This window comes from Coptis chinensis, chromosome 2 (assembly GCF_015680905.1).
Source record: "Coptis chinensis isolate HL-2020 chromosome 2, ASM1568090v1, whole genome shotgun sequence".
NCBI classification, from domain to species: Eukaryota; Viridiplantae; Streptophyta; class Magnoliopsida; order Ranunculales; family Ranunculaceae; genus Coptis; species Coptis chinensis.
The window spans coordinates 73889620-73961708 of NC_141457.1; the positions used below are offsets into that span (position 1 = coordinate 73889620).

The window sequence follows — 72089 nt, forward strand, 5'->3', positions numbered from 1 at the left end:
CATGAAGGAATTGCTCTTAGACTCATGAACACTAAAGGTCCCGATCGAAATGATTGTTCTTAATGTTGGAAGGGACCGAAGGTACACTCCTCTCTGAATTTTTCACTAACTTGATTATTAATTGGATATACCGAGAGAGTACGTTGCTCTCTTATTTTGGACAACACACATTAGATTGAAATGTTTAAAATGAATGGTAATTAAAAAGTCGATTACCGACTAAAAACATAGGCCCTCACAAACAAACATGAGAACAGGTAGGTGGATGTGTGAATATAACTTGCTTTACCAATAGTTATAGTTATTGTGGGCGGCTTCTAGAAATAGTGTTTGCAAACCATTATTCCATAATTGTAATGGAATGCACTTTATTATGATACTAAATAATTTATTGAATGGGAAGAAATCTAATAAATCAGTCGTAGAACTAAAAAGTAGCAAACATCAAAGTGCATACAGCTCCTTACAATTACAAAGCTATGTACATTCTCGGCAGGTAATCTAATTGAATCTCCTATTTAGCTGGTTGCAGTGCATCATCGATGGTATGAGGTGCTTATCACATTCTGCACATAAGTTTGCAGTCAGCACCCATTATGGCACATAAGTCAGCACCATGGTTCATCTCCTTCCAAACTGATCCCCCGAGCGGTGCGTTTACTTATTTGATGTTGCGCTTACATTCTAATAAACTCTATTGGATTGAAATGCGTCTCAAGCAATTGCCAAAGTTCTAACAAAAACAAAATGTGAATATTTACTGTTACATGAAAAATTCTGTCATTCATATTGTTAAAACCAACTTGCAATCACTACCATAAGTAGCAGATTGAGCAAAGCCGCATCAAGAAAGTGACACTATCTACTCATCACAACACTACCTACAAGGCTTGCTCAATAAATCAAACACCTAACGCACTTTATGATGGGCAAAAAAAAATCATTGGAAATTGATTGCACCCTGTCAAGATCTTACTGTGATACCACGTTAAAGAGAACGCCGTCTGCCATTGTCCATTGAGAAGATAATCGTAGACTAAAAGCAACTCATCTTGTAGGCATGAAAATTAGTAAGTATTCCATTAGCAAACGAAACTTCAAAAATGTTAATTGTCAAAACTATAATAAGTAATTATAATACTAATAACAATATATAGTAAAAATTCAAACAAACAAAAAATATGTAATGCTCTGAACAACAAATCCTATCGTATCCAGAAAGTGAGACTTATACGATTTGTCGAAAAATAAACAAAAGCATAAAAGGGTGAAAGATAGAAGTATAGAACCTGCCATGTAGAAGTGTGTAGAGAGGTATAGCTGTTATGGAAGAAGCCAAAATGTTGAAATTTATAGTTAGAGAAGAAACACCATAAAAGGAAATCTATCATGATGGGAGAGAATGAGGGAGCAACGGATGGGAACTTTAAGATGTAATTTGTGGATTTTGGGAAAGGGGGTTTAAGGGAGAGTAAGAAATGAGTAGGCGTTAATGCCATTTCAGATGAAGAAGGGCATTGGTTTAGCAAATCTTTAAAGAGGACTCGCCGTTTAAAACACCCTTTTGTCATTTACTTTATTACTAAAGCCCAGCCCACCTCCCTTTGAACGTTTTTAGGATTTAAATGAATTTATGTTACTAATTTAATGAAACAATCCCCCACCGAACACGTGTCGCTTATGTTTAATGCACTCCTCAAATTTCTCAACTTAAATTTGTTTCATGTATGACATTTCTTATCAAACCCCAGAGTTTCTAATATTCATTGTGTCATTTATCAATTAAATTCAAGTGAAACCCCTCAAGTCATTAAGTGGGTTAATAAAGGGCCAAATTTTTTTTTTGGAATTTTTTTGTTAATGGAGATTAAAGAAGTTGGTCAAAAAAAATTTTGGAATTTTTTTTGTTAATGGAGATTAATGAAGTTTAGAGTGAAATAGGGAGAGAGCATTTACATTATCAAGCGTAATAATTCATTTACAAACCATTTAATTCATTTACAAAATATTTAGTTCATTAAGTAATATTTTTAAATGGCATTGAAAAGGAGTTTCAAAATGCTCTAGTTCGTACATCTGCCCTAATCTAACTCAGATCCCCAGACGATCCCGACCACCCTTTGTCTTCCCATTGTGTTTTATTATAATAGATGTGGGATCGTCATAAAAAATTATCCAGTTCCCGATTTCCCATTAATTATTCTTTAAATTATACATGATTCACTATGTAGGATTTTCAAATATTATCTACGAACGTGTGATGTTATATTAATTATTCTGAAAAATATTTGCAACTATATATACAGAACTATTACATATGAATATTATATTGATCACTCATCCAAATTTCTTATAACGTGAAAACCCCACTATCCATTTAAAAAAAGAACTCGCTCTTGATAAAAACCTTCAACTTCATTTTATTGTTTAATAATAGAAGTTTGATTGAAGTTTTGTGAGATTGCGCCTAATAAGGCGAAGTTCATTGAAACTACTTGAATAGCAAGACGTTCCCAATCATACGAAAAGAGATAAGATAAACACTATTTTAAATGCAAAACTATATTTATTGAGACATTCCCATAACATATAATATAACTATGTTTTGAGGTTAGTTCAATGCATTTGCATCCAGTTTCTGATTTTCAATTCCGTTATTTATTTATTTTATGTTAGTTCAATGTAATTGCATTTAGTTTCCGATTTCCCATTATTTATTTTTTGAGGTTAGTTCAATGCATTTACATCCAATTTCCAATTTCCTATTAATTGTTCTTATAGGTCAGTTCAATGCATTTGCATCCAATATTTGATTTCCTGTTAATTATTCTTTGAGATTATTTTCATGCATTTGCATCCAGTTTTTGATTTCTTGTTTATTATTCGAGAAGGTTGCATTTGCATATAGTTTATGATTTCCCATTAATTATTGTTTGATGTTAGTTTAGTGAATTTGCATCCAGTTTTCGATTTTCCGTTAATTATTTCTTGAGGTTAGTTCAATGCATTTGCATCCAGTTTATTTTTTGAGATTAGTTCAATGCAGTTGCATCCGGTTTCCGATTTTCCATTAATTATTATTTAAGATTAGTTCTACGCATTTGCATCATATTCCCAATTTATAGTTATTTTTTCTTTGATGTTAGTTCAATGCAGTTGCATCCAGTTTCCGATTTCCCATTAATTTAATCATTGAGGGTTAGTTCAATGCATTTCCAACCAGTTTTCGATTTCCCGACAATTATTTTTTAATGTTAATTTGATGTATTTGCATCCAAGTTTTGATTTTCCGTTAATTATTATTTGAGGTTAGTTTCATGCAGTTATATCCATAGTCCGATTTCCCATTAATTACTTTTTAAGATTAGTTTAATGTTTGCATTTGCATCAAGTTTTTGATTTTCCATTAAATATTATTTGAGGTTAGTTCGATGCATTTGCATCCAATTTTCGGTTTCCCATTAATTGTTCGTTGAGTTTAGTTTCATGTAGTATTGGGTGTACACTTAGTTTCATGTTGTCCGCTTAGTTTTGGGTGTACACTTAGTTTTGAGTGTACACTGTTACTTATTTTATGATTAGTTGACTTTTATTTTTCCTTTTTTGTCCCAGTCACATGTGAGGTTAACAAATGTAAAAAGTAAATGTTCAGGCAACTCAATTCATTTTTTCCTTCGATATTTTATTGTCTTTTTCTAAAAAGAAACTTTGTTATGTTAAACTTCACCTAAGATTAGTGTGAAAACTATTCTTTGTGGCGTAAGAGTTTTAGGGTGGAAACTATTGTTTTTAGCAATTTAGTTTTTTTGTCTCATATTTTTTTCGTAATTAGCTATAGCGTTTAGGAAAAGTTGGAGAATCTGTGAAACTCTAGATGGGATTGTTTCCTTTTTTTATATTATATTTTTTCGTAATTAGTAATAGAGTTTAGAAAAAACTGGAGTCGACTCCAATAATCTGATTTTTCCAAATTAGTCTCCTACTTTTTCATAATTAGCCAAAGTGTTTTACAAATATTGGAGACTCTGTGAATGCTCAAAAAATAGAGCCAAGAGAGTACAACTATAATATATATACTAGTTTTCGAACCCGTCCTACGAACGGGTGCCGTTATATTAAATTATTCTATAAAATATTAGCAACTATGCATAGCTATGATATATGAATATTATTTTAATCACTCATTCAAATTAAAAAGGAAGCAGAAGACATTGATAAAACCCATTAGTTAATCTCTGATTTTAGTTTAATGCCTTTGCATCCAGTTTATGATTTTCTGTTAATTATTCTTTGAGGTTAGTTTAATGCAGTTGTATCCAATTTCCGATTTTATGTTAATTATTCTTTGTGGTGAATTCAATGCATTTGCATTAAGTTTCCAATTTAGTTAATTGCATTTGCATCCTATTTCTGATTTTCCGTTAAATGTTTTTCTAGGTTAGTTTGATAGTTTACAATTTCTATACAGTTTTTATACATGTAAGAGTATGTTTTTATAAACTCACTTTCGTTTTGGGTTTCTAATTACTCGTAAATTCCAGCTTATAAACTTTTTCCTTCCAAATTCAACCTCATTTTTTTTCACTCAGATTTCTTCACAATAAAAAAAAATCTACTGACTGAAGAATGGAACTCCGATAACTTTAATTCCTAGGTTCTTTTGCTTCCTTAAAAATCAATAAGAGATCTCCAGTTATAGCAAAGCCCAAAACCATAGCTCAGCCATCTTTTCATATCTTCAAAGTACTCCTGAGGGATTTCTGAAGGAGATGTCATTGTTGCCACACATTTGAACTGTTTTCAGAAAGCACTCAGTTAGAATTGGATTGAGTTCTTATTGGGCTTCATGCAACAAAAAGAATCAGCAAGTAAAACAGAAAAAAAACGCATCCAGAAATTCACACCTTATGATGCTTGTATTTATCTCTTATTGATGCCAGTGTGCTTCCTTTTCTATGCAACTGCAAGTCATGAATCGCAAGGACACATTCCTTCAGATCAGACGGTCTAGAACCTGATTGGAACTGCAGGGTCGCTTTCTGCAAAGTGTTGAATAACGTTAATCAATACTCTTTTTAAACATAAACACTATTTTAAGTATCAAAGTAAAATTAACTACTTACCCAAGGGTGCATCTTTGGTAGAAGTGTAAAGTTGGTAAGAAAAATCACTAATCTTGGCAATTCTATTGAGAAATCTCAACCTACATTAGAACAGGTATCAACTTTAACATCCATTGCCGTACCACTGCTCTTATATTGCGTGCTAATATCACCGACAAAAATTTGATCCCTCACCAAACCAGCAGCAGTGACTAACTGCAACCAAATAAATACTTTGTACTGGGTAAAAAGACTAACTAATATTGAACTTCTGAAGATTTCTGAAGATAATTAAAGTCTTTGATTAGATTAAGGTTTAGGGTTTAGGGTTTAGGGATCCTTCATTTGATTTGGTACAACATAGTTTTTCAGGTAAGTCCTAGATAGGAGTGGTGTAAAGTTCTTTTGACAAAGCTGCAGAAGAGAGTTTTTGTATATGAAATTATGAAGCAGAAAGAACCCACTCGTAAAGAAGGAAACCTTGATTTCTTATTTTGGTCTCGTACGTTTTCGAAACTTCCGGTTTTTTGCTATGATTTTTAGTAATTAGTTGTATGACGTGGACACTCTCTAAATGCTCAAAAAATAGAGCCAAGAGGGTACAACTATAATATATATCTAAAGACTAGCTTTCGAACCCGTCCTACGAACGGGTGTCGCTATATTAAATTATTCTAAAAATTATTAGCAACTATTCATAGCTATGAGATATGGAAATTATATTAATCATTTGTTCAAATTTCTTTCATCGCTCTCTATCAAAAGAAAGCACCAAACCTTGGTAAATCTCATCGATTTATTTTTGTTGTTATGTTTCATAATAGAAGTTTGATTGAAATTTTGTGAGAATGCCCAATGTGGCGAAGATGATATTGAAGTTACTTAAATAGCAAGACATTCCCAATCATAATAAAATAATTATAATAAACACTACTTAAAATGCAAAACTATAATTGTCGAGATATTATATTCTCCCTATATATAATACAACTATGTTTTGAGGTTTGTTCAATGCATTTGCATAAAGTTTCCAATTTTACGTTAATTATTCTTTGAGGCTAGTTCAATGTAGTTGGATCTAGTTTCCGATTTCACATTAATTATTTTTTGAGGTTAATTCAATGTAGTTGTATCAAGTTTCTGATTTCCCGTTAATTATTCTTTGAGGTTAGTTCTGTGCAGTTGCACCAAGTTTACGATTTTCCGTTATCTATTCATTAAGGTTAATTCAGGGCAGTTCCATCTAATTTTCAATATTTTGTTAATTACTCTTTGAGATTAGTTAATTGCATTTGCATCAAGGTTCCAATTTCCCATTAATTACTCTTTGAGGTTAGTTTAATACATTTGCATCAAGTTTCTGATTTTCCGTTAATTATTTTTCGAAGTTAGTTCGCATCTAGCTTCCAATTTCCGATTATTTATGCTTTGAGGGTAGTTCGATATAGTTACATCCGGGTTCCGATTTCCAGTTAACTATTCTTTGAGGTTATTTTAATGCATTTGCATCCAGTTTCTGATTTTCTGTTAAATATTCATTAAGGATATTGCATCCAATTTCTGATTTTCCGCCTTGTTAGTTAATATATGATTTTAGTTTAATGCAGTTGCATCCAGTTTCCAATTTTCTGTTAATTATTCGTTGAGGTTAGTTCAATATAGTTGCATCCAATTTCCGATTTCCCGTTAATTATTTTTTGAAGTTTGTTCAATATAGTTGCATCAAATTTATGATTTCCAGTTAATTATTCATTGAGATTAGTTCAGTGCATTTGCATCCATTTTTTGATGTTTCTTTATTCGTTAATTAGTCTTTAGATTAGTTCATTGCATTTGCATCCAGTTTCTGATTTCTCATTAATCTTTGAGGTTAGTTCAATACATCCGCATCTAGTTTATGATTTCTGATTATTTATGCTTTGAGGTTAGTTTGATGCAATTTCATCCGGTTTCTGATTTCCCGTTAATTATTCTTTGAGCTTATTTCAATGTATTTGCATCTAGTTTCTGATTTTCCATCAATTATTTTATGAGGTTAGTTCAATGTAGTTGCATTTGGTTTTTGATTTCATGTTAATTATATTTTGAGGTTAGTACGTTCAATGCATTTGCATCCAGTTTTTGATTCACCGTTAATTATTTGTTGAGGTTTGTTTGTAGCATTTTTGCATACCGTTTCCGATTTTCTGTTAAATAATTTTCAAGAATTTGCATCCAATTTCTAATTTCCCATTAGTTATTCTCTGACGTTAATTTAATGCAGTTGCATCCAGTTTCCGATTTCTAGTTAATTACTTTTTGAGTTTAGTTTATTGCATTTGCATAAAGTTTCCGATTTCCCGTTTAATTATTACTCTTTGAGCTCAGTTCAATGTATTTGAATCCAATTTTCAATTTTCTTTTAATTATCCAATGTGGTGTGTAATACCAACTTTATACTTGTCCATCTGTAGTGTCCTTGCAAACATGACATAAAAATAAATTATGGTTGATTTACTTTATGGGATCATCAAAGATTATCCAATTCCTGATTTTTCATTAATTATTCTTTAAGTTATATACCTGACTCACTATGTGGGATCTTCAAAGATTATCTACGAACGGATCCTGTCATATTAATTATTCTGAAAACTATATGCATAACTATTATATACAAATATTATATTGCTCACTCATCCAAAATTCTTATAACATGAAAACCCCACGTACTCTCTATTAAAAAAAAATAACTCACCATTGATAAAACTCTTAAACTTCATTTGTTGTTTAATAATAGAAGTTTGATTGAAGTTTTGTCAGATTGTCTAATAAGACGAAGTTCATATTGAAGCTACTTTAATAGTAAGGTGTTCTCAATTATACGAAAAAAAATAAGATAAATACTGTTTTAAATGCAAAACTATACTTATCGAGACATTCCCACAACATATAATACAACTATATTTTGAGGTTAGTTCAATGCATTTGCATTCAGCTTCTAATTTTCTGTTATTTATTTTTTGAGATTAGTTCAATGCAGTTGCATCCAGTTTCTAATTTATTGTTAATTATTATTTGCAGTTAGTTTAATGCATTTGCATCCAATTTCCAATTTCCTGCTAATTATTCTTCGAGCTCAGTTTAATGCATTTGTATCCAGTTTCCGATTTCTCGTTTATTATTCGATGAGGTTGCATTTGCATCTAGTTTCTGATTTCCCGTTAATTATTGTTTGAGGTTAGTTCAATGAATTTGTATCCAGTTTTCGATTTTCTGTTAATTATTTCTTGAGGTTAGTTCAATGCATTTGCATCTAATTTATTTTTTGAAATTAGTTCAGTGTAGTTGCATCCGGTTTCCGATTTCCTGTTAATTATTTTTAAAGATTAGTTTCATGCATTTGCATCATGTTTCCAATTTATAGTTAATTTGTTTTAGGTTAGTTCAATACATTTGCATCCAATTTTCGATTTCCTGTTAATTTAATGCATTTGCATCCAGTTTCTGATTTCCCAACAATTATTTTTTAGTGTTAGTTTGATGTATTTGCATCTAAGTTTTGATTTTCAGTTAGTTATTCTTTGAGGTTAGTTTAATGCAGTTGTATCAATATTCCGATTGTCCATTAATTAATTTTTAAGATTAGTTTAATGCTTGTATGTGCATCCAATTTCCGATTTCCCGTTAAATATTATTTGAGGTTAGTTTGATGCATTTGCATCTAGTTTTCTGTTTCTCGTTAATTGTTCTTTGACGTTAGTTTCATGCAATATTATATATATTTTAAAATAATTGTTATTATTGGTTTTATTTTTTTTTTCCATTTGTTATTATATATTTTGTGATTTTATTTTTTGTATAATTTAATTTTCCACATGTAATTTGTTTTGGTTTGGTTTGGTATATAATTTATTTAAGCCCAACGTCCACTTTAACTAAATCAATAGTTATATAATTTATTTAAGCCAACGTCTGTTTTAACTGAATCTTGTTATTTCTCTAAAATTGGAAATTATAAAATTCATAAATTTAATTAGAATATGTCGTAATTATTGTGGCCTGTGGTTTTTGAAATCTTTAACTATAACTAAATGTCTAAATCCCATAGTGAATGACACCTCAAATTGATCCAACTTTATTTGTTAGGCCCATATATATAGTGCATACAATACAATTTTATTTGTTTTTGGTGTACACTATTACTTATTTTACGATTAGTTTACTTTTTTTCCTTTTTTCCCAGTCACATGTGTGGTTAACAAATGCATAAAGTAAATGTTCAAACAACTCAATTCATTTTTTCCTATGTTCTTTCATAGTTTCATTATCATTTTCTAGAAAGAAACTTTGTTATGTTAAGCTTCACTTGAGATTAGTGTGGAAACTATTCTTTGTAGCGTAAGGGTTTTAAGAAAATCGTTTTTGGTTGAATATATATATATATCTTAATATTAAAGCTCCCGCAGGGGGTATTTTTCGAGCTCCCACAAAATTCCACGTCATCAACTTAATAGTTAACTTAACGGGAAACTCTTTCCCTTTTAGAATCCACCTTCAAACGGGAATCTCCTTTCCTTTTAGAACCAAAACTCAAATCGTAGCATTATAAATAATCGAGTTGTGTGGTGTGGTTTATCATCTTCACAGGTAAATAATCTTCTTCTCTTCTCTATTGTAAGTTTGTCGTGATGGTATTTGTGTTTCTGCGTTCTCTTATTACCTTAGAGTTCCAACGGTGCCGTGATCGTATTCTTTACTACGTGATCTTTAATCGAGTTGTGTGGTGTGGTGTATCCTCTTCACAGGTAAATAATCTTCTTCTCTTCTCTGTTATAAGTTTTCCGTGATCATATTCGCATAGTATCTGCGCTCTCTTATTACCTTAGAGTTCCAGCGGTGCCGTGATCTTATTTGCGTATCTGCGTTCTCTTATTACCTTAGAGTTCCAACTCTTATTACTTTTTCAGTTCACCTACATAACATACTTAAGTTTTTAAGAAACTTCACCCACAACGAAGTGTACTGATCAAATTGCTCTTTTATTCTTAGAAGCAAATTAGTGAAGAAAGGCTTTCTTATATGCTTCTCTATAAGCTTCTCTATAAGCTTTCTTGCATGCTCACGAGCCTCCTTCTGTAACAAATAAAACACTTGGTATAACAAGACGTACTTTTTCAGTTCACCTACATAACATACTTAAGTTTTTAAGAAACTTCTTTCGCTTTTCCAATTGGTTGTATTCAATAACACCCACAACGAAGCGTACTGATCAAATTGCTCTTTTATTCTTAGAAGCAAATTAGTGAAGAAAGGCTTTCTTATATGGTTCTCCATAAGCTTTCTTGCATGCTCATGAACCTAATGACGCGTAATCAGAATTACATAGTTTGATAGCACAGTCAGTTATTCTTCAGTAAATCTTCTCAATTGAGAACCGTAACTTAATCCATTCGTCAGAGTACATAAGGCATGTAGACTGAGAATTTAAGGATAGGCGGATGAAACCTTCAGTGTCTGTGGAAGCAGTAAATTAGAATATTCGTGAGCATGCAAGAAAGCTTATGGAAACTTAATGGTTATTTCCCTTTATACATAGTTTCATACGTATCAATATAAATTACATAGTTTGATAGAATTGAGTGGTTTATGTCGTTCTCTGCATGAAATGGCCTATTTTGATGTAAAGTGCGTGTGTCAGAAAAATGATAAATTTTTTTGGTACCAACATTATACATTTAAAACCTACAAAAGTTTCCACACACAAAAGCCAGAATTTTAAAGCATTCATCACTCATCATTGCACCATACCACCATGCCATCTTTCCTTATTATGCTGCTCTTATGCCCTGCAAAAAAATTCGTTATTCATTAGACAAATACCACCATTCCATTTGTCCTGTTGCCAAAAGTCCATGTTCTTATTGAAATCTACTCGCCCAATCATCTCAGCTACACCACAGAATTGGCCACTTGCATTTACCTTAAGAAGAGAAAACCAAAGGAATATAATATTAGTCACTCGGTTATAAAGGAGAAAACACCGCATGTTAAAGAAAAAACTTCCACCAAAGAAAATCAATCACAAAAGCATACCGAGAAAAAAAGGAACACTGGACACTTGCTGCCTTTCTGTCTCATTTTCTCCTGTCATCTTGATATCGTATTTGTCAAGCCTTCTATTTCCATTTGGAGTACTCGCCCATACATTATACTTGATACTCTTATGAATGTCATCTTCACTGTAGGATTTGATAACAAAGAACAATGCATGATCATACTTGGTAGGAAAATCAGTAAGATTGTAGTCATCCCGCCTTATTACAACTGTTGAGCTGTTATTCTTATCATCGCCATCGGATATCAAAGATACAAATTTGGACCGTTTCGAGATGCGAGAAATGTTCTTAACACTATTTGTTCTGGGACCACGATTTTGTTCATTTAGAACATCAAAATCACTAACTCCATTACCCTTTATAAATAATGACATTGACCGAAAAAATTTCTCATGGCATTGACAGGTATCATGGTTTCACCAAGTACAAAAAGAAAAAGAATAACATTATCGAAAACAATACCTCTTTGTCAAGTAAAAGAACAAGCTCTGATAAATAGATTTGGAAGAAGGACAATTTTGAATGAGATTAGAGACTACAATCAACAAAAGAAGCATCTGAATCAACAAAAAGCTTCGGATCAGTTGAACTTGCAACCTCTATAATCGATTTTACTTGAAACTTAGTAGCTGCAAACATCATCTACAAAGAATCAGGTATCGTCTATAACGCTATTATAAGTGTACTCTATTTGTTTATTACGCTATTAATTTATTAACTTTTACGTAACCTGTGAACAGTTATTAAAGATTCCAAACGCAAGAAAGAACCAATATTAGATGTATCTAAACGCATGAGAAAGGCAACAGAGGACAACGATTACCAGTCCCAGATGAGTGGGGAAGATTCTGATAGTGAATCGATTAGTGGACAGTTCAACGAATCATCAATTACTGATCAAGTCGATGATTTCCATCCAAGTAAGATCTACTACTTATATTTTTGTGTTATATTTTATTCAACATATATGTAGGACGAGTAGAAAAGCCATAGAATTTTGGAGGTCTAACATGTGTGTGTTCTTTTTGTGGAGCTATGGTCTGGTACGAGGAAAGGGTAGACAAAACGAGAAGAACATCAAATCTAAAGTTTTCAATATGTTGTCAAAAAGATAAAGTTCAACTACCACTTTTGAAAGAGCCGCCTAATTTCCTGCGTCGTCTTTTGGATTCTAAGGGTGGTCTGAGATCCTCAAACTTTGCAAAAAACATCAGGGCTTACAACTCCATTTTCGCATTCACATCAATGGGTGGTGTACTTGATCACTCCGTGAATGATGGCAAGGGTCCATATGTGTTCAAGATAAGTGGTCAAAATTACCACAGGATCGGAACTCTTCTACCATCTGAAGGGCAGCAACCAAAATTTGCACAGTTGTACATGTATGACTCGGCAAATGAAGTTTCAAATAGAATAAAGGCACTTGATAAAAAAATTCCATATAAAGAAAATGAGGAGGATGATGAAAGATTAGATCTAGATGTGGTTGAAGGACTAATGAAAATGCTTAGTGATGAAAATAACCTCACAAAGGTTTACAAAATGGCAAGGGATAGGTTTAAAGAGTCTAAGTTGGCCAATGTTAGTATTAAACTTATTGGAACAAGACAGACTGATGGAAGACAGTATAACTTGCCTTCTACATCAGAGATTGCTGGACTTATTCCTGGGAATGGAGAAGTATCTGCGGGACCCCGGGATGTTGTTGTAGACGTAATAGGCCACGGTCTAAAAAGAATAAACGAACTGTTTCCAAGTTTCATGGCGATGCAGTATCCTTTGATTTTTCCGTATGCAGAAGATGGATACATGTTGGGCATCCCATATAGAAAGGGTTCAAATGTGAAGAAAAGGAAACACGTGAGCATGAGAGAGTACTATGCTTATAGGATACAACAAAGGGCAAATGAAGGACACACTATTGTTTGTGGAAGAAGACTGATGCTACAATACTTGGTTGATGGTTATGCAGCTACTAAAGAGAACAGATTGAATTGGGTGAGACAAAATCAAGACAAAATAAGATCTGACCTGTACAAAGGATTGGTTGACACTGTAGTTGTGGGTGATACAAATGCGGCTTCGACTGGTAAATGGTTAGTCCTACCGTCGTCTTTCATAGGAGGACCCCGATACATGGTCCAAAACTACCAGGATGCGATAGCTATCTATAGATGGGTAGGCCCTCCCGACCTTTTTGTCACCTTCACTTGCAATCTGAAATGGCCAGAAATTCAGTCAGCTCTAGACAAGATAGATAAAGGACTACGCCCAGAAGACAAACCTGGTATTGAAGCAATGGTGTTTAAGATTAAACTAGATGAGCTAATGACAGACTTGCAGCGGAAAAAACATTTCGGAAAAGCTTGGGCAGGTAATGAATCTCTATGTTGTTATTTTATTTACAATTATTTAATTACAGAACTGACATGCAAATATCATATTTGCAGCTATCTACACGATAGAGTTCCAAAAGAGAGGGCTACCCCATGCTCATATTTTGTTATTCCTAGACAGAACTAATAAGCCAAAAACTCCTTTTGATATCGACAAGCTCATCTCAGCAGAGTTGCCTAATCCAATGAGTGATGAAGTGGGATACAAGGCGGTTGTAGAGTTCATGATACACGGACCGTGTGGAATAGATAACCTGTCTTGCCCGTGTATGGTTAAAAATAAATGCTCACAACACTATCCGAAAAAATGTTGCAGTGAAACAGTCATTAACCAAAATGAGTACACAGTCTAGAAGGAGAAACAATGGTAGGAAATTAATTGTTGGGGAAGCTGAATTAGACAACAGATGGGTAGTTCCACACAACAGAGACTTGGTTGTCAAGTACCAAGCCTATATCAATGTGGAACATTGCAACAGAACACGGTCAATTAAGTATCTCTTCAAATACATCAATAAAGGAAAAGATCGAGCAACATTTCTCATCGTGGAAAATGTTGCCACAGACAAATTGACTGGAAAGAAGGTCATTGAAGAAGTTGACGAAATAAAAAAATTACTTGGATGGTCGATATGTATCTGCTTCGGAGGCAACTTTGAGGATTTTGAAATTCGATACACAGTACAAGGATCCGAGTGTCGAACGGCTGCCATTTCATCTTGAAGGTAACAGAAAATCATTGTAGTCCTTTAATAGTTAATTCAACACATTGTTATTTATATATCTTACATTATTTCTCTCATTATTATTCGTAGATGAACAGATGGTCTATTACAATGACAACGATGATCCGGAAGAAATCATTGAATGCGAAAGTTAAAAAAAAACACAGTTCACATAATGGTTGAAGACAAACACACTGCATGCTGATGCAAGAGAGCTCACATATGTTGATTTCCCAACAAAATGGACATGGCAGAAAACCAAAAGGACATGGACTCGAAGAGGAAAGGGAAAGGGAGGGAAGAGAAAGATTGGTTGTGTGTACTACACACACCCTACATCAGGAGAAAGATACTATCTGTGGATGCTTCTTAACATTGTCAAAGGACCTCAAAGCTATGAAGCCTTTCGAAGGATCAACGGTGTGCTGCACCCAGACTATAAAAGTGCGTGTATGGCACTTGGTCTACTCGAAGATGACAACGAATGGCATGATGCACTTAAAGAGGCAAGCGACTGGGCGAGTGCTAGATCACTAAGAGAACTTTTTGTGACACTGTTGTTGCTATGTGAAGTGACAGATCCTTTGAAACTGTGGGAAGACCACTGGGACAACCTAGGAGAAGACATTCTATTCAGGTATAGGCATTTGAAAAATGACGAAACTGCCACGCTCACAGAAAGCCAGGTCAAGAATTTCACCTTATGTGAGATTGAAAAAATCTTGATGCGCAGACAAAAAACATTGAGAACTATCGCCGGTTTAAAAGAAATCTATCCAGACATGGATACACAACTCACGTCTGGGAATAGAATGGTTGACGAGGAAATGGACTACGACCGGAAAGACTTGCATGAGAACTATTTAAATATGCCCGAGCACCTCAACAAAGAACAATATAAAGTGTTCCAAGTAGTCACAAGTGCCGTTGACTCAAAAGCTGGAGGTGTATTCTTCATTTATGGAAGCGGAGGAACTGGGAAGACATATCTCTACAAGACAATCATATCTAAGTTGCGCTCAGAAGGAAAGATTGTTTTAGCAGTTGCTTCTTCAGGAATAGCCTCGCTCCTCCTTCCAGGTGGGAGAACATCACACTCAAGATTCAAAATTCCAATTCCAATTGCTGAAAACTCAACTTGCGACATCCCACCTAATACAAACCTGACAAGACTAATCCAGAAAGCTGATCTCATTGTATGGGACGAGGCACCTATGAATCATAGGCACAACTTTGAAGCAATTGACCGCACTTTGAAAGACATCATGAAAGAAATCATGCCTAACTCAGAAAGCACTGAATTTGGAGGAAAAACTTTCCTACTAGGAAGAGATTTTAGTCAAATGCTGCTGGTCGTTCGAAAAGGAAGAAGGGAAAATATTGTTGATGCTTCAATAAGCAGGTCGCACCTATGGAGGAACTGTAAAGTTTTTCAGCTAGCAAAGAATATGAGGGTGATAAATGATGCAATCGATTCAGAAAGTGCAAGAGATTTCAGTAAGTGGGTGTTAGACCTTAGAGATGGCAAACTACCAGTAATATCGATAAACGACGAAGCCGAACCATCGTGGGTAAGAATTCCAGATGATCTCCTCATACCACCTTCTGATGATTCAATCCACTAGATAGTTTCAACAATCTATCCAGATCTTTCCAACAAGTACGACGATGTTCTTGAAAATCAAATACACTATCTGAAAGAGAGGAGTATTCTGGCTCCAAAAAATGAAGACGTTGATGAGATAAATTCTTACATAATGTCTTCAATCCTCCCTGGAGAAGTTCATCACTACTTGAGTGTAGACTCACTAAGCCCAATAGCAGGTAAATCAGAAAGCCAGGATGTTCTGTACCCTGCTGAGTTCTTGAACACCTTGCAATTCTTGGGATTACCAAGCCACGACCTCGAGCTAAAGAAAGGTGTTCTGATTCTACTTATGCGGAACATAAACCAAAGTGCAGGTTTGTGCAATGGAACAAGGTTGATTGTGACATAGTTGGGAAAAAAAGGTCATAGAAGCTGATATTATAACAGGGACCAACATAGGCGATAAGGTAATAATTCCACGAATAATATTGGAACCAAGTGACACCAAGTTGCCATTCGAATTTAGGAGAAAACAATTCCCTGTTAAAGTTTGCTATGCGATGACGATAAACAAAAGTCAGGGGCAGACTTTCGTTCAATGATGTTGGTGTTTACTTGCCAAGGCCAGTGTTCACTCACGGCCAGCTGTACGTTGCTACATCACGCACAACATCGCGACAAGGGCTAAAGTTCCTAATAATTAGAGCAGAAAATGAGCCTGAAGGATATACACAAAACATTGTGTATAGAGAAGTACTAAATGATTTACCGCGAGTTTAGTTAGATAATGCTTATTTGGTGCACTTTTTTTATTCCATATATAGATTCAATGATTTTTTTTTTTAATTTTATATATTTTTCTTTTGTATATATTCAATCTTGCCAATCCAGGAAAAAGATTTCCATTTAAATAGGTCACAACGACCGCATTCTCATTAACCAAACCCGACCCCAGTTACCTTTGTTCCCAAGTCTGTTAAAGCAATTGCCATGTTACTCTTCGCAATCTGAAAATTTGGGGAAACAGCCAAGCACCTGTCATAAAAAATGCAAAAAACAAGCAAAGCCCCAATCATGTAAGGTCAAAAGTTAGGTTAAAACCCAGCAAACATAAGAAAAAAATGGAAAGGACAAGCATATACCTCTCATAGCAAGAAATGGTTGATTCCAAATCCCCACGGTTTTTGAACATAACACCCATATTGCAATATGCTTCAGCATACATAAGCCTTTGTATTGCAGCTTTCTCATAGCAACTAAGAGTCATATCATATTGCAACATCTCAGAATACACCACTCCAAGGTTATAATAAGCAGGCTGCATAGAAGAACTAACAAAATGAGAAACCCAAACTACAGAACAGGAGATAGAGAACTGCCAGCAGCATTACAAATGGGAATGAGAAGGATTGTAAGATTACAGCGTAATGAGGGTCTATTTTAAGAGCTTCACAGTACTTCTGGATTCCTTCCTGAGTGTTTCCAGCAAGCTTTAAGCTGGTACCGAGGTCTGTTAGCACAATTGCAAGGCATTCTGCTGCTGGTTTGTATGCCAGATCCGCACTTAAGGCCTTCCAATATGACTGCAATATAAAAAGGTCGCAGTATGAGTATTGTGATTCATCCTAATCAAAGCAAAGCAAGGCCTTTGCATTTATTAATGTCCCACTTTTAATATGTTCTGAAATTTGAAAAGCTCATGCAAAAATTCAAATGCAGTTAAATTCGCTTGATGATCTGTCCAGCTGCCAAAATGTTTAAGTAGACTCTACTTTAAGCTCCAAGGATCTGAATTAACACTTATATGAAGCTCTGACAATGGCTACAACCTTTGCAGAGTACACTTCCAAAATAAGATGCAGGCACAAACGTAAAACTCTTAGAAACTGATATTTCTATAGCAAGTCGGTGACAACGTTACAATGATTTTCACAATAAAGTTTAATCTCCTGTAACATGTTCTAAATCATCAAATCAGACCTTTGTGCTGATAAGGCAACAGCTGAAACCCAAAGCTCCTATATCTAAATCTTAGAATGTAAATGACATATACCTTTGGTGCCCCCCCAGACGCCACATGAGGATTAATTTGGGAACTCAAACCAATTGATCATGATGGGCCATCTTTGGGACATTCAAAAGGTGTATGTCAACAAATTTGCTTTCGATGTTCTACGAAAAAATGTCTTACACTTAGTGCAGCGTAAGGGATGAAAAGCTATACAGTGGAGCATTAGTGCCTTACTGTGAATGCTTGATGTGAATGCATAAACTTTCACAATGATTTATGTAATGTTACTACCTGTAATTATGTTTGATCCTGATTTGTGACTCTTTTTTTGTTGTAGGGGGGTCCTCTAAAGAGCACTGTAACTGGTGTAGAAATGTTCAAGAAGATCTTGGATCACGAAGAGGTGAGTATTTTGTTTCCTTATTTATTATTTAAAAAAAAAACTTCTTTATATATTGATTGTATTCCAAGCTGTTAGATATTTGAAAGGGGGGTCTCATTGTTTCCTTTCTTTGTAGGCTGGTGACAATGTTGGTCTTCTTCTACGTTGGTTAAAACGTGATGATGTACATGGATTGGGAACTCATATATATCACATTCTAGGTTCTAACTTTAACCTATTCAAATGAACTAGAATCTAATGGAACTACAAGTTGGCAATAGGAAACAAACCTGATAAGCTTCTGGTCTTTCAACCATGACAGTTGCATGGAAGACCACATATTGCATATCTGTTAAAGTGCACACAGTATCAAAGAGTAGCTTGGGTCGGTCTCGACACCTCATATTCACAACAGTATACCCCTTATCTGCAATGTTCTCAAGAGTCACCAAGGGCTTGCTTCTATCACTCACAGACGACACATCATCATCATCACACCACTCATAATCATGATCAGCATACATCATTTGATGGAGCCTCCTTTTTGTATGAGTTCCTCCAGTAGTAACTGTGGTATTAGCATACCGTTTATCCCTATTTCCTTTAAGAACATAACGAAGGAGTTTTTTGATATTCGAGAGGCGGTCATTATCATCAATAGGAAATCCAGTGGCATCATCAGTAATGTAGACAACAGAGGCCATTCTTGAATTGTGGGTCCACACCTCAGCAGCTCCAACATTGCATTTTAGATCGACAAGAACAGTAAAGATCTATAACACCCCGTGTTTTTATACGTATTTTTATATTTATTAATTAATTAAATTATTTATTTTCAAAATTCGTCGGATTGGACTCGGGATACGTGGGCTTGGTTTTGGGCCCGAGTCGGTGTTGGGCTTGGGTTTCGGACCCAAGTATATAAACACATTGTTCAACAGAATAGGGTTGGTCAAAAAAAAAAAACAACGCGATAGTTTTATTCAGAAAAATGGGAGTTTTACTGACAGAAGGAAATGAGATTTTTCCTGGTAGCTGGTTGATAATCGGAGAGCGCTACAGGTGAGTAGAGTTAACTCTCACCACTACCAGAACTATGATTTTCGATGTTTTAATATTTATGTTTTTACTGTCCATTATATTGTTTTGATTCGACGTCGTGTTGTCGAAGTTGTTAAAACTTCGAAAGTGATTCGGATTTTTGATGTAGAACCTGTCGAAACTTTGGGCGTTAAGGGCGTTTAAAGCCCCATTAGAGAAATCGTCATTTTCCTTGTTTTCTCTGCGTGTATACTCTTTTGATTTCTTGTGGGTTGAACTATGATGTTTCTATATGTTTGAATTCGTTGGTTGATGTCTGTCGAAGCTCTGTCGAAGCTTCGACAGACGTCAATGGTGACACACGCCGATGCGTAAATCGTCCTCATGAATTTGATTAACTTTTTTTGATACTGTGATGTTCATATTAATTGGTTGTTGATATATGATGAATGTCGGGTTTAGCATGGTCGTGTGTGGCGCTGTTGGAGCTTGGAGAAAGCTTGAGGTGCGTTAATGGCGTTACTGCCATTACTGCCATTACTGGGACTTGGGGTTTATGCGATTTTGTTTGTAGTTCGAACTGTTTTGGGTGGGTTGTTGATGTTGTATGATTGATGGAGGTTGGAATGAGGGCTGTCGATTGAGTGGAGCTGTAAAAGCTTGAAGCTTTGAACAAGCTTTAATGGCGGCAACAAAGAATTTCACAGTAGGTTATGTGAACATTGGTTGTTATGGTTTTTGATGCAGGTTAGAATGAGGATTGATGTCGGGGAAGTAAAGGTTTGATGGTTGGGTCGATGTATATGGAGAAGGGGACGATTGAAGCTTTTACAGCCATTAATGGCTGTAGATTGCGATTTTCGCATTAAGAGGAAATCGAAAATTGTTGGTATGGGTGTTGAGGGGTTTCCTCAAGGAACCCAACCGCTGGGCTCAAATTGGGTGGCGAGTGATGGTGGTGGCTGCTGTGGCAGTGGAGGTGCTGGAAAGTGAGAGAGGAGATGAACAGTGCGTTTTGGGTTTGGAGTTGGGCTTGGGCCGAACTCAGTTATGGGCTTGGGTTTAGATTTTTAAATTTGGATTTTTGTATTAGACTTTGGGCTTTAGGCTGTGGGCTTTTGGGGTTAGATAAGTTTGGACTGGTTGACTGCTGTTGACCCTTGGCAGGTCGACTTTGACTTTGACCAGAGTTGACTTTGACTAGAGTTGACTTTTGACTAGGGTTGACTTTGACCAGTTGACCTTTTAACTCGGATTATGATTCGGTCTACTAGGATAGGTCTAGAGCTATTAGCATGCTTGGCTGTAGGCTAAGACCTTTCTATATATACGTGTGTACTATGTGATTTTGCAGTATTTATTATATGCAACGTTATGACACTTAGACATTCATGAAATTAATAACGCGTAAACCTAAAATACGTGAATCAAGATATTTCGTCGTTCTCGGAAATAATAAATACAATAAATTTCAATAATGCGTAAAACAATTTACCTCACTCTTTTAGAACTCTCCACGTCTCAATTGTTAGAATTGAGTTTTATAACTGTTGATGTCATATGATAGGTGGGCATTTATTGAATGTGTCATAAATGGCCCGTTAGCGTTATCTATGGGTATTCATTGAATGTGCCATGAATGACCCGGGTATTCATTGAATGTGCAATGAATGACCCGATTGTTTGGACTACCCTAGAGAGGAACTAAGGTATTCGCCTTGCGGGTTAGTTGTATTTCTTGAGTGTACGGGAATGTAGGATTTGGGTATTCCTTGAATGTGGCAGGAATGACCCAGGGCATTCATTGAATGTGCCATGAATGACCCATTAGTGATGTAAGGTTGGGTATTCCTTGAATGTGGCGGGAATGACCTAAGATACATAGGTTGTGAAATATGTGTATAAGAAAAGTAATTGATTAATTAATAAGATAAATTAATTTGATTATGCGAGAGTATTTGGGCTTGCATTGGAATACCTATAGGATATCTACACATATTATATAAAATTGCTAACTTTCTTTTGCAGGAGGGTAGGACTTAATAATATTTTGTGCAGGGACGCGGTCCTACCCTTATACAGCAGTGGATATCGGTAAGTTTAAAATTCCGGTTTTTAGATATTAAAACGAGATATTAGAATGAGTAAGATAATGGAAGTCTTGCTTGGGAAGAAGCTATGCCGGTTGAAATGACGGAACTACCTGTCTTCCAAGCTGTGAATGATTAAGTTGTGGGATAATATAACATGATTGTTTGGATAATTAAAGTATGATAATGTTTATATGTGTTTAGTCTACTCATACCAGCAAATTCAATTTGCTGACCCATGTTTGCTTTGTTTTGGCAACGTGGGTGTGTTCTTGGGAACATAGGTGGAAGGCAGTGGAACCGCGGCGTGTGATTGGGATTCTCGCCTGGAGCAGTCTGGGAGTTTAGTTTATTAGGTCTGATCTTTTGGAAGGATGTAATAACGTGAGTTGACATTTTTATATGACATGAGAATACGAGGTTGGAAATTGTTTTTATTTAAAGTTTGTTTATGTTTGTATTGGGATGGAAGAAAGTTTTTAATAAAGTGATAGTTGAGGAATAACGGAGTTTATTTGTGGTTAAGTTGATCCTGTTATGATGTGGGTTTTAGGTTTTGACAGGTGTTGTATCCCCCGTCATAGCCTGGGTTTTTAGACAATTGAATATAGTGATGTTTGAGATATTTATATTTCAAATATTCATTATTTTAATTGTTTAGAAATTCGGGCTGTGACAAGATCTCTGAACGTAAGCTTGGTCTGTCTCTTCTAGTCAATTCAATTGTTGTATGTTCCGCAGCAGCCTGGACACCCACGGACCTTCTCAATGACCAAAGGCTACACACTCTTGACCCCAATGTCTGTAACAGTTCAAATAATCACCAAATCACAAAGACTTCCCAAGTGCCATAACTATTGTCCCAAGAGCACAGTAGATTTTCTTTGTACATCCAAATATAAAATCTAAAGTAAATAGGAATATAACAATAAAACTGCAAAAGCTAATGAAACACTACTGTTGTCAAGTACGGTTTACTGCTTTACTGCTTACTGCTAATCCATATCACTTAACTTCGTTAATTTTAGCACTTCTGTAAACCACTATCAGTAAAAAGAATAACACATTGTTAGAACACTAAATAACTTGAGATCATCATTTATAGAATAAGATTAAACTTCCTTTTGTGCTCCCACACCACATTCTTTTCGAACTACAGGGCTCAATTTTATTTGAGAACTATAGATATTGCTGGGAAGGTGGAATTACCTGAAAATGTTAAGATGGTGATGCCTGGCAACAATGTGACCGCTATTTTTGAGCTCATATCATCTGTGCCTCTTGAAGCAGGTTTTTCCCCTCACTTGAACCTATTTAGGAGAACATAAACTAATATATATTACTGATATAAGCAACTATACAAACGTAAACTAGGAGTGTAAGAGAAGGTGTCCTCCCACCATCACTATACATACAACAGATACCTGAAAAAAATGTAAACTTTTTGAAAAGCTACATCTCGGGATTTTAATAAAAGTGGAATCCAATTAGGAAACTTACTAATAAAACAATATTTAGAAAGGAATCCAAGTCCGATTGGAATTAGTATATGATAAGAAACGAAACATCTACTTCTCTGGATTTTAAGAAAACAAAAGGTTACTACATCACTGAATTTTAATAAAAGTGGAATCCAATTAGAAAACTTACTAATAAAACAATATTTAGAAAGGAATCCAAGTTAGATTGGAATTAGTATATGGATAACTATAAATACAACCTAAGTAATGAGAGAATAACATACAGTAGAGTTTAGGCAAGAAAACAATTGCTTTCATCTTCTTCAAACACAGGTACTCGATTTTCATCTCTTCATCTCATCTGCAAGAAACAAAGATACATATATTTGATTACGATCTGCATTATTCATAACACACACAATGTTGATAACTTCTTTCATGTTAATAGAAAACACACTACATATCTAGATTTAACTATGGAGTCTGGATACCTAGATACAACTATATGGAGTCAGGATTTCAAGGCTACCGTACCTTCACTAGATATCTAATTGAGATAAGAACTTTTTGAGAAGAATTTTGCTAATATATAGAAAACAAGTCACAATGTGTTGGTCTGTAATTGAGGACCAAACCAATTGATTGACAGCCATAACCTACTTAAATTATACACATATGATGACCACTTACTATGCCAAAGTACACTCACTCATATTAAGAGCTTATTTGTAGTTTTCACCCAATTAAAAGAAATTAGCACAAAAATAATTACCCAATGAACTGACATTCAAACAAACATAGACTTCACCTGATTCTTCCTAGGATAGTTTCTGGTAGGAAAAGATCTGAAACTAGACCACCTCCTATTGCAAAAGCTAAGACAAACCTACATATCACAAAATTAAGTTACTCGATAAAACTTGCATGCTTACAGATCTAATAAATTTGATGAAGTTAGATCTATCTATTCTAACAGTGCAGTTTGTGGTTTTTTCAAAATTGTATCAGGATGGCGATAAAAGGATACAAAACATTCGATGAAGTAAAAGACACAAAATTTCGCGGTAAAATAAAAGCAAGAATTATGAGGATGTGGATAGCTAGAAATGAGAGGAATCCATAAACCATATATGGCTTGGAAATGTTAACGATCGACGAAAAGGTAAAATAATATCAATAAGCTTTCAATTATATTACTATTACTTTTATTAATAAAGTATTTTCAATTGCAGGAAAATCAAATGAAAGCTTCTATACCCGCATACAACATAGACCAATTTAAAGATAAACTAAACAAAGGGGATTTATTCGTATTTGAAAAGTTTACTGTTGCAAGCACATACGGAACATACCATCAAAAAGACAACGATCTCACAATCAAATTCAAAGACGACACAGTTGTAACTGCAACAACTAATGATAATGATGGCCTATTCTAAAAAAACAAATTCACATTCACTGATCTAGAACATATTCCAAGCAGACATGGGAAGGTGACTTATACTATAGGTATGAAGGCTAAGTTAGAATTTTGAAGGTTTCTTATATATCTTTATATACGTTATTTTAAACTGACAATTCCAACAAAACAGATGTTATTGGATTTCTGAAAGGAATCAGCCCACAAGATTCCAGAAAGTACATTGAAATTACAATCGTAAACGAGAGATAAATATTTATACATACATTATTTCCTTTCTGTACTAGAAAATATCTTATTACTTAACATAATTATACTTATTCAACAGGGGAACAGAACTAAAAGCAACTTTATGGGATGATCTCTCAAAACAAATATTAAGCAGCATGTCTGGAAAAGAAGACGTCGTCATCATCTTATCCTCGATGTTTGTCAAAAAGTTTGAAGGTATTATTTATTAAATGGACATAATTAGCTATATCTACTTTTATATTTGACTCACATTTACACTTAATATGATTACAGTTAATAAAAGGGACGTGTTCAAACTATCCCCGACGTCAGCAACAAGGATATATTTGAACTTGGATATGAAATGTGTTGAAGAATTAAGAAATAGGTAACATTATCACAACTATAATGTCTACATAATTAGTATTATACACATACTTATCTTCTACTTATCTTTCAGGTCAGGAATACAAAGCATATAGGTCCAAATTGAAGAACCTCACTACAAGGAAATCAATGCAATGGACACATTACAAAATGAAAACAAAACAACAGAACAACTAAAAATTCTGGCCAAGATATACACCAACAGGGTAACTACATTCCTACTCTGAAAAAAAATTATCATTCTATTCTATATATTAATTACAACTTTTTTTTGCAAAACAGGGCACATTTCATACTTGCAAAGCAACAGTAAAATCTGTGAACGGAAAAGTATGGCACTACTCAACATACCCACAATGTCCGAGAAAACAAGTTGAGACAGACTAAAGTTCGTACTGCGAATTTTGTGTGCTCGTGTACAATAATCCAAAAGAAAGGTAAATTGATTTTAAATTTAGACTTGACAACCAATTTTTTTTATCAAGTACATACTAGTTTTAAACTCGAATAAACAGATACAAGCTGGAAATAGACGTTGAAGATGAAACTGGGGAAACCACTTTCGTTGCTTTCGGAAAACATGCTGATTTCCTTATAGAACAACCGATTGAAAAGTTGCTAGATATATCTTCGCAGGCAAGCAAATGAATTGTTTTTAGTAAACTTACATCTTATAAACTCATATATTTATACTAATATAATTAATTAATACTCTAGGAAGCTGTTCAAAAGAAACTAGAAAAGAATCTCAACAAGACATTCATCTTTAAAGTTAAATTAAGTCCATTCAGCATGAGAGAGAGGTACCAGTCTTTTTCAATCTCCGATATTTCCAAAACCACTGAAAATGAAGACAATGGAGCGAGAAACACGATCGAACACATCGAAAAGGTACTACTCTCACTCAAAAAATATTAAACTACACTCGCATTACATTCAAACTTGAATCCATATTAAATTTTCCTTCTCGCAATTACAGGAAGATTTTGAAGCCCAGTGTTCTATGAATAGGAACATGAATATAAACCATCAAATTTCACACTGCTCTACTGTGCATGAGGATGGGTCTGTTACCACAATCCAAATGAACGAGACAAATGAGCAACATGAAGATGAACATGCAACAAAAAGACTTTGCACAACGAATAATCAAAAGGAATTTTAAAAATAGTAGAATTTAGAAATCCAAGAATTTGCTTTTATTGTTAGTGGATATTTAATTAATTGGTAGATTTACTTGCGATATTGATACTCACTTGCATTACAACTTTTATGGTAGTTTCAATATAAATATTTCAATGAATCTTATAATTACGTGATGAATGCAAACTATTTCAAGTATCCATTATTTTAGGTTGATGTCCAGAGATACTAATGTTTCCTCCACTTTGGGGCCATAACTCCATAAGGGTCATTGTGTTTCCTCCGCTACCAAGCCATAAAGGTTATTGTAGTGGATTCGAGGTGGGTATGGTGGGAAAATAAGGAGTCTCTAATAGCGATTCTGTGTTCTTTTTTAAGTTTAGATTTTTTTAGTGGTTGGACATCAGAGAGTGAATGCAAATAGAGTGGGCATTTTTACAAGGACACATAGGAAGAGGAAAACAAGTTATAATAATATGAGATGATTGTCATCATCATTTGTTGGTGGCAAATTGTGTTCATCGTTTAATCAATATCCTTACTATAGATACAGTGCACAACGGGCTCCCACCGTTAGTACCAAACTCATTTTGAAGAAACTTGCATACTACATTTCCAAGGGTCAAAAATGGTTTGCCTTGACAGTCATTCAACCAGACTTCATCAAGATTCAGACCTTAGTTGTTATCGACAGGGGTGGCCCAGTGTTTGTGGTCGTGTATCAACCTGTTCAGACCTTAGTTGTCACCATCGTGGCTTCCATCGCTTTAGGCGAGCAGTTCTACTTGGGAGGGTAGGTACACACTCTTTTTCCTTCCTTCTTAGAAGATCATCAGCTCAACTACACATAACCCCACAGCCCAGAGAAACTGTTAGATTGAATCATAAACATCCAAAATACCGTGTGGTGTTGGACTCAATAGGCATAAATGGCCTACTTGCCAGTGCTCCCCATCATGTGTATTATGGATGGACAACTTTGCAAATGACCCGCCACTCACATCCATCCGATTTTCTAACTTTCCTTCTTTGTAAAATGTGTGATAATGTGGTTTGATGATCCAATGCTTTTGTACTAATTTTTTTGTGTAATGTGGTTACAACATTGTTCAAATTTTTGTTACAAGTTCATTGGATTGAAGTTGGACTTTTTACAAGAGTTTAATGTGGTGGAGTCGTCTATGTCAACAGGACATTTGTTTCAGTAGTCTAATAGGCTTCATCCTGGTAGCTCTAGGTTGAGACATGGTTAGTTGGAAAGAATTAATTGACAAGCACCTGAAAGGTGAAGATAAGATGGCAGGTTGAGAAATATTTACATCAGGTCTAAATAACAGAAAAAGGTTTTCCTTGCTGCAGTTATGCAATAGTCCCTTCACCTCATGGGTCCTCGATAGGAGGTCTGGCATCTCAGCCATGGATGCTCAAATTGGATATCAAATTTATTGTTTTCTATCCACCCCTTTGTTTTTCTGGAACTTCTGTGACATTTTCATGTCTGTGAGTTACCGAGAGAACATGATAACACAAAGGGTCGAGGGATTCAACCGAAGTTTTAGTTACTCTTGGATTGGATCTTTGGACATTCATACTATGTTGTTCTTTTGTTGGGTTGTCGAAACCTTCTCTCTACCTATGGTTATGGTGCTCTAGAATTTGAGATGGGTACATATACTTACCAGAGTGATGTATAAAGCTTTGGAGTAGTCATGTTAGAACTCCTTACTGGGAGAAAGTCCTATGATAGGTAATGACTCTGACTTTATCAGTACGGGGTTGTGATGGTTCATGCAATTTTTTAGAATTTACTAAATAAACTATTTTATGTGGAATAAATTATGCAAGATCACAGCCTCGAGGAGAGCAATTTTTGGTGAGATGGGCAGTCCCTCAGCTTCATGAAATTGATGCTTTGTCAAGGATGGTTGATTCGTCACTTAGAGGATCTTATCTTGCCAAATCGTTGTCATAGTTTGCAGACATTATCTCTGTGTGTTCAGGTGAGATAACAGATATTCTTCTTGCGCCCTTCAAAAGAATAATTGAGAAGATCGGGCCCTAATTTAAAGAAATAATCAAGTCATATTAACGCAGTACCAGCCATATTTGCCAAATTTTCCTCCACAAAACAAAACTGCCTGAGTAGTAGACAAATTAAGACCAAAATATTACACCTGATATATTGGAAGCCTAAATTTTCAACACATAACTTCCACTAGAAAATATCTGTCTCATATTCAGTCGAGGGAAAAATAGTAGAAATTGGTGAATACATATCGAAAATATCATTATCAGATACCTGAAATTCCATATATAGCACAAATATTCTCCAAATATTGGATAGTTCGGGCCATATTTCCAATATAGAAAAGTCTAGAACACATTTACATCACTAAAAATTATTTAAGTTACCAAAAATTTGTACTAAAGAAAAAAGAAAGTTGTACAAACTACACAGTACAGGAGGTACTTACAGTCCACTGCACAACAGTAGCACTAAAATAAGTATGCCCAGGAACCTCACATTTGGTGATCCATGTGGGGTTGAAGATTGACTGCATGAATGCTTTGCCACCTGCAGTTCTTTAGTCCTTCTGTGCATCTATGCCATCTGTTGCAACCATTGCATAATTTTTTATATTTTTATAATTCTCGACTCCTTGGTTAGATGCTGAAGGTGAGCAATACACCTAATCTGACTTCATCAGCTGAACCCGTTTGGGTTGCCTACGTACCCCCTTATCGAGGGATCAAGCTGCACCGTAGTTCTCTCCTCTCTCCACTCTTTTTTATCTCACTCTTGGATTCTCCACCTCTCTAGATGTCATCTCCTCTGGTTGTCTCCCTATTCTCCTCTCGTTGTCTCCTCATTCCAGCTCCTCTTCTCTAGGTTTCTCCTACTCTTTCTCCTCCTCTTTGGATGTCGTCTCCGTACTCTTCTTCTCGAGATCTCTCCTCCTAATCCTCCTCCTCTCTTGCTGTCGTCTCCTTTGGCTAGCATCTCCTCTGACCGTCATCTCCTTTGGCTGCCGTTCCTATGGCCGTTGTCTCCTCCTTTCTCTGCTCTAGATATCTCCTCCTCTCTTTCTCCTCATCTCGGGACATCATCTCCCTACTCCTCCTCCTCTCTGACCGTCGTATCCTCTGGCCGTCGTCTCCTTTGGCCGTCGTCTCCTCTGACCGTCGTCTCCTTTGGCTGCCGTTCCTATGGCCGTCGTCTCCTCCTTTTTCTGCTCTGGATATCTCCTCCTCTCTTCCTCCTCATCTCGGGACATCATCTCCCTACTCCTCCTCCTCTCTGACCGTCGTATCCTCTGGTCGTCGTCTCCTCTGGCCGTCGTCTTCTCCCTTCTCTGCTATAGATATCTCCTCCTCTCTTTTTCCTCATCTCGGGACATCATCTCCCTACTCCTCCTCCTCTCTGGCCGTCGTCTGCTCCCTTATCTGCTATAGGTATCTCCTCCTCTTTTCTTCCTCATCTCGGGACATCATCTCCCTACTCCTCCTCCCCTCTCTGGCTGTCGTCTCCCTTCTCCTCTTCTCTAGATCTCCCCTCCTATTCCTCCTCCTCTCTGACTATCGTCTCATCTGGCTGTCATCTCCTATGGCCGTCGTCTCCTCCCTTCTCTACTCTAGATATCTCATCCTCTCTTCCTCCTCATTTCGGGACATCATCTCCCTACTCCTCTTATTCTCTGGCCGTCATCCCCATTATCCTTTTCTCTAGATCTCTCCTCCTCTTCCTCCTCCTCTCTGGTTGTTGTCTCCATACTCCTCTTCTCTAAATCTCCCCTCCTATTCCTCCTCCCTTCGGGCTGCCGTCTCCCTTCTCCTCTTCTCTAGATCTCCCCTCCTCTTCCTCCTCTCTCTGGCCGACGTCTCCATACTCCTCTTCTCTAGATCTCCCCTCCTCTTCCTCCTCTCTCTGGCCGACGTCTCCATACTCCTCTTCTCTAGATCTCCCCTCCTCTTCCTCATCCTCTCTGGCTGATGTCTCCTCTGGCCGTCGTCTCCACCTACTCTGGTTGTCTCCTCCCTCTTCCTCCCCTCAACCTCTCTCTTTTTCTCTATCTGGTGCCTCCTTCCTCCATTTCTTCTTTCTCTTTTCCTTTTCCTCTCCCCTTAAGTTCCCTTCTCTTCACTTTTATATCTCCTCCTTAAGTTTACCTCATGGGGCCTAGCATGGTCCTGGGCTATTCTCTGGGCCCAATACATGCAATGGCCCATCTTATGAAAATGGCTGTTACACCATCTTTGCTTCGTTCACCTTGGCACATTTGAACCACCAAATGCATGAATTGCTGCAGTAAAATCCGATCCCACCCATAACTTCTTCCAATTTCTATGCAGAGTATACTCCACACTTTCCGATATAGCTAGACATTCATCTATGAAGTTAGTCCCATGACCTACATGTTTGCACACAATAGCTCGGAACTCACAGTTCTTATCTCAGAAACAAGATGAAAAAAATGTTGAAATACATTTGTGCAACAAATGTTTTTAGCATTAAGAATAGATATCTCGCTACATCAAAATCCATTAACAAGAATTTCATTATTTTTCTTATAATTTACCAGGCGAAACATTGTGGCCGTGTAGTCTTAACAGCCTGAACCCCATGGCCATGTCATCGATGTCATGAACATTTGAATGTCTAGCCCAAGCAATTCCATGTTCGGTCCAATATCTGGCATTACATCCAAAGGTCAGTTTTATATGAAATTGTACTCAAGAATATCCGGTCGTTACGTAGAAAGAAGATTGCCATTATATTACTCTCTATCTGCAATAAAATAACATTACCTAACTAAGCAATTGATGATTTCTTTAATTTCTGCCTGAAAGTATCTAGACACTCCAAGACGTTCCAAGCGATCAACAACCCAAATATGTTCGAATAAATCAACTGGGTAGGTACCTGGGACTGAAAAAAATCAAATCATTCACTAATTAAGCCAAACAGGTGTGAAGTATATAAGAAATATGAATTTCGTGACATATTCCCGACGCACACACTAGAATGAGTAAAAGAGTGTTTACCTCCACCATTGAATCTTCCAACAGTTTTCTTCAGATATTTCAAATAGTTTTCATCTTTAGTGTTCATAAACGCAAATGCCGTTGATGCTTTGGAGAAAACAGGGAATGATCCACCTACACCCTGCAATTTTATAAGCTTTTCCCAATCCAAGCCTTCCATTCCTTCCAGACTATGGAGCAGTGTGGTGGGCACTATATGCACAACATCCATTGGAATCCTAGGTAAAATATACAAATAATTATATCAACATTCGGCATTATATAATTTGGAGTATAGATGAGATAGGTGTTAGGCAATTACTTTGTGAGTTTTAGTTCTCTTTGGGTATAGATATTTTGCATGGCTTGCGAATCCTTCCGTCTTATAGTGAACTTGCTTAGGAGCTCCAAAAAATCATCAAAAACAGTGGAGAAAAGCTTCTACTAAGCCCAAATCCCAGCTGCCGCCACTGCAACTAGAACCTAATCCAATATCTAGAGTGAGATTAGTACAAAATGAAATATGAATTCTTCTTTTCAACCATTGAGAGAAATACTTATGAACTTACCGGGGATGGCCAAATAGCAGTAGAGCACTGTCTCTCCATAATCCTTCTCAAGCCTTTTGTAGATCTCTTTGTCAGATTTACCATCTCAAATTTCATTACATATAATCAACAATAGTGAAACAAACAAGAATTAGTACACCAGCAAGTAGCACCAGTACACATATTAGAAAGACATGTCTGTTGTGTCCGATCCAACTCTGAGAACTTTCCTATTTTTTAGGAATTATAAGAGTCATACTTAGATTAGGTACATACTAATAATAAAATTACTACCGGACATAAATCTAACCCAATTTAGAAATAGGATATAAATCAAATTAGAAAACCTTATCTAGAGAACAAACACAATCACCTATATAAAAGGGATTAAGGAGAAGTAGTATCTTATAACTTTTGTGACCTCTGACTTATTTCATCTCCAATATCTAGCAGCCATATTCTTATCTAATATTGATTGTCTGATAAAAGGTACGTTTCCTCTCTACTATTCTCTAACCTATTACGATACTGATTAAAAAAATCATAAAAAAAGTCAACGAGATACAAGTTTTTCTGTTATTAAACTTACTAATAAACTCATCTTTCCTACAACACAATTAGACTATATATTGCATCCACAATCATCTTTTATATCATTGTTAGTTCCATATGTTTTGGTGTAGTTAGAATGAAAATATTAAATTATCTCCAAATCAACGGTACATAATTAAATCAAATCTTAAAAAATAAACATAAAATAAGAGATGGCGGAATTGGTTGAGTTACCGAGTCGTTTAGCAATTTTACCATTCAGGAACAAAGTTTTGTTACCTGATGCTATTATTCGTATTCGTTGTAGTTTCCCCAGTCAGGTAATTTTGTTCAATTAATTGATGGGTCTATTATGTTGTTGAAATTGAAATTTTGTTTATTTATGTATGTATGTGTGGTGTAGTGTGAAATTGGTTGAGCAAGAGTTGTGGCAAAGAGAAGAAAAGAGTTTGATTGGTGTTTTACCGGTTCGAGATGCAGCAGAAACTGCGTTTGTTAGTCCTAAGTTATCTCTATGTGAATTTTTAGGACTTTGGGCTTGAAGCCCAACTTAAGGACCCAAACTATTTGGGACCTTAGCCCAATAGTACAACTAGAAAATTCAAAACACAATACGGGATCTACTTTGATTTCCAATTTTAGATATATACGAAGTTAGAATCATACACGAACTTAATTTCTAATCACATAGGGAAGTCTAATAAATTGACATAAATAAACCTATATATGTAGAAATTTGCAATCATTCCACCTTTCTCATTGCATAAACTAAAGTGTATTGGATCAAGATCATACACATAGTAAACATATTTAAGTAAGTTGAAGTATGTATTACTTAGTATCTTCGTCAATATTGTTTACATATATAGCAAAGAATTCAATTTAATCCAAATATCTATTCTTATAAGTTTTACATATTTAATTATGTTTTCCTATATACAAAATTATATTGCAAGGTCATGGAGTACGAAAATTACAAATTATGTAAAAAAAAATTGCTAAAAGAAATTCTAGAAGCAGAACTTGATGTTCAACAAGATCCGGTGTACAACACAAAAATAGAGAACGGACGATTCATCGGCAGTGTAACCGTACAGGTACCAAAAGACATATTCTTTAACAATGAAGACGTCATAGTTAAAGAATTCTCTGGAGGCCCCTGCATATTCTATAGAAAAAGCACAAGATTCGACTGCTTTTAATGCAATAGAATTTATAAAAGATGAACGTGAAATAGAAATTGAAGACTTCAATTTCAAAGAACTCTTGAAGAACAGAAAAGAAGTTGAAGAAAAACAAATTCAGCTTGACACCATCAAAAACGTTATGCTAGATTGTATGATTGAAGAAAAAGAAAACAAAAACAAGATCTTTGAGCTCAAGAAAATAATTAAAGAGATGAAGGAAAAGGAGAAAAATAGTTGGAAATATATTAGCAGCAAAGACAAGAAAAAAGATTTGAGAATAAAGAAAAGGAAAGCATCACAATGAATACCGAGATTCAATGCTTCTCATTTATGAAAGTTTTTCATTATTGAATCCGTCTTTAATTTTTGGTTTAAATTTCATATATGATTAACAACTATGTTTAGTGATAATTTGTTCAACTTTATATGCATTAATTTTTACCATGGATCCATTATGTCTTATTGACTAACAGTCAAGCCAGTGATAAAAGCCTTACACATGGACATTATGACCCAAGTATATAAACACTCAATATTTCTTTTATCTTTTTAATATACTATATAATATATATGCAGACAATGACAATTGTACCGGTTTCATTCAAAAGTGCACTCAAAAGGACACTCAAGAAAATCAATACGCATCAAGCGGTATATGGAGGCAAGTTGAATGAAAACCATCAATTTGAAGCATGGGTAGAAATTGAGATCACTACATACAAAACATATACACAAAGGATTCTCGGAGATAGAAAAGCCACAAGAATTGATTCAGAGCAATCAGCAGCAAAGAATGCAATAAAATACTTACAAGAAGTCTACAATAACTTACAGATATATGACATCAATTATGATCTTCTCCAACACTACATTGGGATAAATAAAGATCTCCAGAAAATAATATGCAGTATTATTGAAGAAAACAATGATTTAGAAGCTAAATTACCAATGACAAGGGGTGGTGCGGCAAATCCAATATGCATAAACGACGAAAACAAATTATTCATCGATATTAGCGATGATTCTTGAAGATTAGCATAGTTTTATTTGTTTGTTTGTTTGTTTAATAATTCATTTATTAGTTACATTGTTTTGACAAACAATTAAGTCAAATATATTTATAGTTCCATTGTGTTGGGCTTATTTCAATAAACTATTAAGTGACCATTAAATTTTACATTCGTTTTAAAAAAAACCCAGTGCGTATGCACAGGCTAAAAAACTAGTATATATATACTTATGAAAAGTTGGAGACTCTGTGAAATTCTAGATGAGATTGTTTCTTTATTTATATCCTACTTTTTTATAATTAGTAATAGAGTTCAGAAAAAACTGAAGTCTCTGTAAGTGCTCCAAAAAATAGGTTGATGAGGGTATAACTATAATATATATACTAGCTTTCGAACCCGTCCTACGAACGGGTGTCGTTATATTAAATTATTCTAAAAAATATTAGGGATTATGCATAGCTATGAGATATGAAAATTATATTAATCACTAATTCAAATTTATATCACCACTCTCTATAAAAAAAAAAAACACCAAACCTTGATAAAACCCATCGACATAATTTTGTTGTTAGGTTTAATAATAGAAGTTTGATTGAAGTTTTGTGAGAATGCCCAATGTGGCGAAGATGATATTGAAGCTACTTAAATAGCAAAACATTCCCAATCATAATAAAAAAAATTACAATAAATACTACTTAAAATGTAAAACTATACTTTCCGATTTAATATAAAACTATGTTTTGGGGTTAGTTCAATGCATTTACATCAAGTTTCCGATTTTACGTTAATTATTCTTTGAGGCTAGTTCAATGTAGTTGCATCTAGTTTCCGATTTCCCATTAATTATTCTTTGAGGTTAATTCAATGTAGTTGTATTAAGTTTCTGATTTCCCGTTAATTATTTTTTTAGGTTAGTTCAGTGCAGTTGCACCAAGTTTACGATTTCCCGTTAGTTATTCATTAATGTTAATTCAGTGCAGTTGCATATAGTTTTCAATGTTTCGTTAATTACTCATTGAGATTAGTTCATTGCATTTGCATCAAGGTTTTAATTTCCTGTTAATTACTCTTTGAGGTTAGTTCAATACATCTGCATCCAGTTTCTGATTTCCCGTTAATTATTTTTTGAGGTTAGTTTAATGCATTTGCATCTAGTTTCTAATTTCCGGTTATTTATGCTTTGAGGGTAGTTCGATGCAGTTACATCCGGTTTTCGATTTCCAGTTAATTATTTTTTTAGGTTATTTCAATGCATTTGCATCCAGTTTCCGATTTTCCGTTAAATATTCTTCAAGGATATTGCATCCAATTTATGATTTCTTAGCATATTAGTTAATATATGATTTTAGTTTAATACAGTTGCATCCAGTTTACGATTTTCTAATTAATTATTCTTTGAGGTTAGTTCAATGCAGTTGTATCCAATTTTCGATTTCCCATTAATTGTTCTTTTAGGTTAGTTCAATGTATTTGTAGCAAGTTTTCAATTTTCCATTAATTATTCATTGAGGTTAGTTTAGTACAGTTGCATCCAGTCTTCGATGTTTTGTTAATTAGTCTTTAAGATTAGTTCATTGCATTTGTATCCAGTTTCCGATTTGTCATTAATAACTCTTTGAAGTTAGTTCAATATATCTGCATCTAGTTTATGATTTCTAATTATTTATGTTTTGAGGTTAGTTCGATGCAATTTCATCCGGTTTATGATTTCCCGTTAACTATTATTTGAAGTTATTTCAATACATTTGCATCTAGTTTCTGATTTCCAGCCAATTATTCTATAAGGTTAGTTCAATGCAGTTGCATTCAGTTTTTGATTTCATGTTAATTATTTTTTGATGTTAGTTTAATGCATTTGTATCCAGTTTTCGATTCACTGTTAATTATTATTTGAGGTTTGTTTGATGCATTTGCATACCGTTTCCGATTTCCCGTTAAATATTTTTCAAGAATTTGCATCCAATTTCTAATTTTCTGTTAGTTATAGACGTTAGTTTAATGCAGTTGCATCTGGTTTCGGATTTCTAGTTAATTATTTTTTTAGTTTAGTTTATTGCATTTGCATAAAAGTTTCAATTTCCTGTTAATTACTCTTTGAGCTCAGTTCAATGTATTTGAATCCAGTTTTCGACTTCCTTTTAATTATCCAATGTGGTGTGTAATACTAACTTTCTACTAATCCACTTGTAGTGTTCTTGCAAACATGTCATAAAAATAAATTATGCTTGATTTACTATATGGGATTATCAAAGATTATTTAGTTCTCGATTTTTCGTTAGTTATTATTTAAATTATATCTGACTCACTATGTGGGATCTTCAAAGATTATCTATGAACAGGTCCTGTCATATTAATTATTCTGAAAAATATATGCAACTATATATGCAAAACTATTATATACAAATTTTATATTGATCACTCATCCAAATTTCTTATAACATGAAAACCCTACGTACGTACTCTCCACTAAAAAAAAAACTCACCATTGATAAAACCCTTCAACTTTATTTTGTTGTTTAATAATGAAAGTTTGATTGAAGTTTTGTGAGATTGTCTAATAAGTTACTTTAAGCTACTTGAATAGCAAGGCGTTCCCAATCCAAAAAAAAAAAAAAAAAAAAAAAAACACCGTTTTAAATACAAAACTATATTTATCGAGACATTCTCACAACATATAACACAACTATATTTTGAAATTAGTTCAATGCATTTGCATCCAATTTATGATTTTATGTTATTTATTTTTTGAGGTTACTTCAATGCAATTGCATCCAGTTTATGATTTATTGTTAATTATTTTTTGCAATTAGTTCAATGCATTCCAATTTCCAATTTTATGTTAATTATTCTTTGAGATCAGTTCAATGCATTTGCATCCAACATCTGATTTCCCATTAATTATTCTTTGAGATTAGTTTAATATATTTGCATACAGTTTATGATTTTTCGTTTATTAGTCGATAAGGTTGCATTTGCATCTAGTTTATGATTTTCCATTAGTTATTGTTTGAGGTTAGTTCAATGAATTTGTATCCAATTTCCGATTTTCCGTTAATTATTTATTGAGGTTAGTTCAATGCATATGCATTTTTTTTTTTAATTTTTTATTATTAGTTTAGTGTAGTACTGTAGTTGCATCTGGTTTCCAATTTCCAGTTAATTATTTTTTAAGATTAGTTCTACGCTTGCATTTGCATCATGTTTTTAATTTATAGTTAATTTTTTTAGGTTAGTTCAATATAGTTGCATCCAGTTTTCGATTTTCAGTTAATTTAATCTTTGAGAGTTACTTCAATGCATTTGCATCAAGTTTCCGATTTCCCCACAATTATTTTTTGATGTCAGTTCAATATATTTGCATCCAAGTTTTGATTTCACGTTAATTATTATTATTATTTTTTCGATAACCAAACGTTAATTATTCTTTGAGGGTAGTTTAATGCAGTTCTATCTATATTCCGACTGTCCATTAATTACTTTTTAAGATTAGTTTAATATTTGCAAGTGCATCCAATTTCCGATTTTCCGTTAAATATTATTTGAGGTTAGTTCGATGTATCTACATCTAGTTTTATGTTTCCAGTTAATTGTTCTTTGACGGTAGTTTCATGTAGTATTATATATATTTTAAAATATTTGTCATTATTGGTTTGCCGTTATTTATTTATTTATTTTCTATTATATATTTTGTGATGTTATTTTTTGTATAATTTAATTTTCCACATGTATAATAATTTGTTTTGGTTTGGTATATAATTTATTTAGACCCAACTTCCACTTTAACTAAATCCATAGTTATATAATTTATTTAAGTCAACGTCTGCTTTAACTAAATCTTGTTATTCCATTAAAATTGGAAATTATAAAATTCATAAATTTAATTAGAATATGTTGTAATTATTGTGGCCGGAATTGTGGTTTTTGAAATTCTTAACTATGACTAAATGTCTAAATCCCACAGTGGATGACACATTAAATTGATCAAACTTTATTTTTTAGGCCCATATATATAGTGCATACAATACAATTTTATTTGTTTTGGTGTACACTGTTACTTATTTTATGATTCGTTGACTTTTTTCTTTTTTTCTAGTCATATGTGTGGTAAATGTTTAAGCAACTCAATTCATTTTCCCCTTTGTTCTTTCATAGATTCATTGTCATTTTCTATAAAGAAATTTTGTTATGTTAAACTTCATCTGAGATTAGTGTGGAAACTATTCTTTGTAGCGTAAGAGTTTTAGAAAAATCGTTTTTTGTTGAAACTACTGTTGTTAGCAATTTAGTTGTCCGTCTCAATTTTTTTCCATAATTAGAGTTTACAAAAAATTGGAAACTCTCTGGAGCCTTGAAAAATAGAGCCATAGGGTATAGCTATAATATATATCTAAGGATAAGGATTTGGAATTTCTTTTTTTTCGTAATTAGTATTAGTGTTTACAAAAAGTTGGAAACTCTATAAAACCTTAAAAAATAGAGCCAAGAGGGTAGAGTTATAATATATATGTATGGATAAAGAAGACTATCAAGGTTGTGTTCATTTTGCATCAAGAGAATTTCATAACACTTCACAGATAACAAATGGAATGGTGATTTGGTGGTGTTGCCCACTTGCCCCATCAAGTTTGAATCAGCTCCACTGTTTCGTGCTATACTTGCCAGCGACTAACTATCACTAAACATGACCGAAATATCGACAATATATGCTGAGATTTAAAATATCAAATTATTGAACGACACGGACATTTGTAACAACATTCACCATTTCAATTCTAAAAAAATGGACACTCAAAAAACAAAAGAGACACTCCAATCATCAACACCACCACCACACCAAGATGATGCAGACGAAGAAGATGAGAATGTGAAGCAACTTAAAGAATGCTCTTCTCTTTACTTATCTTTACAGGTATTAAAACCCAGACTTTTTTTTTTTTTTTGAGTTTTTGTTAAGCCCAACCTTTTTTTCCCCTCTTCTGCAGGAATGTTTAGTTCAGAAAGACAGAAATTGGAAAGCTTGTCAAAAGGGTATGATGCTTTATTCCCATCTTTCATTTTATTGATTTTATTTCATATGCACACAGAAAATATTGTAAACTTTAGTGGGGATTTTTTCAAGTTCAATAAGACCGCTTAAAAAACCAAAGTATTTAGGAGAGTGTAAGATAAACTTTGTGGAAATCCTTGCACCCTATTACGTAAGGAGTTTGGATATAGCTTGTGGAACTGCCTTGCATTTTGCAAACTTGCGTATTTTGGTGCAAATTCGGCAGTTGTCTTGCTACTTTATGGATATTATGGCCTAAATATTTGGCTGTCCGTCATAGACAAACATCAAATAGTTTGTCATTGCTACTTTTCCCCTTAAATACTTAAATGTTAGCGCTGTGTGGGATTCGGGATTGCAGTTTGCAAGTTTAGGGAAGACGTCACAAATTCTGATGTTGAAATGTGGCATTGCCAGATGCATTCTAGCAATGTACATGCTCTAAGTTTGCATGTGTGTGTGTGTGTGTATGCGTTATAGCATACATACAGAAACACCACCTAACTCTTAGAAAAGGTTCTCAGGTTCAATTCTGTCCTTCATGGGTTTCATTATATCACTAGTTGACACTTATGGTACCTGGTATTTTTCCTTCTTTTTTGATTGGTAAACTTATATATCGAAAGAGAGTTGCAGGCTGAGATATTCTACAATTTTTAAGAGAAACTAACTAGGCATGAAGGCAGAACACAAATTAAAACAAACAAAAGACCCCATGAACCAAACTACACAAACAAATGAACAATGAATCCCATCTAAAGATCGATCTCATTCTTTTAAAGAAACATGTTAGAAACTGTCTGTTTTTCGTATTTGAACAATTGAACTTCAAGTGTGCATGTATACAGAACCGTCTGCTGCCCGCTGTGTCTGCAGTGTTAAAAAAGGGACATATATATTCGTTCCGTACTAGTTCCTTTTGAAGAATGAAGTGGATGACATATTGGTCTCCTTGTGTTTACAACAGTATCTTAGTGGCACCCAGTTCGAAGTTCCAACAGTGGGACAATGTACTAAAACAGTCGTATATCGTAAAAAATTTCTGGGAAGATAAGCTGGTATTCACGAAAATATAGGCTGCAGAGTTAAACATTGTAGATAAGAGACAAGATGCTGGGGGACGTGCTACTCCTAAAATGGCATTGTGCATGTTATGGCCCATACTTATTTGATTTTTAGGCTGCTATACAGTGCAGATGCTTATCTCCTTGTTAATTTTCATGATTTTCTTTTTGGCATGATATTCAACAGAAGTTCAAGCATTGAAGGCGTGCCAGGAAAGGAGGAATATGAGCCAAAAAAAGTAAAAGTTTAGAAGTAGAAGTTCTGAGGTAAACAAGTGGTGGCTAGCGCCACCAAGGCCACTTGGAATACATTTGAACATAAGCCAGAGGTGTTTTACTGAACAACATCTTTGTTACTCTGTGAATACGTTTCATTTTTTAGCATGGTTACAATTAGTTGAGGATGATCAAAACCAGACATATAGTTTTCATGCTGGTGATTTTGACACCTTTGTTCATTTTTCATTTTCATGTAATATTCAATTACAAAAGTGAATAATATATATCTGAAAGTTATGAAAATTAGGCAGTTTGTTTTTTACTCCAAGTTCTTCTGTATAAAAATTTCATGTGTCTGACAGTGTCCTTGTCCCTGTAAGTAATTACACTAAAACTGCACAAATTTGTCCACAACGTGAACTAGGATTCTTGTAGAGGATTTGGAAAAGGGTTTTTTTTTTTTTTTTTCTAATCTCAAGCCCAATATATTTTGGGTTGATATCACATTACATAGTGAACTGGAAAGTACGTGTACAGATTAAATAGCTTTGTTTATATGTCATCTGGGATATAAATAGACCTGGCGAACTTTAAAGGGCGAAACTCCGAAAAGAAAAGATATGGGCAACAAGCAGGGTGGAGTTCTCTTGTTAGCTGATAGACATGAGCTCATGCCCAGACATCATGGTTTCAAATGCACAGCCTACAACCATGATGAGCTGGTCTTACAACCATCCTCTATATAGATCTCTATGAAAGTATCCATTCTACAGTACTTTAATAATTCTGCCTGACTGAATCTGTAGGTCCAGTTGTCTTTAAGTTGAGTATTTCTGGGTGAAAAACATAGATATACTACACCATCAGAAAAGCGCTGATGACAACAAAAAGGCATATCTTCTACAGCACATAGATATGAAATTTTGCGATCAATGTGTTGCATTTAAGTATTTAACTATAACAACTTTGAATTGTAACTATGTCTTAGTTCTGAACTTTTTATTCTCACCTTCTTATTGAATTGTAAGAGTTATAAATTTAAATCAGTTTAATGTAGGGTAAGCTTATGAATACGCCTGAGCTCTTTTGCTAGTTCGGGATTGTTAGTCTTTCATCACCATTTTCCATTGTGCATCTCACAGCGACATCTAGAAACGCTTCCAGTAGCTGATTGATACAATTCTTTGTTTCTTTCAAAATTATAGGCTCCACAAAATCTCTAAGATGATTGTCTTTTGCTATGTTCTTTTGAGTGATAATGAAAAGTCATCTCTCCCGGATCAGTAATATGTTGTATTGCATCCCATGGCCTTTTTCCCGTTAAAAGTTCAGTCAGAAACACTCCATAGCTATAAACATTAGAAGTCCCTGATGTTTGGCCTGTTGACGCATATTCAGGGTCAACATAACCCGGGGTTCCACATACCTCTCCTCAACATGTGTTTCACCAGAAGGAATTGCAACGGCCAATGACATATCAAACAATTTGGTAACGTAACTTCGATCCAAGAAAACGTTTAGAGTTCTTAAGTTTGTGTGATGGGCTTTGAAGTCCCAGTGCGTAGACATGTATGTAACCAGGGGGTGCGAGCGAACCCCTAAAGATTTGGAAAAACTACACACTGTATTAGTAAGTTGCTAGAAAAATGGCCAGAGTGAGCCAGACGAGAAGGATTCACACCCCACGATTTTTACAAAAGTTCTATTAGGCATCCCCTAGTTCAATTACTGAGTTGTATATACTCTTGCACCCTCATACGCTGAATCTTGGTTCCGTTCCTGTGCATAGATAAGTAACAGCATCTGCAATTTCAACCGCTACCTTTAACCACTTCTCCCATGATAGCAGCTGACTGGACGGCTTCGTCAACACACCTGAACAGGAGTCTCTGTTTCTAAACAGTCGCCCAGAGGATTGACTACATTCTTATGATTGATTTGATTGATTTGAGTTAAAACGACAATCCCATTTATAAATTTATATACATGGCAGTCGAGGATCCACAGGGGATGGAGCTAAGGGTGGAATTTGAGCCGAGGGCTCGGAGCTCGGCTTGGGCTTGGCTCGTTTAAGCTCGGCTCGAGCTCGCTCGTTTACTATATGAGCCGAGCTCGAGCTCAAATAAAAGCTCGTGTAACAAATGAGCTTGATGAAGCTCGGCTCGTTTAGTTCAAATAGCATATTTATAGTGTAAAATAACCGAGGGCTCGGAGCTCGTCTTGGGCTCGGCTCGTTTAAGCTTGGCTCGAGCTCACTCGTTTAACTATATGAGCCGAGCTCGAGCTCAATTTAAAGCTCGTGTAATTAGCGAGCCGAGCTTGAGCATGGTAAAGCTCGGCTTGTTTAGCTCGAATTCCACCCTTAGATGGAGCAAACGTTTTAAACACTAAAGGTTGCTCTTGGTGGTATTCCTTATACAAGGGATATCCTGCTTGCTCAAAACTTCACCGTGGTTGTTGGTTGCCTTCCTTATCTCTTCTGCAGAGAAAATGCGTATTGGCTTGGACTCGCCATAGCAACTCGCAATGGAGATTTCTAATAGCAGGCCATTATTTTTCATAAACCAATTCTCCTTCTTGGAGAACCCAGCATTCATTTTGTTCCTGAAACGCCAAGGCATATTAACATCCTGGCTTATTGTAATGCAGATCTGCTACAAGAATTGTGAGAAGCAAAACATATTTCAAACAGAAATTCTTCCTTAGGCCTTGAAAACGAAAGAAAAGAAAGAAAAACAAGTCAAGAAATAATGCTTTTGGATCAAATGAAATATGGAAGTATATTTTTCAAACTCATAAAGGATCAGTACCTTTTCATTCAGTTTGCTTAACAGTTGAGACATAGATGAAGTTTTAAAAGCAAGCTTTTCTTATAAATAAGAAAATAAAAGAAGCAAAAACATTCAGTCACAGTGTGGACAGGACCGCGTGGAACCATTTTTGTTAACTCCTATAAGTTCCACAACCATGTAATTAGTCATTTTTTTGTATTTGAAAAACTAATGTCCGAAGGGGGCCAACTGAGGAAATTCACCCCTGGGCCTGGGGCGATTTCAACTTCAAGTTTTCAGAAATTTTTCACATACGTGATCATTCTCTTATTACTGAATTGAAGACTTATCCACCAACATAAGAAAGGATGAACCTCACGGGGGGTATATCTCAATCTCCGTTGTATTTGCACAGTATCTACTTGTAAACTTTTGCGAACTTGCCTCGTCTGTTGCTCCTCAGTCTGATTGTATCTTGCTGTTCATTGTGTGGGCTCACTGTACTGTGTACCATTCATGTACGTACTGGAATCAGTTCTTCATAGTGCCACTGGTTGTCAAGAATCGACATTAATTGAAGTATTGAACAGCTATGCACAAAGATACACAGGACTTGGAGTCCATCACATGTCCATACCTTCATTGGTTTCACTGCCCCAGCTATATCTAAATTCCAAAAGAGATTCCTGCATATTTTCCAAAAAATTCGAAGGAAATAAAGTGAACACAATAGACTTTAAAAAATCCGCTGTAGAATAATGCATTTTTGAAGCTTTAACTGAATATATTAAGTAAAATTTGTATTTGAATACAGGAAGTCATTATTTGGTGTTTACCTTCCCTAGTTCTTTGGAAGGTAATCATCGAGTTGAGTTGGAAGTGATAATGCGAGGCTGAGGGTGCACAATATGATACGTTGACGACTCAACTGATAATGATCATGGTCCGATTGAAAGGTTCTGAATGTGGAAAATTTTGGGCCAATCCTCGCCCTTCTCCTTGACTCGCTCATGTAGATGAAGATGGCATTTGAAAATCTCTAAAGAATGAAGATAGGTGAGGTGTTGCAGCCCCTCTGGCAACATCCTCAGGTTCTTGCAACGATAAATCTTCAGAGATTGAAGCGCAGTCAGACCGAGTATCTCAGGGATGATCCACAGATTCTCGCAATTATTAATTACAAAATATTGAAGCGCAGTGAGGTTTTGCATATCTGGAATAGAAATCAACATAGTCAGCGAATCAAGTTGGAGGCGTCTGAGGGAAATGAGGTGCTGGAAATCCTCCCTTGAAAATTCCAACTGTGTACAGACACCAATTATTAATGTCTCAAGAGATGATAGATACCGCAGCCCCTCAGACAAAGATATTAGATTATTACAGTAAACGATGTCCAATACTACAATGGAGCTACTCATCCCTTGGATCCCCATTGCTGGAAAAGACTCAAGAATATTACATGACTGAATTGTAAATGACTTGAGAGAGCTGAGCAGTTGTAATCTCTTTGGAAGAACAACAAGATCCCCACATTCAATAAGTTTTAATGACGTTACTGCTGTGAGATATTCTATTTCATCAGGAATACTGTGAAGACCGTAGCAGGATCTAATTTCCAGAGTTTCCAGAGCAGATAGATTCCGTAGCAATCCTCCTGGAAAAGAAAGCATTTCTGAACTCCAAGATATTACAAGGGAAGAAAGAGTAGAGAGACTTCTCAATGATGTTATTACTGTTTCCGTGCAACCAGAAAGTGTTAAATGTTGCAAACAAGGTAGAAAAGGAAGTGATTCCAACTTGGGGCAATGCTCAATGAACAAACTTTTAAGGCAAGGAAAAAGTTCTTCTCTTCTGTTCTCGTTACCCGGGTACCATTTCTCCAAACTAGGCATCTTCCCGAAGTAGAGCTTTTCTAGCGATAGAAACCCTTTCACAGCGCCTTCACCATAGAACTCACAGCAGATGCACTTCAAGGAAATCATTCCACTAACGGATAAGACCTTAAGCAGGGGAAGATGTCCAAGTGGCGGAAGACTTTCACATCTGCAGCAACCTTTAAGTTCTATTTCCACCAAATTTATGAGCGACTTGATCCAACTTGGAAACACAACACCTAGGTAACCTTCTATACACAACTTCCTGTTTAAACTTGGATTAGGTTGGAGGCATTCAAGCACCCCTTCCATGTTGTTTTCCTGCAAGCACTTACTACTTACCCCACCACTCTGCCAAACCAGCCCCAGTGAGGACAAATTTTGCTTAGACACCAAATTGGCCTCTTTAGCTTCTGTTGAATCCCTCACATGCTCAAGCCCTTTGATGTTTAGTTCTCCTCTAACATGGTTCAATCCTTCCAACTCTTTAATATGCCGGCCAATCTTTTGGTCCACAATGAAGATGCTTAATGTGCGCAGGCATGTCAATTGTCCAATTCCGCTTGGCATTTTAGTTAACTTGGTACAACCACGGATGTCTAAGTGTCTGAGGTTGCTCAAATTTCTGATGTATTTGGGCAAACACAGAAGCTTATAACAACCAACAAGCTTCAACATCTGCAAATTTACGAGTCTAGAAATGGATTCGGGCAACACCATCAACTCAGTTTTAGAGAGGTTAAGGTACCTCAGACATTTCAAATTGCCAATTGAAGCTGGCAAAAATTTGATTCCAGTGGTAGTCAAATCTAACGCACGCAAACAGTGTAGCCTCTCAAAAATTATATGAGGAGGTATTATATATTCACAGCTTCCCAGAAAAAGGTGTGAACGCAAGAACTGATTGGATCCATATAATGATCGGAAAAATCTCGATGTTGGTGGCGATTCGGGGATCAGTGACAGATGCTGAATGCTTCTAGGAACTATGGCCATTTTGTCGACCTTCACGACATTGCATTCATTCGCTGCAAGAGAACACACTAGATCATGCATAAGGTCGTGCATTTTACACTTTATTATGTTGCCAAAATCATCTTTCTGCACATCCTGGAAGAAGGACCCCCGTAACAATTCATTGAAAATCTTGTTCCCAACATCTTCCAGCTCCGTTCTTCCATCGCATTGAGCAAAACCATTTGCTATCCACAATTGTATCAACTCTTCTTTCTCCATTTCATAATCTTTTGGGAATATGGAGCAAAAAGAAAAGCACTGCCTCAGATTTGGGGTCAAGTGATTATAGCTCAACTTCAGGACACTTAAAATGACGCCTCCTTGCTTTTCTGGCAGTTCCCAAATTTCACTATCTCTTATGGACAACCACTCACTTACCTCCATTTTGAAGCGCATTGATGCTCTCAAAACTTTTGCAACAAGAGGCACCCCACCACATTTCCTTACAATCTGCTTTCCGATTTCCACCAAGTTTGTATTTATATCTTCACCCTCATCTCCCATACCAAAAGCACGCCCCTTGAACAATGACCAACACTCTTCTTCAGATAAAGTTGGCAAATGGTATACTGGAAGTGTGCCCACGATCAACGCCACTGTTTGCAGACGAGTAGTTACAATGATTGAACTTCCTTTAGCTCCACATGTTAAAGAATATTTTACTTTGTCCCACTTGTCTTGATCTCCATTCCAGATGTCGTCCAGCACGAGTAAAAATCTCTTTCCATTTAGCAATTCTCTGAGGTAACTTTGCATAGTATCCATGCCTTCAAGATCACAAGCTTTTCTAGACAGAGATTCTACAATCAATTTTGTAAGTCTTTTCACATCAAAATCTTCAGCCACACAAACCCAAAGTCTTTCTTCAAAATGCTTTAGTACCCTATGATCATTATAGACCACCTGAGCAACAGTAGTTTTCCCGAGACCACCAATCCCAAGAATGGGGAAAACAGAAACATCATTTTGACTATTCACATTGTTAATTAATAGTTTCACTATATTTTCTCTGTCATCCTCCCTGCCATAAACCTGTTGTTCGTCTATAACAGAGCTAGTTTCTCGGTCTCGATAAAATAAGACTCCCCTTTCCACAACTACATCTTTCAAGTGAAACTTTGACTTTTCTGCAGCGAGTTCATCAAAGATTTATCTAATCTCTTTTACTTTTTTGCCTATCTTGTCTCAGAAAAGAAGTCATTTAAAATCGAAACAAGACAAGGTGGAGTTAATTACCTGCATATTCGTGTCGAGTTCTTATCCTCTAACTTCAGTTAACCACTCATCGATGATGCTATCGGCTTGGTAAGCAGCGTCCTTCAGCTTTCTTAACCAACTAGCAATGGCCTTATCAGTAACTTGCTTCATTTCAGCATCTTCAAGGACAGCTCGGATGGTTGACAGCGTGCTAGAAAGCTTCACCATATCTTTTTCGACACCCCAAAGTAAACCAAACTTCGCTTGGACAAGGGAGGTAAGGTTCTCAATGAGTGCACCAATAACTACATCCACCATTATTTCAGTTGGGTATGGCCGGTGATTAAATTTGGTTTGAGCTGAGTACTTGAAGTGTGAAGGATCAATAAATCAAGACAGTACTGGCCAAGTATTAGGGGGAGTTGCGGACCATATGCCTAGATGCTCTCTTGGCCGGCCAGCAACCAAAGTTCGATAATTTCTAGTTACAAGCACGACAATTATTTATCCTAATATATGCAAATAAATAGCAAACCTGGTTTGTTTTCTTCGGCCTGCAGTCTTCCCATAGAGGAATCCCCTCAATGCACATCTTGGATGATCTGGCAAAATATTGTTGTGCAGAACATTTTCAACTGTGCAACTAAATTTTTTACGTTATGCCAGATTATTACATTTTATTTACCACACTGGTATTTTGTTCTGTTGGGCATAAGATTATACTTAGGTTGTGCAAAAAGTCGTGCATCATCCATTGGCCTTTTTAGGTGATCGTTTAAGAGTGAAAAATATATCTAATGAGTAATGACTGGACTATAATTTTTCTCTATACTCTAATGAAAATGCATATCTTTATTGCAAGCAGACACACCAAAAAAAAATTTACACAATTGGGACAAAGCAGCACTAACCCGTAATGGTGCAGTGGCACTTCATTTATGCTTAATCTGCGGCTATCCGCCTATAGAATCAACCACCACTCTTCCTCTGACTTAAGCCGAGCCAGGGGCACTCATGGGTTCTAGAACAACCCTCGATTCCGGCCCCATCCACTGAAAGAACGGAGGGCCAAATAAACATATATACTCAGAAATTGTTGGAAAAACTGGGTACATACTGATTGTGAAAAAAATATCAGCTTTTTAAATGTCTATAGAGGAGAGAGAATCTTACACAGAAAGGGTTTACATGTGATCAATTGCGGCATCAGGAAAAAGAGAGGCCACCGTTTTTCTTGTGGTTGGTGCAAGTTGCCACAGCATTTCTAACAAATCTGGCCTATATGGATACATTCTAAAGTTTCTATTAAAAGATTAAAGCAATAATTTGATAAATTCCAAAACGATTTTGTGTAAAAAAATTAAGAAGAGGTGAAAATTTGCAAAGACTTACCAGTTGATGAAGAGAGTGATGCAAATTGCAAAAGTTTTCAATATGAAAAGTGATAAAAGAAGGGGTTTACTCTTCATTTTTCGATTTATTTGGTGAAATGACATAAAACTCCTTAAACATTTATTATTTCGGTTAGATGTGGGTACTTGTTAAGAAGGCTAGATATGGAAGAAAAAATAGGTACATAAAAGTATAGAAGCTTTTGGAGACGGCGATCACAGAAGATCTCCAAGGCTCCAAGACTGGATTCCTCGGGTACTTGTTTACGGAGAAGATACGGAAAGCAACAAACTACAAAACTTGAACCTTTATGTTACAAACTCGGTAGAGACGCCTTGTTTTCTGATGAAAATTAGCATGAACTTAAATACTTAAGGTGTAGGTGGGGGACTTAAATGAATTTGTTCATCTCTTCGTAACTCGTATAGTGGTAACTAGATTTTGAACCCGGGTAAAGGTCGGGATCTTTTAGGTATATTTCGTGATGTAAAAGAAATATTTTAGGGTTATTAACTTATTATGATAGTTTTTATATTTAAAAACTTTATGGTCTAATTCAAGTACAAAATGTGTGGCTCTTTCTCGTAAGACTCCTAAGAGTATAAACAACTAACCCAACCCACTACTAATTTTGTAGGAAACTTATTCCAAAAATATACTTATTGTTAAGTAAACAAGAAATCAAATTGATATTAACAAATCTTTAATATCAACAAACAAACAAACCTTTTAGTTCAACGAATGAACCTAATTTGCCAATGATTAAATCTGAGTCTAGTGTTGATCACTATGTCTTTAAGACAGATTTTCCCTCTCACGGTGCTTGAAGGTTGATGGGAAACTGTCTCCAAAAATAGAATGGATTTCCTTCTATAGAAAGCTAGCACTTCAATTCTATAGAATCAGCGAATACAATATAGTATTTGACTAAGAATAGGGGGAAAAGAGAAAGATCAGAACTCTGTGTGATCTGGTGTCTCTTTCTCTCCAAATTCATCCACTATTTATAGGTGAGTGGTGCCTTTTCGAAACAACACATTGACTCTTGGGAAAAAGTAAGCAGCTCTTTAAAAAATCACATGTTTCAAAAGGACACACTATTTCTGCATAAAACACTGTTTCGAACCAGTGCCTATTTCGAAAGGTCACACCTTTTCGGCATGATGCACTATTTCGAACCAGTGCACATTTCGAAAGGTCGCACCTTTTCGGCATAATGCACTGTTTCGAACCAGTGCACCATTTCGAAAAGGTTTTTCTCACTTTACGTACTGTTTTAAGAGAAACCCATTTCATCTCAATGTGGGATAACTTAGGAGACAAATTACTCATTCATATCTCAATGGATTAATGCAAATCCATTTTTCTAACAATCCCCCACATGAATGAAAATTTGGCTTTTTCTATCATAAACATCGGATTTCTGTTCTTTTACAAATGAAAAGATACCGCATCAGGTCAAGTAGCATGGGAGGCCTTGAACTTGCCTTAGTGAAAGACGATCAGATTTAATTGGACGATCAGTAGACTTCAATTAATGTCTTTGAACTGTCAGCTGTTTGTATAAACATAAACAATCATCTTCATGCAGTACCTTCTCGAATACTGTTGGTTCTCACGTTTGTGTTCATTTTGGCCTTGAACACTTCTTGGTTTCAGATAGTGCTTTTAAGACATTTGCCTTTAAAATTCTCATAGAAGCGGCCCCACTTCGCACTAACATAGGTGATTTCTATAAAGAGTATCCTGTAATACTCCACTTGGATAGCATAACTTTTCAAGATATAGTAAATCAGTAAAAGCTTGACTTATCTTAGTTCTCGCGGTAGATATGCACTGTCTTATATAGAAATGGGTTAGAGTATAATATTACTCTCCAGTGCTAATTGAGTCACAAACATAATTCAGTTGGCCTATGGAACCTAGATCTTGGGATCTCCAGTCAACTAGGTTGGTTTTTCCATTATGATGACTCTTGGTTGATTATCTCAAAGGCTTTAAGCTCATTCTCCTTGATAATCTTTCCACTTGCTCTCTTATTAAACCCTTTGTAAGAGGATCCGCAATATTATCTTTTGACCTTACATAGTCGATTGAGATAACTCCATTTGAGAGCAATTGTCTAACGGTGTTATGTCTACGATGTATGTGTCAAGACTTCCCATTATACATGCTACTCTATGCTTTACCAATAACAGATTGGCTGTCACAGTGTATACACCCTGCTGGCACATGTTTAGCCCATTTTGGAATATCCTCTAAGAAATTTCGAAGTCACTCAGCTTCTTCTTCTCCAGCCTCGTCCAACACTATGAATTATGATTCCATAGTGGACCTTGCTATGCACGTTTGCTATGAGGATTTCCTTGAAATTTATGCATCTCACCTAGAGCAAAACACCACATTTGATGTCTTTTGAGTAATGCTTCAACAAATTTCCAATTTTGAATTGATTAATTCAAGAAGATACATAATCCCCCACATTTTCCAATTTCTCATGACAAAATCAATAAATTGGAAAACCATTTAGATATATAATTTCTCATGACAAAATCAATAAATTGGAAAACCATTTAGATATATGTTTTTCAAGTGAGGCGTCTTATTAAAGAATGTCACATATCATTCATATAGTGTCGAAAACACTTCTAAGACCTCAATTTTACTTACAAGTATGCTTACAAAACAATATCGTAAGCAATCTTCTTTATTGGCACTCTTTGGCACTATAGTAAAACACATACATCTTACAAATAATAAAATAATTTCAGAACCCTTTTAGCACTCGCCATTCCTAACATCTGGAATGAAACAAGAATTCTCGGAATCTTGGATCATAACCCCCCCCAAGTGTGGCATTACCACCACCTTGTTTACTTTCAAGAAGTCCATTCCAAGAATGACTTGAAAATGGTCTAAGTGAGCTATCATCAGGTCCACCTTTCCTTGCTAGTTGTTCATCTTAATGTCAACTTCCAAAGTGAGTCCTTTCACCGGTTCGGATTCTTGGTTCAAGCCTCTCATAGAGCCTTTACATTCTGTGAGTTTCAATCCAATAACCTCGGATATATACTCAGAGATTAACGTATGAGTTGAACCAGTATCCACCATTGCTAGTAGACACCCTAGTTGTTGAGTTCCACCTCTACGAACATAAGGTCGTCATCGGGGAAAAAAATGTTCATACCATTCAACGAACTAGTAGGTCTAGCAAATGAAAAAGGAACATCATGAATAGGAGAACCTGGTGGTGTTGTCATTTCTATTCTGAAATAGAAATACACTTTGTTATTTTTTAAAACCAAAAAAGAAAACATAAACAAATTCTGTTCAGTAAACTAATATGTGAACTTGTTTCTGTTTGAGAGAGAAAGAATGGAACACCTCCGGTATAATGAGTGGGCGTTGAAAGTACATTTTCAATAAGAGACAAACAATGTATGAGATGTCCTTTTCAGAAGGTTCAAACTTGGAAGGTGTGAAAAGTACCTTGTTGTTTATGATTTCCTTTACTGGTTATCAAACCATGAGATGGAACCAATTTACTGTTCTTAGTAAGAGACAGAGACCGTGCTTTTAACCGTCTCTGGCACTAATATTTACCTTGTAAAGGTTTTAAACCGTCTCTTGCCAACAGGTGTGGTACTACTTATTTAGTTTTGTGGCCTTTCAAACTTAATTGTACTTACTTTTCAAACATGCGTACCTTGCAAACATAGCCTCTTTTCCGAACATGTGTCCTTTTGAACATGCACCTTTTACTAACCAGGCCCAAGCCATAACCAATCAAAATTGAAAGGCTATTATTAGTAATAAAAACTGAAAGTAACCAAGCAAATAGTTTTGCCTATTGGACAAAAAACATTGAAACGGTGCCTTCCTCACTTTTGACACTTAACTAATTAGTTGTTTCCAAAAGAAAGCAATTGATATCCAGGAAAACTGCTTACGGTCCCAATTAAAACATATGCACACGGTCCCAATTAAAACATACCTGATTTTTGGACCAATATCTTTCCGTATGTTACTCTAACATACCACAAATCCAGTATCTACGGTGAGAAATTTTTTTGCCGCCATTACAATCTTTTTCGCTAATGCTACCAATAAAGCGTGAACAAAATCCACTTTAAAATTGTTAGTGCATTTGAACTTAACAATAAATATAAACCGAAAAGAAGAATCTGTCTTAAGTTTGTAGGAAACTTATTCCAAAAGTATACTTATTGTTAAGTAAACAAGAAATCAAATTGATATGAACAAACCTTTAATATCAACAAACAAACAAACCTTTTAGTTCAACGAATGAACCTAATTTACCAATGATTAAATCCGAGCCTAGTGATGATCACTATGTCCTTAAGACAAATTTTCCCCCTCACGGTGTTTGAAGGTTGATGGCAAACTGTCTCTCAAGATAGAACGGATTTCCTTCTATAGAAAGCTAGCACTTCAATTCTATAGAATCAGCGAATACAACATAGTATTTGACGAAGAACAGGGGGAGAAGAGAAAGATCAGAACTCTGTGTGATCTGATGTCTCTTTCTCTCCAAATTCATCCACTATTTATAGGTGAGTGGTGCCTCTTCGAAACAACATAGTGACTCTTGGGAAAAAGTAAGCAACTCTTTGAAAAGTCACATGTTTCGAAAAGACACACTATTTCGACATAAAGCACTATTTCGAACCAGTGCCTATTTCAGAAGGTCACACCTTTTCGGCATGATGCACTGTTTCGAACCAGTGCACATTTCAAAAGGTTGCACCTTTTCGGCAGAATGCATTGTTTCAAACCAGTGCACCCTTTCGAAAATGTTTTTCTCACTTTACGTACTGTTTCAAGAGAAATTCATTTAATCTCAATGTGGGATAACTTGGGAGACAAATTACTCATTCATATCTCAATGGATTTGCGCAAATCTATTTTTCTAACAAATTTTACTATCATCACTTGAAGTTTCCAAGTTGAAATAAAGTTTACAAAAAAAAAAAACTTTCAAAACTATTATGCTTATTCTTGTGACTTGCACTGCTTGGAAAGATAGTCTGTAGCCAGATATGTCATCCCTCCAAACCCCAAAAACATTGCATGTATATATTGTTCCAATTGCAATTTTTTATTTAGACATGCCCCCTACTTTGACGATTGATGTCGGTCAATTAGGTTTGACTCTCATTAACCGTTAGTCCAGGTTTCTATTTTTTTTTCCAATAAAATAATTATAATATTTTATTATTGCATTCGGAATAGAAATTATTGAGGGCATATTCGGCATTTCATCACATGAGTTTTAGATTATTATTTTTTTATTGGAAGAAAATAGAAAGCCTGTACTAATGGTCAATGAGAGTCAAATATAGTTGACCAACATCAAACGTTAAAGTGGGAGGGGGGGGGGGGGGTATGTCTTAAAAATCCTATTTGTTTGTTTTTAAATACATTTTTGAGTGCAATGAGTAAATCCATTTTAGAGAATTGGTAATTGATGAAATTTGTAGTAATATATAGTATATTGTTGCATTGTTTATTGTTTCCTTAGAAATATACTACTTCGTTGACCATCCCACCTCAGCACCTCTTTAACCTGTCCAATATTTTAGTTCACAGTAATGTGATATAGGTAACGGTTCAGTTGTTGAATTGTTTAAGTAACACTGATGCTATGGGATATTTTGAGAAGCCCATTCTTTTTTTGTTGAGATTTTTAAACTAATAGGCCAGATAAGTGGTTTCTATTCCTATGTGGGCCTATTATATTAGAGAAAGAAAATTTTGTGTTCCAATCTTTATTGTACTTGGTCATGTGTAATTGTATATCACTGTATCACTGTATTAGTGTATATCATTGTATATTTTTATGTATGTTGCTTTGAGTAATTAATATACATGCTCCAATTTCTACATCCAAAATAAGGTCAAATTATTAATGAGGTCTTACTCTCACATTTTAATGATTCAACTACATTGTCCAGATAATTTAGATATATATCTCAATCCCTGTCTAGATGTTGTTCTTAAAACCGCCACATACAATTGCCAATGTGTGAAAACTGTAATAGATTCACATGAATTTCCAACCTGAATTTCCTAGTACCTTGGAAAGTAGTAGAGGGTCTTTATGATTTTGGCAAGTCTCATGCTATTGGTATTAGAATTTTTTTGTCAAAAAAGTTAGGAGAGCTTTTGGAAGTTTCAAGTGTCTTTGCTGCTGTCAATTAGGTGGAATGCCACCCAGCTTGGCAACAGTCTCAGTTGCGTGCCTTTTGCCAATTGAACGGAGTGTACCTATCCGTGAGTTATAAGTTTTAAGTAACTTAAGCTTCTAACTTTAATATTATACCCCCTTTGCAAAGCTTTTTTTTCCATATCTGGCCTTCACTTTGCAGGGATATTAACCATTAGGTTCCTCTGGTTCAGCATGGGTAAAGAGTATTGTGCGTAAGCATCTAAGATTAAGTGGTGTCAGAGAAATTGTTGAAGACTCTTGCACAAATTGCTTTTAGTTGGGGACTCCAAATGGGTAACAGTGTGCTGCCTAAGAGGCATGGATGATGGAGAATCTTTACTGCTTTGATTGGTCAATTCCTGAGGACTCTTTTGTGAAGTTCTCTGAAATTGAACAGGCAATTAATAACTTATCTCTTGTAATACTTTTTTGGAATTGTCTGTAGATTTTGTTCTTTGCGTGCTCTGATTACGCTTAATAAATCATTGCATGTTGTCCACTTATGCATCTGAAACCATTTATTATTTCTTATTATTCAGAAAATAGGATCGGGGGTTGAACTGGATTTGATATGTACCATTCCGATGCTAGCTGGTCATATTTTTTGTGTGTTTGGTATTCTTGAGAATAGTATGTTGGTAACCAACATGTTAGTTATTCACTTGTGCTTATTGACTTGTCTTCTACTTGTTCAGTTGTGCTTTTGGTGGTGTTGTTCATAAAATTAATCTATAATTTCTAGACATCAAAATTACGTATGTCGTAGTAGGTAGTACTATTTATGTCTTGATCGATGTGGTGGTCATACACTATATATTAACTTTGTTTTTTGTTTCGAAGTAATTGTAAACTTACCAAATGGTTGCATGACAATATTTTGACGCATTGAGTGAGAAGGTGTTGCAAAAGATTGGTTTGAGAATTAATATGCAAGGTAATGTCCATAAGGAGTCCAATTCAACAACCGACTTTATAACTTAGTTATCATTAAAAATGATTAAATGTTTGGCTTTTCGTGAACAACTACCACGATCCTCAGTTGACTCTTCTTCAGTTTCCAATTTTTCAAAATCATCAACCAATTTGTATGACTACCGAGTCAGGTTCTTCTCCTACCCGTATCGAATAGAACATGCTGAGCAAAATCTTCTTTATGTAAAACCTGCTTGATTTAGATCGGGAAAATTGTACGAATTTTATGAAACCGTGTGTTATGGGCTCAAATCCTTAGTCATCTGTCTCCCTTGTTTGATTTCTTTTCTATTTTATTGTATTTCATATATTAGAGGACCTATATTTGTATTTAGTCCAATAAAAAATGATTCTATCATTGATGTATCTGCAATTCAATATGGATGGATATATACCACATATATATGTCTCTCTTACTCTCATTTTTCTCTATAATTTTTTTATTACTTTTTTTTTCGCCTTATCCCTTAGGCTAATAAGATTTAAACCTCCCCTATAGATCGAGAGTTTCCTAACAGGAACACAAAATGTGATGCTTTAGTTAAACTTTTCAATATACAAAAGGTTTTAACTACACATTTAGTAGCAACTCCTCACACCACACGTGAGCACCCCAACTAATACTTCACAATTAATCTATGTAGGTACAAACTGTAGCAAACACTTATAGTAGTAAGAACTTATAAGTTATAAGTACAAAATATTCAAGTTCTTTTATCTACCCGAGTCCCGTTAATATTAAACTTAATTGATAGCTTAATTCGAAAACTTTTGGCCATCTCAACAATTAAGAGTCTCCTTGTGTATTTGCCCAACTCAATTTATTTTCTTCTTTATTTCTTTCTTATAGATTTTGAATAAATTATGATTTTTTTCCAAGTTACAGTTGGTCGATCTCATCCCTAGCGGTATTCTGATGGCCACCTGTCAATATTTCAAAATAGGTATTTATTTGGACCAAGTGTGTTCTATTCTCCAATGCGACTATCATCAGTCTATCCCATATATCTCATTCCCTAAGCCCCTTTGAAGTCTAAGCAAAAGCCCCATTTCCAGTCAAGGTTTTTATGATGTTATGTCAAATGGATTCTACGTTAAGATGGAACCTAGACAAGTACATAACATTTTTTTTTTTTTTTGAAACAGTTAGGGGTTAGGCAGACCCCAACCTGTATTAATATTCAACTCAAGCTCTTTGATACATCATTCCCCCATCATCTTCCTCCACTATTACATTTAGCTCATACAGAAGAGGAGGAATGCTATAAAAAGGGCCTAAACCATCACATTTTATCCTTAATAGTACTCGACTTTGCCAACCAATCAGCGATTCTATTCCTCTCTCTATACACGTGAGAGACTATCACATATTCGAATTTCCTCATGCACATCCTGATAGATGCTACCAAATCCAAACAATACCAAGGGCATTCCTCGATCTACCCTGTTAATCACTTGTACTGCCCTTTTGGAGTCAGATTCTACCATGATTTTCTTACAATTCATGTATAGAGCTGCAAGTAAACCAGCTTCAATGCCTTTGAGTTCTTGAATAATGACAGATCTGAGGTTAGAATTCCCCATATAAATGATCAATGGAGCTCCCTAGTAGTCTCTTAGTACCCCCACCATAGCTTGCTCCTTCTGCATTTACCGCTCCATCTGAGTTGATCTTTACAGTGTCTTATGGTGGTTTTGACCATTGTCCTTGAAATGTACAGAACATAGTTTTTAGATTTTTTTTTTATGATTTTTTGACAAACACACAATTTCTCTAATTGAGTCCTGTTTTGTGTTTTCCTATTATATAATTTCTCTAATTGACTCATAAGCTAGGCAGCACAACTTTGTTTGCTTAATTTTTGGTTCCGATCAAAAGGTTACTTAACTGGCAATGAGGTTACTTGGCCACAACAATAATGATCTTCTTTTATTTAATTCCAACATGAAAGATCAAAATCTATTCATAAGGGCGGATGGAGATGTCTTGGTACCAAGTCTTGCTTAATTCAATGCAATGGTCATTCTTTTACAACTTTGAATTTAATGGGTGTGTTTCATTTCAAGTCCCATTATGCACATTTATTTTGGTGGTGTCAATGCCTACAATTTTATGATGACATCCACTCACTCAGATTTTATGCTTTTACCTATAGCTAAACTACTAATACCATTGGGGGTAAGATAATGAGTACGTGAGGTGTTTGTATACACGCAGTCTTAGAATAATAACATGAAGTCCATTTATGTTGTTGAGAATGGAAATCAAAACATATTTAACATTGTTCTTTCCATGATCACCGTGTTATGCTAGTTTTCGGTCAATTTGTATTCTTTTCTAATGTGCTTTCATGGCTTCATTGCCTATTATCTATTCTCTCCGAAACTTCCAATTATTTTTAAAATATTTAGGAGAGAGCTTCAGATTTACGTATTTTTGAGGAAATAATTACTAGTTAAACATAATTATTTTTGCGGAATCGTGGGGTAATTTCTTTTCTATTTTTGAGAAAATAATAGCTAGTTAAAAATAATTACATTTTAGGAAATAATTGTACATACTAATTTGAATTGCAGTTAAGTTGGGAGAGTTGTACTAAAAGAGTATGTCTTCTTAAATGACTTATGTTGATATTTAATTCCAATATTGAAGAAAAATCTTTAGTACATAATTTGTGGGGGTAATAAGATCATGTTTCCTATTTTTTAGGAAATAATTGATATATTTTTTATACGGTTGAATTTGTGTGGTAATTTCTTTTCTATTTTTGAGGAAATAATTGCTAGTTAAACATAATTATGTTTGCGGCATTTGTGGGAACTAATTTGAATTGCACTTAAGTTGGGAGAGTTGTACGAAAATAGGAAACTATGTTGGTAGAGCACTCTTTTGGAAAATCAAACTTTCTAAAGAGTTCACGTGGTAAAAAGAATTGTAGAAAGGCACGTAGGAGAGAGAAAAAATTATCTTTTATATTATAATACCACCAAGAAAAATCTCTATTAGAGGTCTTAGGAGGTTTCAGGTTTGTTCGCTAGTGCAGGCGGAACTAAATTACAACCCTTTTTTTATTCACGGATTACGAATTGGAGAGCTCCATCAACTCAAGGAACACTTAGTCCGAAACTGATGGAATTGCAAGGTGTGGATCTATTGGCATTGAGAAACTACTTTTGTTTACAGATTATACATATAGAAGCTAGTTGCTTACATTCATCCCTTCATCAACTTCAGATTTTAGTATTTCACACGAACAATAAATTTGCAAAAGTCAGTTCTTCGCTGTTCTTCAAGGAAGCCTCGCAGGAGTCGCAGCCTCTTTCACTGTTTCTATGTTTCGACTCACTTTCAAGAAAGTCCCACAGATGCCTTAGCACTTCATCAGCAGTCAACCTCGATGAGACATCCCTTGTAAGCATCCTCTTAATAAGATCCCTAGCAGGTTTAGATATTACCGATTCCCATATCCCACCATCGAAATTTAGGTTCGTTTTTGTTCTTAGTGCCTCCAAAACTTCTGTTGTCGTATAACCGTCAAAAGGCTCATATCCAACTAAGAGGGCATGAAAGATGACACCAGCACTCCAGATATCCACCTTTTCTGAATACTTTCCGGCTAAAACTTCAGGGGCAAGATAAGCTGGGGTACCAGTTTTACTAGACAATCTTTGACCAGGGGTGATCCTCGCAGATATTCCGAAGTCTGCAAGCTTTATCTTTCCTGACGAAGTGAGCAAGACGTTCCTGGGCTTTATATCTCTGTGAACGATACCCATGTCATGGCAATACTTTATAGCAACAACAAGTTCTTTTAGAATAACAGCTGCTTGATGTTCAGTCAACGGAAGCTTTTCTTGAAAACGATCGAACAAACTTCCACCAGAACATAATTCCATGACAAGATGAAAAGAGTCGGAGTCCTCATACACTGCGTACAAAGTGACTACACTCGGATGGCCAGAAAGATACTGCATTATATCTATTTCCCTACGAACATATTTATAGCTCTTGCATAAAGTTTTACAGGCAAACTCTCCTCCGTTTGCCTTACTTCTGCACTTCCGAACCAACCCACACGACCCTTCTGCGATCTCCGCTCCTAAAACGTAGTCCTGTTCAATATTTTTCTTGACATCAAAGGCCTTCTTAACCTTCGTGTTCTTTATAGTTGGAAAACAAGAAAACAGTAACATTATGTATTTTTCGTTTTCCCAAGAAACTCTAACAAAAAAAAGCAGAAGGTCGATCCCGAAGACAAAAACGACAATGATAGAAAATCTTGGTTATGCACGAAGGTGCCACTGCACATATATAAACACTTACATAGCCATAACTTCACGCGTGAGTCTTAAGCCACGCAAACTCACTTGGGCAAAGTCCTAGTTCGACAAGGATTTTTACTTCTCGTTAGAAGTTTCTATGATGAAAGCGCCTTTGATCATAGGTGATCAACGTCCCAAAAGCAATAACTAAAAAATACAATCAGTTAAAAAGTTGACGTGGCAAGAAGTGTACTTAGATTAGAAAGCTTGCCTGAAATTCTGAATAACAATTTCAATCAAATAAAGAGTCCTTAATAAAAGACCCTCCCCTAACTTATTTTTCACCACTTAATTATAACTCAAATCTTCCAATACACTAGCTAATTGGCCCGGCTATTGCCGGGCTTGCTACATTAATAGTGGATGATCTTATAATTAAGTGACCCAAAAGTTGCATATCATTGATTTTGTTAGCAATTTATAGTTTAGATTAATTGATCATTTTTTTTTCCTGTTAGTTTAGAAATGTGATCATTTGAGCTCAATTGTTTAATGATAATCAAGTGTGTCTAGAAGTTGGATATACGAAACTTTAGTAATTTGTTGAACATGTTTTTAGTGAGTGCAAAATTAAATTGATAAGTTTTTGATTAAATCTAACAATTCAAGTCTGAGTATCTTTGCCAAAAAAAAAACTCGTACTTCGAAAACCGCAATGCGAAGATCCTTAGATATATATTATAGCTATACCCTCTGGCTCTATTTTTCAAGGCTTCAGAGAGTCTCCAATTTTTTGTAAACTCTAACACTAATTACCAAAGAAAAAGGAATTCCAAATCTTTAGATATATATTATAGCTATACCGTCACCAATCTATTTTTTGAAGCACTCACAGATCCAGACTCCAATTTTTTCTAAACTCTATTACTAATTACGAAAAAGTAGAATATAAATAAAGAAACAATCTCATCTAAAGTTTCACAATCTTCAACTTTTCCTAAATAATATAGCTAATTACGGAAAAAAATTGAAACGGACAACTAAATTGCTAACAACAGTAGTTTCAACAAAAAACGATTTTTCTAAAACCCTTACGCTACAAAGAATAGTTTCCACACTAATCTCAGATGAAGTTTAACATAACAAAGTTTCTTTATAGAAAATGACAATGAATCTATGAAAGAACAAAGGGAAAAATGAATTGAGTTGCTTAAACATTTACCACACATATGACTGGAAAAAAAGAAAAAAGTCAACGATTCATAAAATAAATAAAAGTGTACACCAAAAACAAATAAAATTGTATTGTATGCAATATATATATGGGCCTAAAAAATAAAGTTGGATCAATTTAATGTGTCATCTAATGTGGGATTTAGACATTTAGTCATAGTTAAGAATTTCAAAAACCACAATTCCGGCCACAATAATTACAACATATTTCAATTAAATTTATGAATTTTATAATTTCCAATTTTAACGGAATAACGAGATTTAGTTAAAGCAGACGTTGGCTTAAATAAATTATATAACTATGGATTTAGTTAAAATGGAAGTTTGGCTTAAATAAATTATATACCAAACCAAAACAAATTACTATACATGTGGAAAATTAAATTATACAAAAAATAACATCACAAAATATATAATATATAATAGAAAATAAAAATAAATAAATAAATAACGGCAAACCAATAATGACAAATATTTTAAAATATATATAATACTACATGAAACTACCGTCAAAGAACAATTAACTGGAAACAGAAAACTAGATGCAAATACATCGAACTAACCTCAAATAATATTTAACGGGAAATCGGAAATTGGATGCACTTGCAAGCATTAAACTAATCTTAAAAAGTAATTAATGGACAGTCGGAATATGGATAGAACTGCATTAAACTACCCTCAAAGAATAATTAACGTTTGGTTATCGAAAAAAATAATAATAATTAACGTGAAATCAAAACTTGGATGCAAATATATTGAACTAACATAAAAAAATAATTGTGGGGAAATTGGAAATTTGATGCAAATGCATTGAATTAACTCTCAGAGATTAAATTAACGGAAAATCGGAAACTGGATGCAACTATATTGAACTAACCTAAAAAAATTAACTATAAATTAGAAACATGATGCAAATGCAAGCGTAGAACTAATCTTAAAAAATAATTAACTGGAAATTGGAAACCAGATGCAACTACAGTACTGTAGTAGCCATATTCAGGAATGCATCACATAAGTACTGGCCCAAGAGATAAGTCCCATACCATAGTATGTATTGGGCCCAGAGAATAGGCCCAGGACCATACTATGTCCCATGAGTAAAACCTAAGAGAGGGATATAAAAAGAAAATGAAGGTGGAAGAAGAAGGGGGGAATGGATAGAGGCATAGAAGGGTGAGGAGAGAGAGGTGAACTACGGTGGCTTGATCCCGAGATGGGTACGTAGGCAATCGAATTGGTGCAGCCGATCCAAAATATAGAGTGAATGTGAGTAAAGTTAGAGATTGGCGAGATTCGCGGTAAAGTGGTTGTAACAAGTACTACACTAAACTAATCTAAAAAAAATAATAATAATAAAAAATAGATGCATATGCATTTAACTAACCTCAAGAAATAATTAACGGAAAATCGGAAATTTGATACAAATTCATTGAACTAACCTCAAACAATAATTAATGGAAAATCAGAAACTAGATGCAAATGCAACCTTATTGACTAATAAACAAGAAATCATAAACTGGATGCAAATGTATTAAACTAATCTCAAAGAATAATTAATGGGAAATAAGATGTTGGATGCAAATGCATTGAACTAATCTCAAAGAATAATTAACATAAAATTGGAAATTGGAATGCATTGAACTAATTGCAAAAAATAATTAACAAGAAATAAGAAACTGGATGCAATTGCATTGAAGTAACCTCAAAAAATAAATAACATAAAATAAAAAATTGGATGCAAATGTATTGAACTAATTTCAAAATATAGTTGTGTTATATGTTGTGAGAATGTCTCGATAAATATAGTTTTGTATTTAAAACGGTGTTTTTCTTATCTTTTTTCGTATGATTGGGAACGCCTTGCTATTCAAGTAGCTTAAAGTAGCTTATTAGATAATCTCACAAAACTTCAATCAAACTTCCATTATTAAACAAGAAAATGAAGTTGAAGGGTCTTATCAATGGTGAGTTTTTTTTTTAGTGGAGAGTACGTACGTAGGGTTTTCATGTTATAAGAAATTTGGATGAGTGATCAATATAAAATTTGTATATAATAGTCTTGCATATATAGTTGCATATATTTTTCAGAATAATTAATATGACAGGACCTGTTCGTAGATAATCTTTGAAGATCCCACATAGTGAGTCAGATATAATTTAAAGAATAACTAACGGAAAATCAAGAACTGGATAATCTTTGATAATCCCATATAGTAAATCAAGCATATATAATTTATTTTTATGTCATGTTTGCAAGAACACTTCAGGTGGATTAGTAGAAAGTTAGTATTACACATCACATTGGATAATTAAAAGGAAGTCGAAAACTGGATTCAAATACATTGAACTAAGCTCAAAGAGTAATTAACGGGAAATCGAAAATTTTATACAAATGCAATAAACTAAACTAAAAAAATAATTAACTAGAAATCCGAAACTAGATGCAACTGCATTAAACTAACGTCAATAACTAATGGGAAATTAGAAATTGGATGCAAATCCTTGAAAAATATTTAACGGGAAATCGGAAACGGTATGCAAATGCATCAAACAAACCTCAAATAATAATTAACGGTGAATCGAAAACTGGATACAAATGCATTAAACTAACCTCAAAAAATAATTAACATGAAATCAAAAACTGAATGCAACTGCATTGAACTAACCTCATAGAATAATTGGCGGGAAATCAGAAATTAGATGCAAATGCATTGAAATAACTTCAAATAATAGTTAACGGGAAATCAGAAACCGGATGAAATTGCATCGAACTAACCTCAAAACATAAATAATTAGAAATCATAAACTAGATGCATATATATTGAACTAACTTCAAAGAGTTATTAATGACAAATCGGAAACTGGATACAAATGCAATGAACTAATCTTAAAGACTAATTAACAAAACATCGAAGACTGGATGCAACTGCACTAAACTAACCTCAATGAATAATTAACGGGAAATTGAAAACTTACTGCAAATGCATTGAACTAACCTAAAAGAACAATTAATGGGAAATCGAAAATTGGATACAATTGCATTGAACTAACCTCAAAGAATAATTAACTAGAAAATCGTAAACTAGATGCAACTGTATTAAACTAAAATCATAGATTAACTAATATGCTAAGAAATCATAAATTGGATGCAATATCCTTGAAGAATATTTAACGGAAAATCGGAAACTGGATGCAAATGCATTGAAATAACCTAAAAAAATAATTAACTGGAAATCGAAAACCGGATGTAACTGCATCGAACTACCCTCAAAGCATAAATAACCGAAAATTAGAAACTAGATGCAAATTCATTAAACTAACCTCAAAAAATAATTAACGAGAAATCAGAAACTGGATGCAGATGTATTAAACTAACCTCAAAGAGTAATTAACAGGAAATTAAAACATGGATGCAAATGCAATGAACTAATCTCAATGAGTAATTAATGAAACATTGAAAACTATATGCAATTGCACTGAATTAACCTTAATGAATAACTAACGAGAAATCGTAAACTTGGTGCAACTGCACTGAACTAACCTAAAAAAATAATTAACGGGAAATCAGAAACTTGATACAACTACATTGAATTAACCTCAAAGAATAATTAATGGGAAATCGGAAACTAGATGCAACTACATTGAACTAGCCTCAAAGAATAATTAACATAAAATCGGAAACTTGATGTAAATACATTGAACTAACCCCAAAACATAGTTTTACATTAAATCGGAAAGTATAGTTTTACATTTTAAGTAGTATTTATTGTAATTCTTTTATTATGATTGGGAATGTTTTGCTATTTAAGTAGCTTCAATATCATCTTCGCCACATTGGACATTCTCACAAAACTTCAATTAAACTTCAATTATTAAACCTAACAACAAAATTATGTCGATGGGTTTTATCAAGGTTTGGTGCTTTCTTTTTATAGAGAGTGGTGATATAAATTTGAATGAGTGATTAATATAATTTCCATATCTCATAGCTATGCATAGTCGCTAATATTTTTTAGAATAATTTAATATAACGACACCGATTCGTAGGACGGGTTCGAAAGCTAGTATATGCTTGATCTCAAATCTTAATTGCTTAATATCACAACTATTTAGCTAGATTTGAAGTTACTCACCAACATTGAAGCATCCCTATCATAGGAAAGTTACATGCAACAAACAACCTGAATGACAATGTAAAGAAAACTACAAACATATGACTTGTATTCCAACAATTTTATATTCTGCTACAAAGGTTGAGAATGCACATGCACCCCATAGATTAGGTTGCTCCTCACGATCATATCCTCCACAACCCACAGCTTCAGCTCCGTTCTATCACTGCTAGAGAAAAAAAGTTCTATACTCTGAAAAAACAAAAAATAAAAGATAAATATTAGCTAAAAAACAAACATGGCCTTAGTATATGGAAGTTCTTCTATATAATCTCCCCAGACATGTTTTATTTTTCTGGAATCGACAGATGCTCATTTGAAATCGAACCCTATTAGAGGTCACATATTATGACCTTAGACAAAGCACCAATGGTCATCCAACAACTTCCTCCGTGAAATCACTCGGAACATAAACATTGCTTGCCTTCGTAATATGCCCTAAAAGATCAATTTAAAATGTTAAAATTAAATCCCCAATACATAGATTAAATGATACAGCTGAAATTGATTCAAGGAAATTGATACTTTGGAATAGACAATAAATTAAATCGATGAGTGAAAATTGATCGAGTTTACCCCATTTTATAAATACGACCTAACCAAAATAATATTTGTATGGTCTGAGAACTTCATAAAAAGTTTCTTATAACTTTGTTTTTTCCTTTTATCATGTCGGCAGTGGAAATCAGACCTTTTAATGGCTTTTAAATGTGCGATTGCATTTAGCTGCCATAGTTGAGATAAGAGCCCTTGGGTTATTCCTGAAGTTGAAGCTGCATTGCAAAATACGAAGGGATAGCCAGTGTTGAAAACACTGTGCCTTAAACCTAGACAATATTTATTTGAGTTCGTCTACCACGAGGATATCCCTATAGGGACGCCAGCCGAGACCGTTGGATCCGAGATCTAACGGTCCGAAAATAAAAAACAAACCCATATTCTCTCTCTTCCTTTTTGTTTTTGATTTTCGGACCGTCTTGAAACACTCATCCCTATAGGGATATCCTCGTGGTAGCCCAAATCTATTTACCAGTGTTGAAAACACTGTGCCTTAAAACCTAGACAATATTTAGCCCTCCACTTCACCACCATCTAAAATGGGTTTTAAAGATACCCTGTACATAAAAGCTCAAAACCGTTGTCATTGCATGATCACTATGGACCATACACATTTAACAACTATATCCTTGAAACCCTAGTAATGTACAGACAGCACCGTTCGCCAAAAGTGAAGTGGACTTTGGTTAGATCAAACAATGTAAAAGTGCAACTCAACACTTGCGCAATTTTATCTGTGAGTTTTGATTTGGCAAATTGCACCCTCTAGAATGGTAGCCCGAACAGCTGATCTCACCCTTTTCATGGAAAAAAAATTTGAAGAGAAACTATTGATACTTGAAAGAAAGGTCAACTCAGTAATCGTTAAAGACTTGGAAGACAGAAAAACAAAATCCCGTCAAATTGCACTAACAAACATTTTATTACATTTGAACAACACAGTTCGATCAACAAAATTACTTAAAAGAGTATGCTGAGCCCATTTTTAAATACATAGCTTTACAGCAATAGGTTCCAACATACATACAATAAACGCACAGACAAACATTAAAGAGAACATCTCGTCTAACTATTATTTATGAGACCTTCGTTCTCAGAACCATCTTATCGTATGGGACTTTCACTTTCATCGCCCTTAAACTGTACAAAAACATTTTACATCAACTGCAAGTGTGGCGATAATTTCACACCACATAAAGATATATAGTAACAATTGGACAGGTCTAGATGCTCTTTGTGATCTAATCCCTATGCATAACGGTTTTTGGAGGCAATGCAGCTCCAAGTTGAGTGAATGTATCAGAAATGATCACTGGAAATTCCCCGCAGAGTTCACAGAAATTCTGAACAGGGTGGGAGTGAACTTGAACTGTAGAGAAAAAAGATGTTTTTCTCTATTTGGTGTAAGGCGCACCCACGCCCTATGTATGCCTTAACAAGGGCGCGCACGCGCTCATGTCTTTGGTGACTTCCAGTGTTTTTGGCGCGCCCACACTTGACTTTTGCCTAGTCGAGGGCGCGCCCACGCTCCACCGTTTTTGAGCACGAATTTGACTAGTTTTGGAAGTTTTCAGAAACTGTACAAATATAGATTTTTTCTGTAAAAACCAAACCTAACCAAAACCAAAAAAGAGAGAGATTATAAGAGAGCAATTCTTTGTGAGTTGAGTATTCATTCTTTGTGAATGAATTGAGAGAGCTTGTAATCTGTTACTCTGGACATCTAGTAAAGTTTGGAACTCGCAGTGTGGACGTAGGCAAATTGTCGAACCACGATATATCCGTGTCTTGTGGTTTGTTCTCCTTTACATTAATTGTTTTACTTTATATGCTTGTTATTTGATATTGAGAAGTGTTGGGATATTATTTGGAGGGTTTTGAAGTCTTGTCTAGTGAGAATGATCGATTTTTGTGTAGGATTGATCTATTTGTTGTGGATAACGTTGTTTTCGCATTATTCTATTAAGAACAATTGGTATCGGAGCGTAGGTTTACAACCTAGGATTTTGAGTTTTGGTAAAGAACCATAGTACTCAAAATTTGTGTAGACAAGGTGTTCGATAAAATTCCGAAGTGAAATTCTTTTTTAGGTTATTGTGTGTAACTTGAAAAATGGCTCCCAAGATGTCAAATGCTAAGTTTGAAGTAGAGAAGTTTAATGAGAATAATAACTTTGGGATTTGGAAAGTCCAAGTAAGGGACATCCTCATTCAACAATGTTTGAACAATGCTTTAAAGATGATTAACTCAAAAGCTGCGAATATGAGTAATGATGATTGGGAAGAGTTCGATCTATAGGCTTGTTCATCAATCCGGTTGTGTCTTGCTAATGAGGTCATGTATAGTGTGATGGGAGAAAATACTGCTGCCAGTATTTAGCTCAAGCTAGAATCTATGTATATGACCAAGAGCATGACGAATAAGATGGTTAAGAAGCGTCTTTATCGGTACATGATGGTAGATGGTTCAATGATGCAAGAACACGTTAGTGAGTTCCGTCGACGCCTAGCTGATTATTTGAATGTTGGCATGAAGATGGATGATGAGGATCAAGCGGCATGTTTAATATTCTCTTTAATTTGCCAGAAAGCTATGCGCATCTAATGACTACATTTATGAATAGAGAAGATGTTGACCTTGACGAAGTTCAGAGTGCACTTCTTTATGAGTTAATGAAGAAGACACGTGTAGAGAATAGCATTGATGCAGGACAGGGGCTAGTGGCAAGAGGAAGGTTGCATGAAAAGACTTTTACAAGCAATGAGAAGTCTAGGTCCAAGTCAAAGAAGCCTTTGACACATGTGAAGTGCTACAATTGTGATGAAAAGGGACATTACGTAAGTAATTGTCCTCACCCAAAGAAAGAGAACAAGAGAGATGGTAAAAAGAAAGGTAAGGCAAAAATTGAGGCAAGTTATACTTCAGGCTCTGAAGGGGACGAGTTGAGTCTCTGTGTGTCCACACAAGACTATATGGCTGAAAGGTGGATTCTTGATTTCGGATGTTCCTACCATATATGCCTGAATAGAAAGTGGTTTACTTCTTATGAGAGCATTGAGTGGAGGTTCCATTTTGATGAGTAATGATGTTGCTTGTAAGATGGTTGTAATTGGAACTATACGGGTCAAGATGCATGATGGTGTAGTGAGGAATTTAACCGATGTGAGGCATGTTCCTGAGCTAAAGAAGAACCTTATTTCTCTTGGTACCTTGGATTCCAAAGGCCACAAGTTTGTAGGAAATGGTGGAGTCCTAAAGAGTCTTAGTTGCTTTTTAGTCATTATGAAGGGTCAAAGACATGGAAACTTGTATACTTTGTTAGGTAGTATAGTGATAGGCGATGTAGCAGTGGGTACATGTGGTGATGATTATGAGTGCACAAAATTGTGGCATATGCGCCTTGTGCATATGAGCTAAAAGGGATTGTCTGAGTTGTGCAAGCGAGGGCTACTGAAAGACTTGGAGAAACCAAGTATGGAATTCTGCGAGTATTGTGTCTATGGCAAGCAGTGCAGAGTCAAATTCGGTACAAGCAAGCACAAGAAGAGAGGCATCCTGGATTATATGCATACAGATGTTTAGGGACCCTCTAGAGTGGCTTCTAAGGGAGGTAACCGATATTATGTCTCTTTCATCGATGATTATACACGCTATGTGTGGGTATATATCTTGAAGTCCAAGGATGAAGTTTTCGAGACATTTAAAATGTGGAAGGCAAGGGTTGAGAATCGCATAGATAGGAAGGTAAAGACTCTATAGTCTGACAATGGTACTGAGTATACCTATGGGCCTTTCCAAGAGTTTTGTGCGCAACATGGAATTGCCAGACACTGGACAGTGAGGGGCACACCGCAGCAGAATGGGTTAGTAGAAAGAATGAATCGCACGTTGCTTGAGAAAGCTAGGTGTTTGCTTTTTAATGCCAATCTTGGCAAAGAGTTCTGGGCAGATGCAGTGACCATGGCGTGTTACTTGTATAATAGATCACCAGTTCCGGCGATAGACTACAAGACACCTTATGAGGTGTGGACAGGGAAACCAGCTGATTATGGTACTTTGTGCATGTTTGGATCTAGTGCTTACTATCATTCAAGCTTGATTCTAAAGCTAAGAAAGCTATATTCTTGGGCTATGCAAAGGGAGGAAAGGGATACGGATTGTGGTGTCTTGAGAACCACAAGTTCTTGGTCAGCAGTGAGGTTACCTTTGATGAGACTTCGGTGTTACATTTTCGCAGGCCGGAGGAGGTTAGAAATAGTGGTGATTCTATAGAATCTTAAGTGATTGAGATGGAAGCATCAGAGGATGCTATAGAGAGTGAGGTTCTTAATGAAAGAACTATTCAACAAGAAGTAGAGTTACAACAACCTGAGTAGCAAGCTTTGGCTAGATCAAAGCCAAAGAGAAGTGTGAAACAAGTTACGAAGTATGGGCATGATAAGCCAGTGAAGCATTATGGTCAACCAGACTCGGTTGCCTACGCACTGAATATCAAGGGTGATGAACCAAACGACTTTGAAGAAGTTGTTAGAGATGGTCATTGCAAAGATTGGTCGGTGGATATGCATGAAATGGTGGAGGCTCGTGACAAGTTTTGTACTTGGGAATTTGTTTAATTGCCTAAGGGCAAAAGGACTATCAGCAGTAAATAGGTGTTCAGAAAGAAAAAGGTCCTTCTTGAGTTCGACAGTACTGAGTACAAGGTAAGAATGGTAGCAAATGGTTTCTCACAGAAGGAAGGAGTCGACTACAATGAGGTATTTTCCCCGATGGTCAAACATACTTCCATTCGTGTGTTATTGAGTTTAGTTGCTCACTTCGACTTGGAGTTAGAGCAACTTGATGTGAAAACTACTTTTTTGCATGGGGACTTAGAGAAAGAGATCTATATGAGACAACCTGAAGGGTTTGTTGATGCTGAGAAAGAAGATCATGTATGCAAGTTGAATAGGTCACTGTATGGTTTAAAGCAATCGCCAAGGCAATGGTACAAGCGCTTTGACACATTCATGATACAATATGAGTACACCCGAAGTAAGTATGACTGTTATGTTTACTTTCATAGGCTTCATGGTAATGACTTCATCTATCTCCTGCTTTATGTGGATGACATGCTTATTGCTTCCAAAAGCATGGTGGACATAGACAAGTTGAAATCTCAACTTAGCTCTGAGTTGAGATGAAAGACTTAGGTGGAGCCAAGAAGATATTGGGCATGGAGATTGACAGAGATAGGAAGAAGTGACGGATAGTTGTATCTCAGAAGGAATACCTTCAGAAAGTAATTTCTCGTTTTGGTATGGAGAATGCAAAGTCGGTTTCTACACCTTTAACTGGGCATTTTAGGCTTTCAGCTAAGTTCTCTCCTAGTTCGGTGGAGGAACAAAAGCATATGGCTCATGTTCTTTATGCAAGTGCCGTGGGCAGTTTGATGTATGCTATGGTGTGCACACGCCCAGACATTTCACAGGCAGTTAGTGTTGTAAGCAGGTATATGGCAAATCCTGGGAAACAACATTGGGAGGCAGTGAAATGGGTACTAAGGTACTTGAAGGGTACCTTGTATGTGGGATTAGTTTATGGTGGAGGCACTTGTTATGTCAGTGGGTATGTGGACTCAGATTATGCAGGTGATCTAGATAGACGACGATCGACTACTGGTTATGTGTTTATGATGCATAGTACACCAGT

The 72089-nt window shown here is 35.3% G+C and overlaps 4 protein-coding genes, 2 long non-coding RNA genes and 1 pseudogene across 6 annotated transcripts; 3 read left to right on the plus strand and 4 right to left on the minus strand.

The window, feature by feature from the left end:
• Positions 1-10645: 10645 nt before the first annotated feature.
• Positions 10646-19068, minus strand: LOC147517743 (putative UDP-N-acetylglucosamine--peptide N-acetylglucosaminyltransferase SPINDLY). Its single transcript, XM_086589864.1, has 6 exons — positions 18590-19068; positions 17328-17489; positions 17049-17224; positions 16866-16941; positions 11175-13414; positions 10646-11061 (listed from the first exon to the last, which is right to left on the minus strand). Exons 1-5 carry the CDS (start codon positions 19001-19003, stop codon positions 13301-13303), a joined length of 942 nt encoding a protein of 313 aa, XP_086445990.1. The 5' UTR covers positions 19004-19068; the 3' UTR covers positions 10646-11061; positions 11175-13300.
• LOC147517744 (uncharacterized) lies at positions 14577-17470 on the plus strand. Its single transcript, XM_086589863.1, has one exon. It carries the CDS (start codon positions 14681-14683, stop codon positions 15941-15943), a length of 1263 nt encoding a protein of 420 aa, XP_086445989.1. The 5' UTR covers positions 14577-14680; the 3' UTR covers positions 15944-17470.
• An 11-nt stretch (positions 19069-19079) lies between the features above and the next one.
• LOC147517745 (uncharacterized) lies at positions 19080-21932 on the plus strand. The gene is made up of 2 exons (XR_015211539.1): positions 19080-19361; positions 21715-21932. It is a non-coding gene; the product is annotated as an uncharacterized LOC147517745 (long non-coding RNA).
• Positions 21933-22109: 177 nt separating this feature from the next.
• LOC147517746 (uncharacterized) lies at positions 22110-23253 on the minus strand. The gene is made up of 3 exons (XR_015211540.1): positions 23175-23253; positions 22640-22740; positions 22110-22232 (listed from the first exon to the last, which is right to left on the minus strand). It is a non-coding gene; the product is annotated as an uncharacterized LOC147517746 (long non-coding RNA).
• Positions 23254-39124: 15871 nt separating this feature from the next.
• Positions 39125-41048, plus strand: LOC147517747 (Cox19-like CHCH family protein). The gene is made up of 3 exons (XM_086594700.1): positions 39125-39299; positions 39373-39418; positions 40689-41048. Exons 1-3 carry the CDS (start codon positions 39171-39173, stop codon positions 40742-40744), a joined length of 231 nt encoding a protein of 76 aa, XP_086450826.1. The 5' UTR covers positions 39125-39170; the 3' UTR covers positions 40745-41048.
• A 2520-nt stretch (positions 41049-43568) lies between these two features.
• LOC147517748 (disease resistance protein RGA2-like) lies at positions 43569-48081 on the minus strand. Its single transcript, XM_086593688.1, has 3 exons — positions 47646-48081; positions 44328-47528; positions 43569-44177 (listed from the first exon to the last, which is right to left on the minus strand). Exons 1-2 carry the CDS (start codon positions 47895-47897, stop codon positions 44430-44432), a joined length of 3351 nt encoding a protein of 1116 aa, XP_086449814.1. The 5' UTR covers positions 47898-48081; the 3' UTR covers positions 43569-44177; positions 44328-44429.
• Positions 48082-59332: 11251 nt separating this feature from the next.
• Positions 59333-60419, minus strand: LOC147517749 (serine/threonine-protein kinase PEPKR2 pseudogene; annotated as a pseudogene).
• Positions 60420-72089: the final 11670 nt, after the last annotated feature.

Excerpts from the sequence above, each read along its gene's own strand:
- LOC147517748 (XM_086593688.1), bottom strand. The coding sequence starts at position 47,897 with ATGGTGGATGTAGTTATTGGTGCACTCATTGAGAACCTTACCTCCCTT. Across the intron at positions 47,529-47,645 it reads AGTGGTTAACTGAAGTTAGA|TTTGATGAACTCGCTGCAGA; the intron begins GGATAAGAACTC and ends ATTAGATAAATC.
- LOC147517743 (XM_086589864.1), bottom strand. The coding sequence starts at position 19,003 with ATGGCCTCTGTTGTCTACATTACTGATGATGCCACTGGATTTCCTATT. Across the intron at positions 17,490-18,589 it reads AAAGACCAGAAGCTTATCAG|TCATATTGGAAGGCCTTAAG; the intron begins GTTTGTTTCCTA and ends TTTATATTGCAG. Across the intron at positions 13,415-16,865 it reads TAACAGACTTGGGAACAAAG|ATTGCAAGTGAAGGTGACAA; the intron begins GTAACTGGGGTC and ends TGGCCATTTCAG.
- LOC147517747 (XM_086594700.1), top strand. The coding sequence starts at position 39,171 with ATGGACACTCAAAAAACAAAAGAGACACTCCAATCATCAACACCACCA. Across the intron at positions 39,300-39,372 it reads CTCTTTACTTATCTTTACAG|GAATGTTTAGTTCAGAAAGA; the intron begins GTATTAAAACCC and ends CCTCTTCTGCAG. Across the intron at positions 39,419-40,688 it reads TTGGAAAGCTTGTCAAAAGG|AAGTTCAAGCATTGAAGGCG; the intron begins GTATGATGCTTT and ends GATATTCAACAG.
- LOC147517744 (XM_086589863.1), top strand. The coding sequence starts at position 14,681 with ATGCTTCTTAACATTGTCAAAGGACCTCAAAGCTATGAAGCCTTTCGA.